The sequence below is a fragment of the Adiantum capillus-veneris genome, chromosome 17 (assembly GCF_014529385.1).
Source record: "Adiantum capillus-veneris isolate H3 chromosome 17, ASM1452938v2, whole genome shotgun sequence".
Classification (NCBI taxonomy): domain Eukaryota; kingdom Viridiplantae; phylum Streptophyta; class Polypodiopsida; order Polypodiales; family Pteridaceae; genus Adiantum; species Adiantum capillus-veneris.
The window spans coordinates 101,404,252-101,476,340 of NC_140947.1; the positions used below are offsets into that span (position 1 = coordinate 101,404,252).

At 42.4% G+C, this 72,089-nt stretch overlaps 1 protein-coding gene and 2 pseudogenes across 1 annotated transcript; 1 reads left to right on the forward strand and 2 right to left on the reverse strand.

The window, feature by feature from the left end:
• Window positions 1-14,831: 14,831 nt before the first annotated feature.
• LOC147437791 (large ribosomal subunit protein eL32z pseudogene) lies at window positions 14,832-15,141 on the reverse strand (annotated as a pseudogene).
• A 3,455-nt stretch (window positions 15,142-18,596) lies between these two features.
• On the forward strand, window positions 18,597-19,421 carry LOC147437792 (uncharacterized). The gene has a single exon (XM_086486614.1). The coding sequence runs from the start codon at window positions 18,597-18,599 to the stop codon at window positions 19,419-19,421; it is 825 nt and encodes a 274-aa protein (XP_086342740.1).
• Window positions 19,422-21,097: 1,676 nt separating this feature from the next.
• On the reverse strand, window positions 21,098-24,937 carry LOC147437793 (uncharacterized; annotated as a pseudogene).
• Window positions 24,938-72,089: the final 47,152 nt, after the last annotated feature.

Sequence of the window (72,089 nt, forward strand, 5' to 3'; positions counted from 1 at the left end):
GTGAAAGGACACCTTATCTCTTAGGGTTTCATATAAGCTTTGTAGCTCTGAGTTTGTAATACACAATTATTATTCCAATACAGAGAGAGAGACTACAGAGATCTCGTACACAAGCTCTGTGTCTTCTCCTTCTCCATCTTCTTCCTACTCTGAGTTGCTGTCTTCCTTCTGTTTCCTGTTTCATCATCTTCAACAATTGGTATCAGAGCAAGGTGATTTCCAGAGCCTCAACTTGCGTTTTCGCGTCCGCGCGCGCAATCGCAGTTTTCAGGCAGTTTTCGAAAAATTTGTTCGTGGGAGCATCCTCGACGTTCCGGGAGTATTCTGATCAGGCGACCTGGGGTTTTACCCCCCTTTCGAAGCCGTTCGAGCCCTCAGAATTTCGTTCTGAGCAGCGTAGCAGAAGTTACTTTTCCGAGGCGTTTAGATCAAGAGGGTGTGCTTTTTGACAGATTTTCTTGAGGTAAACAGTTCTTTTGGGAAGCAGCTTGTCTTAGCTTTGTGCTGAGATTTTGTGTAGAGTTTTGCTTGGATTGGAGAGGAGATTTGTGAATCTCTGGAGGTTCTTTTGCTCTCTTGTGTGCATCTACAGTATGGCTCAATCTACGGAGAAAGAGATTTTTGGTGCGTTTACATCCGAAGACAAATTGGATGGTACCAACTATTCTCTTTGGTCTTTTATGGCCAAAAATGTTTTGGTTGGTAAAGGATTGTGGGATTATGTATCTGGAGATGAAGTTCGTCCAGGTAGCATTGCACCTGCCACGCCTGGTCGTGGTGCAGCTGTTGGTGCAGGACCCTCACAAGTCACTCCAGAGCAAAAGAGATGGGATACTAAAGATGCACAGGCTATGGCTGTGATTGCCTTAACCATAAAGAGGACAATCACACCACATATCAGATCTTGCAGAACTTCTGAGGATGCTTGGAACACTCTGCAAGCTATGTTTGGAGGAAGAAATGCTGCCAGAATAGAGTTTTTGAAGAAACAACTTGACAAAATACAGATGGACGAAGGTGACGATATTGTCGAGCATCTTACAAAAATCAGGGATCTTAAAGAGCAATTGCTTAGCATTGATGAAGTGATTCCAGAGAAGGACTTGGTTTCCAAAACACTCAATTCACTACCACCATCTTATTTGACTTTTCAGACTTCTTTGACTCTGTCTTTGCGAGCTAATCATGACCCTCTTCATTTTGAAGAGTTAGTGGCTTTGCTATTGCAGGAGGATCAATCACGTAAGAACAAGTCTTTACAGGTGGATGGTATGGATCATGCTCTTGTTGTACAGAACAAAAACAGGGGTAAAGAGAGTGCTCATCACTCCAAGTCTAGTGCAGGACAATCTTCAGAGAAGTCTAAAGGTGATTCCGACAAGTCCAAGAAGAAAGGTAAATGTCACTACTGCAAGAAACCTGGTCACTACATTAGTGAGTGTAAAAAGCGAATTGCTAAAGAAAAGAAGAAAGAGTCAAGTTTGGTTGTTTCAGCTTCTGGTGATTCTTCTACAGCTAAAGAAGAGTCTGCAAACTTTGTGCAGGATTCTTATGCTTTTGTAGTATGTTCAGATTTTTCTGCTTACAGTGTTGACAAGACACAAATGATTTGGTACTTTGATAGTGGTGCATCCAGGCATATTACTTCAAGGAAGGATTTGTTTTGTTCATTGGATGCAGCTCCAGCAGGAAAGAAGGTGACATGTGCAAATAATGCTTCTTATCCAATCAAAGGCGTTGGTAAGATTTTGATTACCATTTCAGATGGTTCAGATTTATGCTTGCCAGATGTCTTATATGTTCCAGGGATCAAGAAGAATTTGTTGTCTGTATCCTCTCTTGCAAAAATTGGTCTTCGGGTCATTTTTGAGGATGACAGATGTGTTGTACGAGATCGAGAGAATGGTTATTCTCTTATCACTACAGGTACGCTGGACAATGGACTATTTGTGCTAGATCGTTATGAAAAGCAGATTCAGGTATGTATTGCAGAAACAAAGACTCAGGCCATGCAGGATGCTGAGTTGTGGCATGCTAGATTTGGGCATGTTGGTTATGGCAGTTTGATGACTTTACAACGTCATAATATGGTGCATGATTTGTCTTTATTGGAGATGCCACCAAGACATGTATGTGAAGGTTGCGTTCTTGGAAAGATGCACAGATTTGCATTTTCGCAGGATGGTTCAGTTAGAGCGACACGAAAGTTGCAGCTTGTACACAGTGATGTATGTGGTCCTATGAGGACGCCATCTTTGGGAAACAGCCTTTATTTTGTGACCTTCATTGATGACTTTTCCAGGTTTTGTTGGGTGTATCCACTCAAAGCAAAGTCAGACGTGTTTGCAGTTTTTCAACATTATGTCGCCATGGTTGAAAATGAAACAGGTTGCAAAGTACAGACTCTTCGTACCGATCGAGGAGGTGAATACATGTCAGGTGCATTTAAGGATTTTTTGGGAAAGAAAGGCATTAAACACCAATGCACTATGCCATACACACCACAACAGAATGGTGTTGCAGAAAGGAAGAACAGGTCTTTAATGGAGACAGCTAGATGTATGCTCAAGGCTAAGAGTTTGCCTCATAAGCTATGGATGGAGGCAGTTGCTTGTGCAGCACATGTTTTGAACAGGTGTCCTACTCGTGCCTTGAAGACCATTACTGCATATGAAGCTTGGTATGACAAAAAACCTTCAGTCAGTTATCTTCGTGTTTTTGGTTGTCTTGCTTATGCTCACATCCCTCAGCAGTTACGTGGAAAGCTTGATGATAAGGCAATCAAATGTATATTTGTGGGGTACAGTAGTGGAAGTAAAGGTTATAGACTTTACAATCCTGCTACAAACAAGATTTTTGAAAGTCGTGATGTAATTTTTGCAGAAACTACTGCTCAACCTATGGTTGCTTTTGATGTACCTCATATGCAGACACATGATGTATTTGAAGGTTTGCTTCCTTCTTTTGTGGAAAATCAAGATTCACAACAGGTTGATAATCTTGATCAATCTTTTGATCAGCATGTGACACCTCATGATGTAGAGGAAATTGTGCGTGAAGAGCAAGAAGTTCTCAGGGAAGAAAGAACCTTGCCTAAATGGGTTCAGAAAACTTTGCAGGATAGCAAGTTGGATGCACCGTTGCCACGGAAAACACGTGCTGGTACTACTTTTGGCAGAGAGCAAGTAGATTTGGCTTGCTTTACCACTCTTTGTGATGCAGATGAGCCTGATTCATTTGAACAAGCTTTAGAGTGTGTTCAGTGGAAAGATGCTATGCAGCAAGAAATTGATTCTATTCATAAGAATCATACATGGGATCTAGTGGACTTGCCTACAGGTAAAAAGCCTATTGGTACAAAGTGGGTTTTTAAGGTAAAAAGGAAACAAGATGGTACTGTTGACAGGTACAAAGCAAGGCTTGTGGCAAAAGGCTATGCGCAACAGAAAGGCATAGATTATGATGAAACCTTTGCTCCTACTTCTCGTGCGTCCACAGTTAGATCACTAGTTACAATTGCTGCTCATCATGGTTGGAAAGTGCATCAGTTGGATATCAAAACTGCTTTTTTGAATGGTGATTTGCAGGAAGAAGTTTATGTAAGTCAACCAAGTGGTTTTGTTGTAAAAGGTCAAGAGCAAAAGGTATGCAGATTGCGTAAAGCTTTGTATGGTCTCAAACAGGCTCCAAGAGCATGGTATGAGAAGATACATACTTATTTGATTGGCCAGGGATTTCAGAATAGTCCAGCAGAAAGTACTTTGTATGTCAAAAAGAGAGATGGAGTTCTCATTATGCTAACACTTTATGTGGATGATATGCTTCTTACAGGCAATAATGCAAATGAAATTGAAGCGTTTAAAGATGCTTTGAGAAAAACCTTTGAGATGTCTGATCTTGGTTTGCTACATTATTACTTGGGTATTCAGTTTGTGCAATCAGAGGATGGCATATACATGTTGCAGGCAAAATATTTGCATAAAATTTTGGACAAGTTTGGTATGCAAAATTATAAGCCAATCTCTACACCCGTAGAAACTGGATCAAAGTTGAGCATGCATGATGCTGGAGAAACTTTTGATGTACATACTTATGCAGCAGCGGTTGGTTGCTTGATATATTTGGCAGGCAACACTCGTCCAGACATTCAATTTGGGGTTTCACAAGCAAGCAGATTTATGCACAGCCCAGGTATGCATCATTGGCAAGCTGTGAAGCGCATACTTCGTTACCTTTCAGGTACCCCTAATCTTGCCATGTTCTTTCCAAGGGGGGATATGTATGGAAAGCACAGTTCTATGCAGCTTCTTGGTTACAGCGATTCAGATTGGGCTGGTGATTTTGACACACGACATTCCACAAGTGGCAATTGTTTTTTCTTGGGAAATGCATGTATATCTTGGCTAAGCAAGAAGCAACCCACAGTGGCTACATCAACTTGTGAAGCTGAGTACAGGGCAGCTTTCACGGCAACAGTTGATTGTGTATGGATACGCAGGTTATTGGCAGATCTTTGTGAGTGTCAACAGGCACCCACTACCATTTTCACTGACAGTCAGAGTGCTATGGCAGTTGCAAGGAATCCAGTATTTCATGCAAGAACAAAGCACATAGAGGTTCACTACCACTATGTCAGGGAAAGGCTACATGCAGGGGAGATCACACTAACTTACTGTCCTACACAGGATAACATTGCAGATCTATTTACGAAGGCGTTATCACGAGAAAAGTTTGAAGCTTTCCGAAAAGCTTTGGGCTTACTCTCATACACATGATGATCTGCTACCTTGTACGGATTCACACTATCACTACAGGGGGGATTTGTAGACATGTAGTAGTGTTAGTGTGTATACGCGCTTCACCAGGGGCACTTTTCTCCCACTGGGTTTTTCCCCCTGGACATCTGGTGTGAAAGGACACCTTATCTCTTAGGGTTTCATATAAGCTTTGTAGCTCTGAGTTTGTAATACACAATTATTATTCCAATACAGAGAGAGAGACTACAGAGATCTCGTACACAAGCTCTGTGTCTTCTCCTTCTCCATCTTCTTCCTACTCTGAGTTGCTGTCTTCCTTCTGTTTCCTGTTTCATCATCTTCAACAAATTGGAAAACTATTTTAAAATAAAAATTGTAGCTAATGAGCTGAATTTTTTTCCCATATTTTTACTTTTTTATTTGGAGCCACGGTTGAGGAGATATGATCAAAATACTGGACGCCAGTCTGTCCACATCATGCAGGGACAACTCATTTCCAACTTTTCCAATTTCTGTTCACACTGGCTTCTCTCTTCTTGTGTAAACCCTTGGGGGTTCCCTTCACCTATAAAAGGGGACCTTTTATTCCTTGAAAATCACTCAAGCATTCAATCCATTGATGAGAGGAATTCTTGAGGGAGTGAGTAGTAATGCCTAATTGTACTTAGCTATTAACATAAGCCCAAGCCTACACTTTCTCCTAGAGGAAGACTAGCCATTCTTGTACACTATCCTTGGAAGATCAACTCTAATCAAAGAAGGTCTGGAGTTGGCTTATCAATCAACCTTGAATTCTCCCCTCTTCTTCTCTCTCCATCAATAATGGTGTCGAAGGGTTTGTCAAGTAAGATGTCATGTTCTACATTGATGTTTTCTTGATTTTTTGTTGTTTTTTTTTTCATTTCTAATCCAACATATATATATATATATATATATATATATATATATATATATCTAATCTCATCTCCTTAACCAAATCTATCTCTCTCACTCTTAGTAATTCATTTTCTCTACAAATTTTAGGTTCTCCTTGCTACAGGTACATCTCTCCCCGCAGTATCCTTATTGCCTACGGGCAAGAATAGGGCTTGGGAGGAAAAACTCTCTTCTCTTCTCTTCCCTTCTCTTCTCTTATATCTACATTCTACAAATACTAGAGTTATCCTAGATGAATAATCCATGATAATTTCTATCGCTTTCACTTTGTACGATCTATTAGAATTAACGTATGGATTAGCCGTAAAGTACACTTTCAACAACGTATAGTGTTTCTCTTTGGCCCACAAAGGCTCAATGAAATACTTCTATCACCGGATCCCATTATACTACCTCTCATAGACTATAACTTTTCTTTTGACATAAGAGTAGTTATCTTGCTATGAACCAAGAGGATTTGTATATACAATTAATCCCAATCACTAGACAAAATATATACATTATGGTAAGCATAAAACTACAATTCCAAAGAACAATTCGTAGCCTATTTGGTCAGCCAAGATTGAATTCCATTAACTCATCTATTAACCCTTTCATACTACCCATGATACGATATGACCATAGCCTTGATGTTTTCATCTTTGTGTTATTTTGACATTATCTTTTGTGTTCTTTCTTTGTGTGTGTGAGTGCAAGAGAGAAAGAGTGGATCTTCTTTGATTGCACTTCGTTCCAAACCCTAGTTTTCATGGCATCTATGGTTTAATCCCTTCATATAGTTCTTTTTAGAGTTCTCTCACAAACTCTCACAGCCATAAGCCCGGTGCTTTCCTGGCAAGACCGCAAATTTCTCGACATATTTTTGGTGAGCCCGACGTGAACAAGCCGGGGTGAGAGTACATAAAGATTGCTAGCAAAGTGGAGCAGCTATATGCTGAAATGAAAGAGCTTGCAAGCAGATGCAAATGGCTTGAAGAAGAAGACTGGATTCAAAAAGCGATTGAAAGCGCTAGGAAATCCATATATAATGAGCTTAATATATTCGAAGGCTATGATCGAGAAGGATATCTTGAGTGCTATGTGACAGAGATGAGGCTTCAAGAAATTCCAGAAGCTCGGATGATTGCAGCATTTGTTGAATTTGTGAGTGATGATTTCAAGCACCAAGTTCAAGACTATGCAAGTATATATGCAAGCAACTGGGGTGAGTTTTCTACAGCTATAACACAGGTATGCTTGGAACATCAAGACCAAGAGATGGAGCATAGTGGAAGTGGATGTGACCAGCTAGAGTTGGTGTCTCCTGTAAGCCATGCAAGTGGCAACACATGCATACAGGCTAATTTAGAAGCAGTAATAGATGCATATCTTTTGCAAGATGCAAATTTATTGTATGCAGATGAAGCAGACATAGTGGAAGCTATTTATGCACGTTTGGGTCTTGTAACCTTCGTATCTCAAGATAATGACTCTCATGATGCTATCCAAGCGCCTGAAACGGCTCAAAGCGACTTAGAGAATGATGCAAACTCGTCGACTATGATAGATGATTTGGACGCTCCTTTTGATTCGTTTGAAGACGCACATGAGTGAATATACAAGGATGAGGATGCTATGGTTTTGATAGAGGATGTGAAGGGAAAACAGGTGGAAGACGGCTATATTAGTGATGTGCTACTATCTACTTTTGAGCAGATCCAGGTGGAAGACGGCTATATTAGTGATGTGCTACTATCTACTTTTGAGCAGATCCAGGAACTTTTACCAAGTTTAGAAGAGTCGGATGCCTATACTGAAGACATATACCAGGATGAAGAAGCCATTATCAATGATTTCCTATGCGAGTTTGATGCATGTAGTACTACCCAAATGGATATGCCTAGTTGCGAAAGTGCTAATTTAGAGGGGGTGACTGAAAATCTCTTCCTTTGTGAGTATAGCTTTGCTAATAGCATTGCGGATTGTGAAGTACCTCAAGAAGACAAGGTGGAAGAAGAGGAGTGCATTGACAGAGTAATATGTATGTCTTGTATATATGGGGTAGCAGATGTGATGCAGATGACTCATGAAATTGTGCCTTATTTAGAGCTAGATGCAGCAAGCTTTCACAATTCCATGGTGGAGGAAGGAATGACAGATGCAGATTCTCTGCATGAGGATTGGGGTTCTGCGGATGAAGCTATGAATCTTCAAGATTCACAAATGAAAGATAGAGAAGTGTTTGGTTATGCTATACAGGTTGAAGTGACATAAGAGGATAGAGTAGAAGAGCAAGAAACCTCTTCGAATATGGTTTGTGATTGGGGTGATATTTCTTATCTGTGTGAAGATACAAATAAAGATGCTTGCCATAAAGTGCCTACTATACAGGGTTCTAAGAATTTTGGTTGCCTGCAGGTATACAAACAATATCCGAGGCATAAAAGGGAGTTAGGTTTTGTGTCACAGGGTATAAATTGCAAGCAGGTTTGTGAGCATCTATTTGCTATGGATAGGAAGGGTATACATGGTGATGCCTTGAAGCAAGAAGAGGATGCTAGCTCTATGCTGACACTAGAGTCATGTAATGAAGAAGGGTTCTCCCTAGATGAGTGGAGACATGATTCAATTGAAGATAATTTAGCGATGGGTCAAAAAGGAAGAAGGGGTGAAGATATTGAGTCAGAGATTAACTCCAAGGAGCTTTTTGAGCAATCGGTTACAAGTGACCGGGAGCATACCTACCAGGATGATTTGGAAAGGGAATTAGACACCATATTTGAGAGGTATGCAAAGTTTTATGATGTAAAGCTGGAGAGGTATTTGGTAAAAGGTGAGAGAATTGATGAGAGGTTTACCATGCATATTTCTGAGGTTTCTCTCGATGTTGAGAAAGGCTATCTAGAGGATTCTTTTGAGAATGAAGATGCAGATTTAGACTTCTATGAGAAAGAGGTACATATGGATTTAGAGGTTGGTGAGAAGGTTGAAGTGCAGTTTCAAAAATCTTTCAAGTATATTATAGGAAGCCTGTAAGTGTTTTTTGAAGAGGAGGATGAGGAACTTATGTCTCTACGTCATGAAGATTTTGCGCATAATGGAGATTTGTTATAGATGTTTTGGAGACAAATATATATAACAATTCCTTCTGATCCGAGAGGAATTAAAAGATGCGGAGAATCTCAATGCTTAGTACAATATAAGTTTTTGAGTTACCCATATGATCCTGGAGGAGGTCATGGGATGACAGGGGATACAATTACTTTCACAAGTTACCATGAGGTTGGCACATGCCGGAGGATGTATAGGTTTAGAGGGGGTGGATGTCGTGCTGTGACACGTACATAGTGGGAACGCATCTTACAAGAGTTATCTTGTAACTTTTTCGATACATAGTTATATTTTCTATAATGTACATATGCATATTTAAGTATAATAATATGCTTTCTATCTCATCCTATTATTTTTCTCAAGGGTAACCTATTCTTACTTTACCATCAGAAAATACTATGGGAAAAGCATCAATAGCTCCGCCTTTTTAACTTGGGGCAAAAAGCATTGATTCTTTATTTCTATTATCTCATTATCATCTCACACCCTAGCTAGATCCTATATCTACGGTAAACTCCAATATATATATATTCTATGTATTTTTCATATTTTTCTTATATTTCTTTTTAAATAGCTACTATGAGGGAATCAAATCCTAGTGGGACACTAGGTGGCATGATTTCAAAGATACACTTATTTTAATGCATTATTGCAAGCATGATTACAAAACTTTTTCAAAGAGCAATGTCATGCTTTCATATGGCATGAGGTGTCCTTTGAAATCAAATGAAATTCTAGGCTAAGGAGACCACAGGAAGACTTTTGCTGCGAGAAATAGATCCTATTTTGATGATTTTTTTACACAAGGTTCCAATCCGAATTGGAAAACAATTTTAAAATGAAAAATCGTAGCTAATGAGCTGAAGTTTTTTCCCATATTTTTACTTTTTTATTTGGAGCCACGGTTGAGGAGATAGGATCAAAATACTGGACGCCAGTCTGCCCACATCATGCAGGGACAACTCATTTCCAACTTTTCCAATTTCTGTTCACACTGGCTCCTCTCTTCTTGTGTAAACCCTTGGGGGTTCCCTTCACCTATAAAAGGGGACCTTTTCTTCTTTGAAACCACTCAAGCATTCAATCCATTGATGAGAGGAATTCTTGAGGGAGTGAGTAGCAATGCCTAATTATACTTAGCCATTAACATAAGCCCAAGCCTACACTTTCTCCTAGAGGAAGACTAGCCATTCTTGTACACTATCCTTGGAAGATCAACTCTAATCAAAGAAGGTCTTGGAGTTGGCGTATCAATCAACCTTGAATTCTCCCCTCTTCTTCTCTCTCCATCAATAATGGTGTCGAAGGGTTTGTCAAGTAAGATGTGTTCGACATTGATGTTTTCTTGATTTCTTGTTGTTTTCTTTTTCATCTCTAATACAACATATATATATATATCTAATCTCATCTCCTTAACCAAATCTATCTCTCTCACTCTTAGTAATTCATCCTCTCTACAAATTTTAGGTTCTCCTTGCTACAGGTACATCTCTCCCCGCAGTATCCTTATTGCCTACTGGCAAGAATAGGGCTTGGGAGGGAAACTCTCTTCTCTTCTCTTCCCTTCTCTTCTCTCATATCTACATTTTACATATACTAGAGTTATCCTAAATGAATAATCCACATGATGATAATTTCTATCGCTTTCACTTTGTACGATCTATTAGAATTAACGTATGGATTAGCCGTAAAATACACTTTCAACAACGTATAGTGTTTCTCTTTGGCCCACAAAGGCTCAATGAAATACTTCTATCACCGGATCCCATTATACTACCTCTCATAGACTATAACTTTTCTTTTGACATAAGAGTAGTTATCTTGCTATGAACCAAGAGGATTTGTATATACAATTAATCCCAATCACTAGACAAAATATATACATTATGGTAAGCATAAAACTACAATTCCAAAGAACAATTCGTAGCCTATTTGGTCAGCCAAGATTGAATGCCATTAACTCATCTATTAACCCTTTCATACTACCCATGATACGATATGACCATAGCCTTGATGTTTTCATCTTTGTGTTATTTTGACATTATCTTTTGTGTTCTTTCTTTGTGTGTGTGAGTGCAAGAGAGAAAGAGTGGGTCTTCTTTGATTGCACTTCTTTCTAAACCCTAATCTTCATGGCATCTATGGTTTAACCCCTTCATATAGTTTTTTTTAGAGTTCTCTCACAAACTCTCACAGCCATAAGCCCGGTGCTTTCCTGGCAAGATCGCAAATTTCTCGACAACGTATTGATCGCATTCTTGTTGTGATCACGCTCTTCACCGTGAAACTCAGGAATGGTGATATTCTATGAGTAATGCATTTCTATCTTCTGCATTTTATGAAGCACTTGCCTCATGGACTCTTTGACTCGTGCAACCTTGGGTTTTTTAAACGGTGTCAGCTTGGGCTCCTTGAGCTGTCTGTGACACAAGTAGCTCAGTAAGGTTTGTAACATTTGCATTTTGTGCAAAGAGGTTGCGTTAAAGTATGCTTTAACAATTTTTCAAAGTCTTGAAAACATCCGGTGGCCAGATTTTGATATGCGTGCTCAAAATCAAAAGGTGTGTATGTGGGATATTCTCGTCGGCCATGGTAAACACACGCTAATGTAGAGAGAGAAAAAATGTCAACTTGTACCTTGTAAAGCTTGAAGTCGTTGTGTTTTTTATGCTCGGTGACTTTTGCATTGTAAGCGATCCTTGCCTTGCGGAAATTGTAATGCTTCATGTCTTGTTCTTTGTAAAAACACCTTTGTTGATTTTTCACAAAAACTCATCGCTTCTGTGAAGGCTTTTGTTCACTTATGAAGCTTCTTCCTTAAAGAAAAATGAATTTTGAAAGAAAACTTGCCTTTCTCTAAGGAGTGAAAAGAAGGGTGAAACTACTTCATTGAAGTTTGTAGCTTTCCTTTCCTTCTATCTTTCTTTGTTAACTCAAGTATACTATCTTTCACTTTTGTATACAACAAGGCTCAATAGCTTAGATGGTAGGGTGATGGTCTCTTACCGCCATAGGTTGGGTTCAATCCTCCTATATGCAAGGGTTTAAAGGACCTTCCCATGCGTGCAGCCTACGGCACCAATGGAGACTCATTGCCGTAGAGCTATCGATTGAGTTTTTCTTGGTCGCCCGTCATATATAAGGGAAAGGAGCACCCATAATCGTGTGTTATGGAGGGCTTTCGTGGGCGGCTGTGGCTGTTAATCGCTCTCTGTCCTCCCGTGCTATACACAGAACTTTGTGTCTGGATTATCTTTTACTGCGCTGTGGAAATTCGTTCATAAGGGAAAGGAACACCCTTAGTCGTACGCTGTGGAGGGCGTTCATGGGCGACTGCGGTTCCTGTTTGCTCTCTGTCCGTCCTCCCGTGCTATGCATAAAACTCTTTTGCAACCCTGTGGAGGATCATTCATAAGGAAAAAGAACACCCTTAGTTGTGCGCTGTAGAGGGCGTTCGTGGGCGGCTGCGGTTGCTCCTCGCTCTCTGTCCTCCTGTGCTATGCACAAAACTCTGTGTTTGGCTTCTCTTTTGCTGCATTGTGGAGGGTTGTTTCTCCGGCTTGAGTATCATGGGAGAGGAGAAGTGCATCGCATGCACATCAATTCGCTTTTTCCCTTTTTCGAAATAGCTTGGATACTAGTGAAAGAATGAGAGTAATATCGTGTGATAGTCTGCACCCAACCATGCTATCTTATAGCCTCCCCCTAGCATAGATTATTGTGGCGTGCCCGTAGGACCAGTGTACTTACATAACACTACATTGGAATGATAGGAAGTGAGAACTAAAGATAAGTTTTGCAAATGTAAGCATTCAATATGCTAAACATAAAGAAGACCCTACACATTCCACGACTCTTTGTAGGATTGTTGACTCCACCCTTTCTGGCTTTCTAAAAGAAACCCTTAGTGTTGTGTTGGATCAGAGAGACTTTCATAGTTTTCCATGCATAATGAAGACTTACCTTTCATTTGATATATATAGTGACATGTGTTGACTTTTCTTGCATTCTATTGTTTTAGAATGCTAAAGTGAAGCTTCACCTTGCATAATTTGAGTAAATTTCTCTCTCTCACACACACGAATGTTTTTTTTTGCATTCTATTGCTTTAGAATGCTAAAGTGAATCTTCACCTTGCATAATTCTAATAAATTCTTTACATACACATATATTAATTAGCTCTTTTTATTTCACCTTTCATTTCTCAACTTCACATGGATTTTCATTTGTTGCATTTTATAGCTTGATTCTAGTTAGTGTGAATGTTCGAGAAAGTATCTTTTATGAAGTGACCGCTGATCGAGTTTTCTCCTCACAAAGAAGAAAACCGAAAATACTAGAATTTTTTTTGAAATTTATAGAATTTTCGAACAACTTTCTCACATATTTCATCGTTTTTTCTTCCGTTTACCATGGTTTGTAGCTAGCTAGTCTTGATTTTCAATCGGCTTAAGACTAATTAGCTGAGGCAATCTTTTCCCAAACACTGATACCAGTTTAATTCAACCTAACAATTTTATCACTTTCTTATTGTTTTTGAAAGCCGTCGTGACCCTTTCACTTGTTTCTAATTGGAAAACAAACAATAACATAAGTTATTTAAACATAAGGAAAAGTTACAGAAGACTAAATTTAAAAGAAGTATACTTCAAATCACCTCACAACGATTTAATTTGAAGTTTTTTGTGCGTACATCCTCAACACGCATGATAAAAAATGATCATGCACCGCCGAAGTTGGCTAGGGTGCGATGCTCGATTACCCAAACTATTTTTAACTAGTGATGGAGCAAGCGAACAAGTTTATCAAAGGTACTTGGATATTTGCTCCTCAAAAATTTCCAATGGAACCCACTTCCTTATTTTGCACATACACCAGACACAATTAAACCATACATATATAGTAGAGGTAGTTTTTAGGTATCTCGTGCATAAATGGTGATCAACACATCAAGCGCTTGTAATTGTCTCTATCATGGAAAACCGTTTTCATAGCCCCACTTGTCACCCAAAATACCACTTCCAGCATCAAATGGATGTCTTTGTAACTAGAAATAATATGTGTTTGAGAAAGCGCACAAACATCAAATAAAAAAAAATGACTCCATCAAATTTTCCCAAACAAGGTTTGAGGCCAACTCAAATTCATGATTTTTAGATGAAAATTTCATATTTATGTACAATTTTATTTCTCAAATAAATAAATTGAAGGGTCACATGCACATGCCCGCACATACACCTCCACACTATCTCGCACGGGCATGCTCAAATGGGATCGACGGCTAAAGTGATTTGGGCCGTTCGATACACATTTGTAAATTTGGGGCATTTAGTAAATTCGGGAAGAAAAGTAGATTCAGGCAAGCTTGTAAATTCGGGTCAATCCACACACCATGTTTTGAACCCCGAACTCCCCACCACTCTTTACAACAACGCTCAAGTGTGCACTCAACCACCGGCGAAGGTGCGAAGGAGTGCTATGAAGTACCAATAGAGGTACTCGGTTCTTCTCAGTTTTATTTCAAACACAGACATATATAGAAGACTGCTTCCGTTGATGTTATTCTTGAGTATGGTGCATGTGTATCGATCCGAACCTAAGTAGCCATTAACAAATTGAGTAACTTCCCTTGCATTCCAGTGAGTGATGCCTTCTAAGCACTCCTTCTCCATGTTTTGATGAAAGAGCACGAGATCTGTAAGAGAAAATTACCAATTAAGCACAATTGAAATAACTATGGCATCTCTCTCTCTCTCTCTCTCTCTCTCTCTCACTCTCATTTTGTTACTTTGACTTTGTATCGGATCCACCACATTGTAACGCTTTGGTCTCATAGGTCACTTTGGGCTTTTGAAGACGTTAATATAACATTTCATTTCATTTTCATCTCTCTCTCTCTCTCTCTCTCTCTCTCTCTCTCTCTCTCTCTCTCTCTCTTTCGAGAACACGATCATTGATATTGAATATTCCAAAACTAATACAACAGAGCATGGCTATCACAAACACAAAATTACAATTCTAAAATTTCTTAAACTATCTCATCCTTAATGCTGTGATCATTAGGACCGGGCAGCACCTACTCATCCTCCTGACTACGAAGCCTGGAAGAACCATTGGTAACTGCAATGTTGAGCTGAGCGGCTCGCTCCACAATTGATTTCTGCTTCAAAGTGGAAACATTGTGAGCAATCTCAGCACAAAACTTCCTGTTGTGCATCATAAGAAGGTCCAGCAAAAACTTCGTGAAACCATTGGGTAGCACATGCCTTGTCTTCTTGTTTGAGCCATACCCAATGTTAGGCATCAAAATGCACCCTTTGAATTTCCTCTTGACACGTGAATCAATACCCTTTGGTCTATGCCAACTTGGCTTGACATAGATCTTGCGATCACTCTAGGCGCGCTTGAACTTCTTTACACACTTCTTCACAACCCTGGGCTTGACGAGGGGGGTCACCATGGCTGCCGCTGTTAGCGTTGTCGCCTCCCACCTCTCACACCTCCTCTCTCTTTGTTACTCTGACTTTGTATCAGATCCACCACCTTGTAACTTTCTGGTCTTATAGGTCACTATGGCCTTTTGAAGATGTTAATATAACATTTCATTTCATTTCATTTCATTTCTCTCTCTCTCTCTCTCTCTCTCTCTCTCTCTCTCTCTCGCCTCCCACCTCTCACACCTCCTCTCTCTTTGTTACTCTGACTTTGTATCAGATCCACCACTTTGTAACTTTCGGGTCTCATAGGTCATTATGGCCTTTTGAAGACGTTAATATAACATTTCATTTCATTTCATTTCTCTCTCTCTCTCTCTCTCGCGCCTATTGAAGATGTTAATATATCCTTTCATTTCATTTCTCTCTCTCTCTCTCTCTCTCTCTCTCTATCCCCTGTTGAAAACGTTAATATATCCTTTCATTTCATTTCTTTCTCTCTCTCTCTCTCCAAGTCCTGTTTAGGGTACATTCTCTCTCTCTCTCTCTCTCTCTCTCTCTCTCTCTCTCTCTCTCTCTCTCTCTCTCTCTCTCTCTCTCTCTCTCTCTCTCTCTCTTTGGAGACAAAGTAGATTAGAAAGCAACCATAAGTCTCATTACATCAAAGGGATCCAGTCGGGCAACACAAGCCAGACGAAATCCACTATTTCTAGTATGGGACAAGCCCAACAGAATGATAGCTCAAGGAACCTGGGAGCGCCAAAGGCATGCTTGGCACCACAGATGGTTGCAGCTGTCTTTTGAAGACAGGTGCAGATTTCTCGACGGATGGGCTGCGTGGTGGCCATGGCGTCAATTTTCTTGACTCCCGTATAGCACACAGAAGTGCGAGAAGGGGCATCACCTTTGAACTTGACGTAGCCCAAGCAGCCAACGATGTTGCCTGTTACTTGGTTACAATCGACGGCTCCCTCCACCTGGCCTCTATTCCCTATTATCATCAGCAACCCTGCCAGGAACACCCCAACTACCATTTTCCATCCTCGCTGAGGCTCTCCACTCCCCTCTCTCTCTCTCTAACACACACACACACACGAATGCCCACCTCTCTCTCTCTCTCTCTCTCTCTCTCTCTCTCTCTCTCTCTCTCTCTCTCTCTCTCTCTCTCATAGGTCACTATGGCCTGTTGAAGACGTTAATATAATATTTCATTTCACGTGTTGAGTTAGCTGGCTGCGCACAGAAAAAACGAACATGGCATGTACCCGTGATCGATGGCCACTGTGCTGCAAGGTCGATGGCCACTGCAGGATGACGACGTATAATAAGCAGAGGTTGCGCTCGCGAGAAGACCAGCTAATTGGAGCTGCAGTTCGCCAGGGCGGCCAGTTGAGAGTGAGATTTTTTTGAGCCCGCTGCAAATCTAATTGAGCGTCCGTGTGATCATTACGCACGAGGGGAGTGAGGGACCCGCCAAAACAAGATTGCGTTTCTTTCTTTAGCAGTAGCGTCGGGCGCTACTGCTTTGTTTTTGAAGATTTTTAAAAACGGGTATCGCTTATACTGGCGCAGCTCGCTGCTTTTTATCTTTTGAAGAGTTTTAAAAACTCAATAATTTAGTAACGATTAGGGTCGGGCTGCAGCTTCAGCGTGGCGTTTTAAAATCAGCGTGCGTGATCGAAGGTGCGCGAAGTCCGGTGCTCTGATCTCCTGCGCATAGAGGCAAGTTTGTCGACCCACCCTAAGCCTGGTAAGCGAAAAGAGAGAGAGAGAGAGAGAGAGAGAGAGAGAGAGAGAGAGAGAGAGAGAGAGAGAGAGAGAGAGAGAGAGAGAGAGAGAGAGAGAGAGAGAGAGAGAGAGAGAGAGAGAGAGAGAGAGAGAGAGAGAGCCATACGATTGGATGGTGATGGACCTCATGGCTCCACCCTTACAACAATATGCAAACTATATGTGTCTAAATCATGGTGCAGTCAGTTCTACTTGGGTGGCAAGAAGTCTTATGGTAGTGTTGGTCAGATGTGGCAACTAGAGAAGGGTTCTCCATCAATTTTAACTATCCACCAACGGCCATATTTGAAAACTCTTTGGACATAGCATATCGTTCTTGCATTCTAAGGGCAATTCTCATGTCATGGACAGGCGATCACCCAGCCCAGTGTAAACTAGGATGTTTGAAGGATGGGGACAAGAACGGGTGTAGACGGGATAAGCCTCCCATGAAGCAAATCACTCAAGGGGTATGCATTCCAAAGTACGTATACACAAAGAATAAATATATTGCTTGCTACCCACCAGAAAAGAGGACTGCAACAGAGATGTTTGAAGCTATAAGACTTTCAAGAAAAAAATAAACAAAGGAGGAGTATAACGCTACTCTATCCAATGCAGGACTAATAGAAGAATCACCACTCTGGAGGTTGTACCATCTCTATGGCTTTGATATTAGTTTGGATCTTGTGTATGATGTGATGCACATTCTTGCACTGAACATTTTCAAGAAGTATACTAAACAGCTATTTTTAAAGGCTAGCAATGGCATGAAAACATCCATCACTCATGCAATATATGAAGGTACTGCTGCAATTCCCTGAACACTTCGCAGAAGTGGACGATGGCCGTTGCATGCTACTAGACACCATGGAAATTTTATTGCAGAAGAGCATCAAAAGTTTATTCAATGGTGTTTAACACACATTTTAAATAATGTTCTAGACATTGAGAAGACATTGAGAGATGTGGGAATGATTTTGGTTGACGTAGCTCATATCTTCTACAACTACACACGTACTCATGGTTGGACTTTGGATACCATCAATGCTACCCGAAAACTACTTTTAGCATGGAGAATTATTATGGATGAAGAGGGAGGAGAGACTGTTTCTCCTCTAGAGCACGTGGCAGGTGTGTATGTTTCTATTCATCACAAATATAATAAGAACTCCTTATATAACATGGAGACCTAAAATAACGTCAATCTTTGTATATAGGTTCTGGAGAGTTGTTTGATGACATAATACGCCACAGTAGCCATGATGGACTTTGGTGCTACTAGTTTGAGAGAAACGTGTTAGGAATTGTAGAGATTCCAACCAATAACAGGTTCAATGAGTTAACGTACACTCATTATCACACTCAAGCGCTTTTATCAAGAACCTTGCAACAGTTGGAGATTGAGAAGGATGGATTGTCACCTTCAGAGAGGATACTCTCATGCATACATGAGAATCTTTTATTGCCGCAAGGTTTTTCAAAGGCTAGCATGGAACTAGGAACTTGTGAAAGATGGCATCTGTTGTGCTTAGCAATTTCATCCTCTGAAGGTCAAGCAACACAGTTGTACAAGAATGCTCAAAGGCTTGGCCCATGTCATTGCTTGAGCATGATTCAGAGAAAGGGAATCGCTCTACATGGTTTGAAAGCAACAAAAAGGGCTCTTGAAGGTTGGGAGATAATTTCTTTGAAGAGTTATTGGGGCCAACAATATATTCATCTAGAGGGATTTTCCTACTCAAAAGTATACATATGCGGCGAGCGATATGAAGCAAAAGACAATGTGGTGATCACTTTAGACAGAAATACTAATTTAGAACATCAAAATAAAGCAAGGGGTGTATGCAAGATCACGGGTTTCTTGTCACATGAGCATAACAGAGGCATTGAGTTGTTCTTGATTGGGGAGTTTATAAATGAAGGCAATGGAATAGATGCTTTTCAACTTGATAAGGTCACTGGGATGAGAGTGATCAGTGATGTGGATTTTTCTCGCAAAAAGAAGTGTCTTTTACCAACATACACCATACTACACAAGTGCTTCTTTCTACCCTTGCGCAATACCCAGAACAAGGTGATATATGAAATGAGCGACACCATTTTTCGAACTTGGTTGCTACAGCCTGGCAAGGTTGGATGTGCACGGCCATGGGTGGAAATAGGAGATGTAGTATTGGTTGTAAGCAGCTCCTCCATGTCTACTCCATCTTTCAAGGTTGCTGTCATGTTCAATATAAATACAGAACAAAAAGCAGTCGAGCTAGGGTTTTTGAGGAGAGATACAACCACGGATTATTGGAATGTTCAAGGAGAAAACAAGTGGCAGGATTTGGAAACATGTTTGGAGGTGCTTCATGAATGGTCTCCAATTCAAAATGCCAATGATGCAAATGTCATGCCTACTTGTTTTAAGAGAGGAATAAGAAATTCTTGATAGGGTCACTCATTGGAGTGCTCACTTTTTCAACCTTTAAAGACTTTGTCACTTTAGAAACCTGAGTTCATCGGGTGATTTTGTAGATAGCAAGTGGATACTCATTTTGGTGAAAGCGGCCCACGGTTTTCGTGACTTGTATTTCATGTGTTATGGTTATAATGGGGAGCCATTTTTTGAAGCATAAAATTGAGTAGCCATACTTATTGCTTTGGTGTCACATGAGCCTTTTGATTGTAATATAGCATCATTCCCTCTTCCCCCCCCCCCTCTCTCTCTCTCTCTCTCTCTCTCTCTCTCTCTCTCTCTCTCTCTCTCTCTCTCTCTCTCGGGTCTCATAGGTCATTATGGACTTTTGAAGACGTTAATATAACATTTCATTTCATGAGATTCGCCAACGACTGATGCTAGATCTCTCGTGATTCAGCTATCCCAACAAGGCGCCCGTTATTCTGCTTAGTTTTTTGTCTCACTCACATCGACCAACTTAGGACCCCATAGTATATATCTTTGTTTTGTACTGTTGTTAGGTTATTTTATTTTGTTAATCTGACTTTGTATCAGATCCACAAATTTGTAACTTTCAGGTCTCATAGGTCATTGTGGCCTTTTGAAGACGTTAATTTCATTTCATTTCATTTCTCTCTCTCTCTCTCTCTCTCTCTCTCTCTCTCTCTCTCTCTCTCTCTCTCTCTCTCTCTCTCTCTCTCTCTCGTAATTGGAGAGACAAACAAAGGAAGAGATCTGTGCTCACCTAAAATTAGAAAAGATTTGAAGCTATGAAAAGTGGACAAAGAAGAGATATATATGTCATTATTTCTTGTGGTAATTATTTAGAATTAAAAAACACAAGCCATGAAAAATAGACGTGCAAGACTTGAATTTGGTGTTTAATTTAAGCCCTAAACATTATTATCTCTCTACATTGCCCACACGTATGGTGGACAACCACCCCAACAACGTCGCACCCTATGGTGGCCACAGTAGGTCATGTTGAAGCTCTCTACCATATCATCAAGCAATGTGAAGACGACTTAAATCATGTCGAAATACGCTCTATTCACAGGTTGAGGTAGAAGCCCTTTTGACATGGTGTCGAGAGATCTGTGCATGAGTCAAGCCCTTCCCAAAGCTACTAGATGGTGGTGGAGCATAGCATGAGAAGCACATATGCACAACCATTGGTATAAAGAGAGGCGTCATTCCACGGGGAAACCACAGTGGAAGCACCAGTAGCCACCTTAAACATCCACCTTGGAAGGAGAGAAAAATCATGCTCTTGACCTCCAATTATATGGGTGCTGGTATGTTTGTAGGTTGTATTTACATACGATCCTCAGTAAAAAAGATAGATGGTGAGAAAAATAGCTATTGTGAAAGATAGTTGCTTATAATTATTGAAGTGGGACTCACATAATCACATAAGAGTGACAAATTTTTGCATATGAAAATATTTGATGAAAATATATGAAGGTTATGAATGTGTGAAAAAAATTCACACTGTTTATATTTGTATTAAAAAATTATCCTTGAAATGCTACTGGAAGGTAAGAAAATATACTCATTGCAAAAAAACACATGGACTTGCTTAACGTGTAAATATTTACACATAAGAAAGTTACAAAATTTACATAGAAATTCTTTTTTCATTGCTATAAAAAAGCATATGTAATTTTTTCAGTGTAAAAAAGAAGATGTATAAAATTTTCATGTGTAAAAACTACAATATTTACATTGGAATGGCAGTTTTTTGAGTCTAAAAAATGCTATTCACACTCTAGAGTGAGAAAAGTGATATTCACACTCAATTTTCATAGGTGTAAAAGTGTCTAAAACTTGTAGTGGTGCTGCCCCGAGGTGGGGGACTCGCACAGGAAATGCACCACTGCCCGCTTGTGGCCGGCCCAGCAGAGCGTTCAGGGGTGCCAACTTTCCTTTTACATTTACATCCTCCAGATATGGGTAGATGGGATAAGCTCTATCTTTTCTCAGCTCATGTACCAACAGCCGCGTGGAGCAGTTGGCTATAATGTCCCTCTCTACCTGATGGAAAACTATACGCAACTTCTGTACTATGTCTTCTCTGATCAGCTTCATGTTTGAATCCAATCTCTGTAGTACCCTCTGCTGCCGCCTTTCAAAGCTTTTCATGAATTCTAATTGAGAGTTACTGATTTTCATGAATTCAGATTTAAGGCAACCTTTGATTTCTGACATTGCGTTCCTCATGACTAGCTCCTGCTGTAACATTATGTCATTACTAGCGCCTGTGTCCTGGCCGTGGACTATTTCAAGAGCACCATCAGCTCTCTTGAGATCCGTTTCTTGCTCCTCTTTAATTGCCCCTTCAACTAATTCAACGTCATTAACATTCGAGGAACACTCGACTACATTCTGATTACCTGCCGCTTCGGGTGTTACAAATCCTTTCTCCCCAACTGCAGTTTCACCATCCTCTGGGCCGTACAGTGAGAACTCTTCTTCGATTTCTGCGAGAGCATTGAGCCGACCTTTCACACAGGCCTCTCTCTCTCTCTCTCTCTCTCTCTCTCGGCAAGAGCAAATCAATTGTGGGGGTAGAGGGTATGTGTAACCTCCATTCCTGATAGCTTCCTTGCAGCCCCTCTTTTCGTACCTTCTCCAACACATCAGACAAAAGTACTGCCGGTGCATCTGACTCTATTTGGCTTTGCAATACACACTCCTCCAGAATCACCGCTGGGATTCCTCCAAATACTGTTGATTTGCAGGTGCCCCTGATGTCATCCATCAGCTTGTTGCCTGCAATGTAGCTTGGAGTGCTCATGCTCATGATCATGCTTGCCGTGGGCGCACTACCACTTGCAGAATTGTGCATGCCACTGTTGGGACAGAAGACAAGGATGTCAATATACTGCTTGTTCTCACCTCCAAATCTCACCACCACCCCTACATTGCCTCTCATAAAGGATACCCATCCATAACCAAGATGAAAAGTAGGATTATTGGAATACTCCTTGTGCAACTTCACCTGTAACCTTGTGAACACTCCAAAAGGGATGAGATGGATAGAAGAGTCCACACACCTCAATCTTCTTCCAAAGAAAGCTGTAGCCATTGCATTATTTGCATTGGTTACTACAGGGTACTGAATCACGTTTTGCTTGACAAGAGCAGGAAACAACAAATGCCCCTTTGGATGGCCTGGCACAATGTCCAGGGTGGTGCAAAGCTCGAGGCATTGCAAGTACCGCAAGATTTCATCCAAGTCCCTTTCCTCACACCCTTGCTGCCGCAGCATCTTCTTGATGTCCTCTATGTCCCACACCCATGGACAAGGCCGCCTCGGCTCATCTTTCAGGTGCGTACCCAGTAAGGTACCGACAAGCTTGTTACAGAACCAGCTGGTATCAATTATCACCAGCGTGTTGTCATCATTCATTTCTTGGTTGGCTGTACTCACTTCCTTCATCGGGAAAAACACAACATACCCTTGGTTATGTAGCTCCTCAAGAGCAGCTTGAATTCTTCTCAACGGATAGCATTTTTAAAACTGCTGAATATGATGTCAAAAGTTTTGATTTTAGCAGTCCACTGGTGAAGATAGCAGGACAAAGCCAATTGATATTCTGATCTCCCTTGATCAGCTTGACAGAAATATCATAGCAGAGCTTTGGAATGGGTCTGGCAGTGATACTGAATTTTAAAAACAGGGAATGCAGCGCATCTATAAGGGGATGCAACACACGACTTGTCCTTGCATTTAGACCAAAAAGATTTTGATACTGTCTCTGACCCTCAACAATAGCAAGAACACCGAAATCGAGCACTTCTGAGAACTTCTCTATCACAGGTTGTGACCAAGTATGTGCAACTCTGCTCATTGCCTCATATTGAGTGTCAAGTTGCTCAAAAAAGTTGACCACCACCATTACTTTTGGCTTAACATCTGAGTTATCTGCGTCTACTCGGCCAAGCTTTTGTTGTGGGTGCTCCTATGTGAGACAATAAACCTCAACCAATATATAGTCAAGGTGGCACTGGAACTCTGTCACAGAAGATAAGTTGCCATCCTTGCAGACCACAAGAAAGAGGTCACTGCTGTTAGCATTTAAAAAATAGTGATGAAATACATGAAACTCTTCTTGGCCAGCTAGATCGCAAATTAAGAGCTTCCTTTTGGTGTCCCTAAAGGCAAGAGAATGAAACTCCATTCCTCGAGTGCGCTTTGGTGTGATTTTGCGGGGACGGCATGGAAATGTCAGGCAGGGGTTCTTTAGTGCTCTGTGTAGGGCATGGCACAATGTGGTTTTGCCAACTTCACTGTGTCCGCATAGAAAGAGTTTCGCAGTGTTTGGTTTCACCTGTTGCTCCTTGAGAAGCTGCCCTGCAGCATAGCGATGATTTCTGCGGATTATTCCAGCAGCACGGGCTTCTGCTGCTTCATTCTTCCAAGGTAAGGTTAAGGAGAGAATGCAGAAATTGCTGATCAAAGAATTTGCCCATTCCCATTCATCGGCACTATGGCCTTTGCTCACTTCGAGGTAGCTAGCTTCAACTGGGAAGAGCATAAGTACTTGGGCAGATTTGAGCCATGAGCGAAAAATCCAAAGTTGTAAGAAATTCGTAATGCTTTGAGAGTGATAAGAGAGTTACTTTGAGTCAAAACGGACCAAATACGATCGTCTTTTCTAGAAAACTCACAATCCAAGAACTGTAGAGTGCAGCTAGCGTCTGCTCTTGCTTGTCGTACCAGCATTTGCCAACAGCCGTACTCATCGTGAAGATCGAGATTGAGACGTAGAGTGAGAAGCTTGGTATGAAGCCGAGAGTCGAGAAGAGCCTTCACGTCATCGACCGACATAGGACAGAAGCCCAGGTCTGTGAGCGACGTACTCCCGTGCATCATTATGAGCAGCTGCCACGTAACGTTGGGCCAGGGCCGAAGGTCGAGACGAGTGAGAGAGCAATATGGGTTTTGCAGGGCCGCCCTGAGGTGGGGATCCACCCTCATTGTCTCGAGGTGGTGAGTCTGGGGACTATATTTTATGTGGATTCGCAGCTGCTTCACTTTACATCGCTGGCTGCAGCCCTGTCGCTAAAGCCATATTCCAGGAGTTTCCAGAGAAGTCACTGCATGAAATGCTAAATCAGTGTTCGGAACATCCCCAATCACACTTGCATTCATTAGCAGATTGTGGATGCCATGCCTTTAATGACTTCAAAATGATAAAATGAGAAAATTATACATACAGAGTGCAGTGGCAGTAGAAGGATCAGAGGAAAGAAACACATTGTGGATATCATGCCTTTAATCATCACTTCAAAATGATAAAATTATTTACATATAGAGTGCAATGGAAGTAGTAGGACCAGAGGAAAGAAACATGCTCTGAGAGTTTGCCACCACAAGCACTAAAAACATAACAAAAGGCAAATCCAATCCAATGAAGCACCGTTAGAATTGAGGTCACATAAGCATCTTTTGCAAAATTGACTATCTTCGATCTTAGACCACAAGTCCATGTGCAAACTCCACACTAATGTATTACAACTTCCAGCTTTTAACGAATTTGATTGTGATCACTTGCATAGCATAATACTTCCAGCTTTTAACGAATTTGTGATCGCTTACATTGCATAGTACAATGGAGAGGGAGAATGAGAACACACCCAAAAACAAACATAGATGCCTCTCTATAGCTCAGGGTACGACAACACTCCAATCCTCTCGAAATTACCTTCAAATTACCTACAAACGCCTACCATAGCTTGACAACACTCACACAAATATTGAAGAGAATCCAAACACTCACCGCACACGAATTGCTTCAATTGCACGCACCATGGACACACAACGGTTCTCTCTCTTTGCACCACACAACCCACAGCCCGAGGGGCACACGCATACACAATGGCATCGCACAACAAGGAGCAAAACACGATAGAGAAGAGAAAGGGGGGAGGGGGATCGATAGCCAGAAAAGATGGTGAGCTTCCTTCTTCTCCAAACTTGAGTACAACTGTCTTCTTCTTCCTGCTCCCACCTCACAAGGGCTGTCTGCCAAAAACACAAAAAAGGTGTCGCTTATAGGGCCAATTAGCTATTTCGAGCCTCTTTTCCTATTTTTACCAAGCTCTCGCTCTTTTTTTAGCATGGTCGTGTATGAGCCATCCTTTTCTTCCTATTTTCGGATGCCTTGGGGCCCCAAGTCTCATGTGAGTGGTGGTCACTGTGGCGTGACGTCTCCAGGGGTTCACCATTCGGTACCCTCTTCTATAACGTGCGTCCGCGGGGTATTAAAAAAACCCCTCTTCTAACATGTCTGAATGAATAAAATGACCCTTTTTTTATGATTTTTTCCCAAAATTGAATATAAAAACCCTTTATTTTAATGTATCTTTGTTAAACTGACTAAATTGTTTGCATTTTAAAACCCCTCCTATCGAACTCATGTTGCACCCCCCGAGCATGACGCCTTGTGGAAACCACCCCTTAATAAAAGATTGCGGGTCGTTGTGGCCGCGTGCGAAATTGCCTTTTCGGGCTCTTTTGCCACATCACACCCACTTGGCGCCATTGCCGCTTGCTCTCATCGTCACAAGGCCATCATTGTGCACCACTTCTGCCAAAACCTGCCAGATGGCCACCCGTCGCCGTCGAAGCACCGCCCTACAGCACTCATGAGCGCGAGAGCCATAGCTTACAGCTCCTCGAGCTCCAAGAGAGAGCTCTTTGTTTAGTGATGCCTTATGAGAGACCCTTTTCCAATACAAACACGTTGCCGTCCTCTAGGAGCCAATGACTGAAGGGTTTCCACGTGGCGGCCCTTGGTTCAATCAACCCTTGAAACAACCCCCCAAAGCCCCAAGCTCCACTACAAGATCTTGAAAAACTTGTTTTTTTTTTTCAACTTTTGTTGCCATATAGTGCACAATGCACCTGTGACCGAGCCGTAAAACCCAATCGAAAGCTCCCATCCCTAACTTCAATCTTTACAAATCCTATTGCATGTCGACTTTGTTGGGCCCGTCGATCGAGGCCATCTAAACTAGAAAAAGTTATCTGGCAATGCACTGCAGAAAATTGCCGTCCACTTCAAGCTTTAGTATCTCCATGACTAGAGCTCCATTGACGTGCCATCGATTGCTATGGCCTTCATACACCCCACAGTTCTCATACAAACCCTGGTGAGGCTGAGAAAACCCCAAATGGCATACTGACTGAGGTGATTAATCTGGCACATAACTAGCCCCCTGATGAAACTTTAATCGCTTATATCCTGTCCGATTGAACTCCAATTGCCGATCCGAAAAGACTGACATGCTCCACAATTTGAGAACTTCACACCCAACCACTAACATCAGCTCTAACCATCTATCTCCACGTGCCCTTTTGGTTGGGGATTTGCAAACCACTTTGACCTTCAAGTTGCTATAACTTTCATTCCAGAGCTCGGCTTGAGAAGCCGTCTGGACCAATCTATAGACCTGAGGGCCTCCTTTGGCACTCCCACTTCTGCACTTTTCACCCTTGACCATGCACCTCTAACAACACCATTGCAGAGAATTCAAGCCCTAAGAACCACATAAGACATACATAACCATAGCTCCTTGACCGCTCTTGATATTTCCAGTTTCCCAATCACTTTGACATGCCCTTTAGAGCCTACATGACCTTGGATTGAACTTTCTATAGCATCGACCAACTTTTGCTACACCATCATTTCCCAATCCCCCTTGTGCACATTCATATTCAACCAAAAAAACCTTTATCCATCTAGAAACTGCAAAATTAAAGAACATTGTGAGCAAATCAAAACATACTACCATATGTATAATGTTTGATTCGTGCTTCATGCTACCAACCCTCAAGTGGGTTGCCCCACCCCTTGCATAGTCTGACCTCTTGGATCAAACACCTGGCTTGGATCTCTTTCATCCATCTGCATCAACCTCCAACAGTGTCATACATAAGCACGTAGCTATCCATGCACACAATAGGCCTTTAGTACCTTAGCACCTCTTCAAACATAAGCCTACCTCTTTAACATATCTGGATCTACAAACACATCATCTGATCTTACAAACAATTCTGACCCTCCCTCCTAACCATGTAAAGCGGAGATCTCTTCAAGAGAACGTCGTATATGTGACGGATAACATACTACATAACTACACTTACAAGCATCCTTTTCAACCATGACTCATATACCTCTTCTGAAAGCTTGGACACATCCTCAGAATCTCCTTCATCTACCATAGAACATGTCTCCTACACTAGAATCTCTTCCACTATAGGCTCTTCTACCACCATTAACTGTTGAACTCTCTCCATGCTTGTAGCACCTTCAATCCAGGCTAGCACTATCATGCTCTTCTTCATCCATCGACCCTTCAAGATCAAAAATCACCTCTGCCCTATCGATTTCCTCTGCATCGTTTTCCACTTCATCTCTAACCAAGACTGCCCTATCTTTCATGGCAGAACTCCGTACCTGCTGCACCACTCTAGTGGCATTCAATTGCAATGTTCACAAGCACAACCATCAGCACGACACCGCATAGCATCCTCACCACCTGCATGTCCACTCCTATAGATTTGGACTCCTCCACTTGGCTTTTACCCAACATATCAGTTTTCACTTCTTCCTGCTCCTCAAATGCATCCTTCACATCTTTATCCACATGCAGAAGATCAAATTCTTCATACCTTGAGCAGGAAAATCACTTTTCCATGTCATATCGGCATCCATAGAATTGCTATCATCTACTTTACCACCTCGATCTCATTTGCAAATCACACATTTTACCTATAGCACCATGTGCATCTTCTACCCGATCTGGAACCTCTTGCACTTCCTGGTCCACAACCAGAGCTTCCCTAACTAGCATCTTTGGCATTGAAATCACTCTGTGTCTCTTTGCAGCCACAAAACCCTTGGCTCCTCTTGCATCGGCACTTCTCTTTGCACCACCTTTGGCCTTTCTTCAATCGCCTCAACCTGCCTAGGCACCATAGCATTTGACAAACCCTCCCCAACTTGCTGCTTCTTCAAAATCTTCTTGGTCCTGCCTCTTGCAAAATTTATTGCTTCCGTATACGTCGTTACAGGTCCGTCCGCTTCAACTTTATCTCGAACATCCTCATGCAGGCAATCCACAAATTTTATCAACTTAAAATAATCAACATTATCAACAATAGCTACCTCCATAAGGTGTCTCCAATAGGCTTTGAATTTCCAATCGAATGCTTGAAAATCACCATTCAGCTTCCGCTTTACTTCATGCACCTGTACATCCTATACATATTGGCATCTAAAAGCTGCTTCTTAAGTCATCTAGTCTGCCTTTTCTCCATTGCGCAGTCCATTGCACCATCTTTTCGCTTTGCCACAAATGAAGAGCGGAAAACTTGAATTGCACCCTCTTCTCTTGACAATCTACTCTTTATTAGAAATAGACCATAATCCTGCAACCACGTTTTTGCAGCTTCCACGTCCCTAGTGAAAATAGAAAAACCCGACCATGCCATCTTTAATAGCACCTGCTCTTCAAAAACTGCACCTCCAACAACATCGAAACCGCACCTTCACCTGCAAATAGGAGCAATCAGATACTCCTCAATGGGGGCACCAAAAGATGGAGAGGGAAAATGAGAACACACTCGAAAACACACGCAGATGTCTCTCTATAGCCGAGGGCATGCACAACACCTCAATCATCTTAAATCACCTTCAAAACTTCACAATTTCACCTACAAATGATAGAGAGGGGGAATTGGGAGGCACACTTAGCACACACATAAAATGCCTCTCTATAGCTCATTGTATTCTTAACACCTCTAACCTCTTAGAAATCACCTTTGAATGACACACTCGCATAAGCAAACCTCCATTTGCACACAAACTGGTGCACCAACGTACTCACCAAGAACAAACACCCATACACTCATGACATCCGCACAATTTCCATTACACAGACCACCAATGCACACAAACCTCTCCCTCTCTCTCTCTCTCTCTCTCTCTCTCTCTCTCTCTCTCTCTCTCTCTCTCTCTCTCTCTCTCTCTCTCTCTATGAGAGATTGTGGTGTTTACCGTGGGCCATTACCACAAAACAAGAGAGAGGAATTCAAAATAAGGACAGAGAAACCCTTTTGATGTTCAAGCAGGAAATTCAATTTTCAAAATTTTTTATAAATAGGGGCATCCGCGTGCCTTGCGAAGTTCAAAGCCCTAAAATTCGAATTTCATCGTCTTCTCCATAGAAGCCGAGAGCGCGAACCTCACAACCTTGAGCTCTACCTCCGTCTCTACTCTTCTACTCTCCACCATCTCTACTCTTCCACTCTCCTACCCTCTCCCAACAAGCTCTTCAATTCCATGTAAGTTTTGTTGTTATGTTTTTTGATTTTTTCACACGCATACACACATGCATACACTCATACACACGCATGCACACACATGCATACACACACACTAATTACACACACTAATTAGTGTAAGTAAAGACACACCAAAACCTAAATTTGTTAATTATTAGTTACTTGCAAAATTTAAACTTGTTAAATTTGTTAAATTTATTACTTGCAAAACCTAATATGTTAAATTTGGGTTTGACCATGCACACACTAATTAGTGTGTGTTAACACACACTAATTAGTGTGTGATTAGTGTGTGCATTGGCCAATGTGATTGGTCAATGCACACACTAATTAGTGTGTGATTAGTGTGTGTGCATTGGCCAATGTGATTGGTCAATGCACACACTAATGAGTTTGTGATTAGTGTGTGCATTGGCCAATGTGATTGGTCAATGCACACACTAATTAGTTTGGGATTAGTGTGTGCATTGGTCAATGGCACACACTTATTAGTGTGTGTTAACACACACTAATTACACACTAATTAGTGTGTGCATTGACCAATGTGACTGGTCAATGCACACACTAATTAGTGTGTGCATTGGCCAATGTGATTGGTCAATGCACACACTAATTAGTTTGTGATTAGTGTATGCTTTGGCCAATGTGATTGGTCAATGCACACACTAATTAGTTTGGGATTAGTGTGTGCATTGGTCAATGGCATTGGCCAATGCACACACTAATTAGTGTGTGTTAACACACACTATTTATTGTGTGATTAGTGTGTGCATTGACCAACGTGATTGGCCAATGCGCACACTAATCACACACTAAATAGTGTGTGCATTGACCAATGTGATTGGCCAATCATGACACTAATTAGTGTGTAATTAGTGTGTGCATTGGTCAATGCACACACTAATTAGTGTGTTTTAACACACACTAATTAGTGTATGTTAACACACACTAATTAGTGTGTGCACAAGCCAATGCACACACTAATTAGTGTATGTTAACAAACACTAATTAGTGTGTGCACAAGCCAATTACACAAGCCAATGCACACACTAATTAGTGTATGTTAACACACACTAATTAGTGTGTGCACAAGCCAATTACACAAGCCAATGCACACACTAATTAGTGTATGTTAACACACACTAATTAGTGTGTGCACAAGGCAATGCACACACTAATTAGTGTGTGCTAATTGGTGTATGTTAACACACACTAATTAGTGTGTGCACAATCTAATTGTAATTCCGCTTATGTAAATGAAATTATCAATCTGTTTTTGGCTCAATGTATTGTCCAATTGTGATATTTTGTTGCAATTAATAATAATTTTGTAAAATATCTTAAATAAATGAAAAAATAGATGACCTTTTGGATGGTCTTGCAAAGGACAATCCAAACGGTCATCTGTTTTTTTATAATAAACCCGTCCGCGGTAATGCCTGCGATAACATCTACGCGGTAACTGTTGAGGGTATGCTTGCAGTAAACGACGCGAAAATATAGCCGCAGCCATTACCGCTAGACCATTACCGCAAATGTTGCCGCAGTCTTTTTCGCATACGGGAATTTTCATATTCCAAATATGTTTGTTTTTTTGCGGTAATGTGAGCGATGATACCGCACATATGTTATAGTCTCTCTCTCTCTCTCTCTCTCTCTCTCTCTCTCTCTCTCTCTCTCTACACTACAAGAAAATGGTTCGCAGGCATGTATCCGCCGGCACTACCATATCCAAAAAGAAGCAACAGAAGAGAAAAGGGGGTCGGTGGATAGACAAACCATCGGGAATTAGCTTCAGTCAAACACCAAAAAACACTATACATCACCAGAGCGACATCATGGTCGACTCGATAAAGCAACATACTCAAAAAACTCACTAGGCTCCACAAGAATCCACATCCCTGAAAGAAACACCCCAAAAGACACATTGTCCTAGCATTCCTTGGTAAAAGACCCCTTTTAGTCCCCCAAAAAGACCCTAAAAATGGCAAAAAATTGGGTTTTATAGAGCTAGTGATTCATTTTTAGAAATTCGGAGAGAGTTACTACCTAATTGGGCATCTTATGCATGAGAAACCGCCCTTGGAAGGCATTGCCAACTTCTTCTTCTCTCTCTCCTTCTCTATGCACCCCCAAAAGGGTCCCCCCCCCCCAAAAGCACTAGCACTAGCGCTAGTGGGATCTCCCCTAGCCTTCACTTCAAACTTATGGGCCCATGCAGGCACGAGATCAAACCCTTGCAAGCTACAACGTGAGCGCTACGATGTGCACAAATTTTGTCCGATAACCCACCGCACACGACATTGCCACATGGACGTGGGCGCCCCCTTCACCATCACAAAAACCGTCCGCTTGCGCCAGTGACAATGCCACCTCATTCAGCCATGGCCATGCTCTCAGAGGAGCTTATGTCCCTTTTGATACCTATGGAGGCCACACACTACGTTATATATAAGACGACTCCCTTTCTTGTCACTGATTACGAGCTAATTTGAGCGCCATGTGGCACTCCCTCAATGTTTGACTCATAAATTCCCCTTGGCCTCATAGAAATTCGAAAGAAAACATTTTTTTAATCCAACTTCAGCAAGTTACCACTTCCTGCACAAGGCTATGATTCCCAAGCTTCCAGAACCAAGTAAAATCCCACCATGTTGACTTCAAGTTAATGTGCACGCCCTGTTGCCTTTTGACCCTGTAGGGCCCTCAAACCAAGACCGCAAAAATTGAAAAAAAAAATCATTTACCACTGACAACTTCCGCCAAACTTCGACTTGACATATCGTGCTATCCGAGAATTCGATCAATGAGCCTTCACATCCTGGCAAAACTCACATAATTTCCACTACCTTTTGAAACCCTCAAGAGGCCCAAAGAATGAAAAATGGCACAACTTCCAATACAATCAAATTGGCACATACCCGGCCCCCGACAAATCTTTTCCTGGCCATAACTTGCTTGTTCTAGCTCCAATGGACGATCTGAGAAGACCGGCATGCTCCACAACATGAGCACTTTAATCCCTTATTCTCACTCTAGCTCTGGCCACCTGTCATCATCTGCCCTGTCTGTCTAAGATCTTCAAAGCCTTCCATCTTTAGACATCCATAACTTTCACAAAGTGGCGCCAATTGAGGAGCCGTCCAGGCTTGCTTCTAGAGCACCTCAAGCACCACATTCCAGAGCAAAAAGATAGCATATTGAACATCCTTCCCTACCATTCCATGTGGCCCATTTTGGAGCCCTCTTGACCCAAAAAACCACATTAGGAACATACATCACAACTATCAGCTCCTAGCCCAGGATCTTCACATTCGCTTTCAAACTTCATCTTTCACTTGCATACACCCATGCCCATGTATATTACACTTCTCAGCATCGACCAGCTTTGGCTGCACCAATGCATGCCAACGCTCAACAACACGCACACAAACACTTTAGAGAATCCAAACACTCATCACACACAAACTTCTTCAATTGCATGCACCACAAACACACAATGCTTCTATCTCTTTGTCTTTTTGCACCACACAACCCATGGTCGGGGGGCACACGCATGCACACCAGTACCACACAAAGGAGAAAAACACAATAGAGAAGAGAAAGAGGGGGGATGGGGTGTGAGAATCAATAGCCAGAAAAGATGGTGAGCTTCATTCTTCTCCAAACTTGAGTACAACTATCTTCTTCTTCTTCCTCCCTCCTCACAAGGGTTGTCAACCAAAAATACAAAAAAAATGTGCCTCTTACAAGGTCAATAGGCTATTTCGAGCCTCTTTTCCTATGTTTATTGAGCTCTTGCTCTTTTTTTTAGCATGCTCATGCATGAGCCGTCCTTTTCTTCTTATTTTCGAGTGCCTTGGGTCCCAAGTCTCATGTGAGCATCCCTTATAGTGTCCTCACGGTGGTGTCACAACGCCATGTGGAAACCATCCCTTCAATAAAAGATCGGGGATCATTCTGGACATGTATGAAAATATCGTTTGGGCCATCTTGCCACATCACACCCACCCTCCACCACCGCCAATTGCCCCCATTGTCACAAGGTTGTCACCATGTGCCATTTCTACCAAAACCCACCAGATGACCGCCTGTTGCCGCCGAAGCAGCACCCTATAGGGCTCATGAGTGTGAGATCCATAGCCAAGAGCTCCACGAGCTCCAAGAGAGAGCTCTCTCTCTTCAGTGATTCTTATGGGAGGTCCTTTTCCAATACAAATACGCTGCTGTTGAGAGCCAATGTGAACATGTGGGATTAAAGGGTTTTCACGTGGCGGCCCTTGGTTCAACGAACCCTCAAAGCCCCAAGATCCACTACAAGATCTGTAAATTACTTTTACCTTCAAGTTTCCATAACTTTCACTTCATAGATCCATTTGTGGAGCTATCTAGAACAACCTTTAGACCATACTGAGGGCCACCTTTGGCACTCCCACTTCTACACTTTTCACACCTTGACCATGCACCTCTGACAGACACGATTGCAGAGAATGCAAGACCTGAAAACCACATAAGACATACATAACCATAGCTTCTTGCCTGCTCTTGATCTTCGTAGTTTCCCAATCACTTTGACATGCCCTTTAGAGCCCACACAACCCTACATTGCACTTTCTATAGCATCGACAAACTTTGGCTGCACCAACGTGTATCAATTTGTCATTTCCAACATCGTGTAAAACATCTTCCTTTTAGAAGAAATGAACTCTATTTCCCTGGGGCATCCACTAGGAAATATGTAAGATAGCACTTGCGAACAAAATAAGGGATTTATAATTAGGTACATTTACATAAAAATGTACTTACATAAAGGGTTTTGTAATTGAGAAAGTGAAAATTTTCATAGATAAGGGCTAGCTTTTTAACAAAAATGCATACATAAGGGGTACATATAATACTTGAAAATACACTATTTCCTTTTTTTAAAAAGGCGAGCGAGCAAGTCGGGTCAAAGCCCGACAACTCTTGCAAGCCGAAGCTTTTGTCACTAATTTCAAGTCCGGAAGAAACCTTAGGCACTGCCTTGTGGGTGGTTGAGCTTGTTCAATATTTTAAAACCTGCACCCTTGTCAATTTATCCAAGGGATCCATGGCAGACCCCGTTAGGAGCGTGACAATGCCCAAGTGCCCAGCAAAACACTAGAGACTGCAAGACTTGGTTTCCCTCACCTGCAAAGATCTTGAATTAAAACCCAAGTGGGTTATCGTTGATAAAATGCCGTACCCAGGTCCCATTTAGGGTGTCAGCTCACGTAGTGTCCCGAGGGACACAGATGACACCCGGTGGTAGCCCGATCTTTTGCCAACCACCAAGTGCCATAACTTGTGCTTCAACTAGCTAGTACCACACATCCACCCATGCCAAGACTCTATTTCCCATTCTATAAATCAATGCACTCTATTTCCCATTCCATAAAGCAACAATTAGAAAATTATCCCAATTGTCACCACATTCTAGCTTTTCTCAAATTTAATTGCAATCACTTGAATAGCATAGTACTTATATCAATTTGTCATTTCAACATCTTGTACAACATTTACTTTTGTGGAAGCAATGCACTCCACTTCCCACTCCATAAAGCCCCGAGGTTTCTTGTGTAAAAGCATTTGAAAAATCATCTCAATTGTCTCCACATTCCTTTGCAATCTCTAGGACTTGGTCACAATATTGGAGCCACTAATTGTAAAAAAGCCACAATCGTCAATTTTTCTTGATCCCCTTGATGCTTCATTGCCATGGCGCAACACTCAAGAGAGACTCTTGGATCATAACCCTCAAAGATATTACATTTTTCATATAATGCATTTAATGCCATTTGCATGATTGTGTTATTTGCCATTGTGTTGTGTGGTGACTCTATATTTGATGTCCCATGATAGAAAATCATCCTCTACGTTTGATTTTCCTTCAGCACAACCCTCACCCCAACTCATTTCATGTTGAGTTTACCAACAACATGTCAAAGTCTGAGGTCTAGCCAGAAAGGCGACGGGCCTCTAGTTGTGAGAGGCTGTGAAGAGAATAGTTGATGATATAATTTTCAAAGTGAGAGGATGAATCAAAATTGTTGAAAGTTCAGCCAAGAAAGAAATCGCAACTTCAAACTGCTGAATGAAAATCATGAGCTTCCACCTCCACATCACCATGTTTAAAAACTTACACAGATTTAGAGCTTCCATATTAGAGCGCACACACCATTTTGATGAAGAAAAACCTTAATTCACACTCTCACAAACCAAGCTATAAGATAGTAGAGATGCAAGACAACAATATACATTCATAGAGCAACCATGAAGTGAATACAAAGAAGGGAGAAAGTTGCAAGTTTTTAGCAATAAGAAAGCAATCCTTTTTCTTACAAACTTGTGCAACTTGCTGATGTGTTGATTTTTTAGCATTAAAAGAAAAATCTATTTATAAAACCACTTCATTCCATTTTTGGCCCAAAAATGAGTTTTTTAGCATGCAAACACAATCGAGCTGGAAAATCGCTATTTTTATGGAAAAGTTTCCTTGAGCTCAAATAGCATGCTAAACATCAAATTTGTAGTTGTTACCAACACATCTGTGATGGTCACATTACTAGTTAGCGTTTCTCGTAGTTTTTATCCGCATCAAATTTTGTAGATGAGACGAGTATGCCATCTGGAAACAATTGACATATGTACACTCTTAAAATAAATTAGGAATTTTCTAAAGCATGCATCAAAACTTCTCTAGGGCTATGACTCCTCGATAAGGTATGTACATGATAGCAACCACAATAGTCACTTTCACACATATGACACTATGTACATTGTACCATTCGCTCCCACATATCTAAAAGCATGACAAGTGAGGCGCAATTTTTAATTTCACCTTATATATGTGTCATGGAATGACAATGTGCTATTGTTGGGAAGAAAAGATGAACCTTCCCTCGGAGGGTCACTATGTATAAACTTTATATATTACGTGCATTCAATGGCTATTTAAAAAATCCTTATCTGTGAATTTAAATAAAATAAAATACATCCTTTTCCTCCTCAATCTATAATTTCTTTTCCCATTTCCAATTTAGGGTACCGTTTTGTATGTGAAAATGTGAGACAAAATTAAATTTAATGACCCTTACGTGATAGTCACATGATTATTAAGTGACCCCCTCGAGTACCTTCCTCACCATTCATTTGTATAGTTGAAGCTTATGAAGCTCTATTCCAATGGTGAAATAGAAGAATTATTTTTGTATTATGTTAACTAGTTACCGTTAGTTATAACAATAGCTGCTAAAGACCAAAGACGTACGGATACAATCGAGGATGCATACAAAGAAACAGTGAAGATTGGAGTTACACATTTTCCACATTTTTCCAAAATAGTCACATATTGTAAATTCCCGATTTTTTTCAAGCCATTGTAATATTTTAATGTGTTACGGGCTCAACGGGAGTTCCAAGTTGTAAAGACATTAGGAAGGGAATGGGGTGTAGGAGGGCCTCTTTATTTGCCATGGGATTAAAAATGGGGTTAGGGGCTGGGCTAATGGGTGGATGCCATATGGACAAAAATGGTGGGTGTGGCAGGTTTGGTCAAACTTGTACTCTTTCATAAAATATAAAGAGAGAAACTCTTATAAATGATAAAAATAGAGCCTTTTTTCTAAAATATTGGGGTGAAAACCAATCTTTTATCTCTCTAGAGGCTGCCAATTTGTTTTTCCCACTCTCTTAATATAAGGTCTCTTCAAAAACCTGCCGAACATTCTCTCTCTCTCTCTCTCTCTACTGTACCATCTATCACTTCTCTCTATACTATACCATCTCTCTCTACTGTACCATCTCTCACATCTCCTCTCTCTACTGTGCCATCTCTCACTTCTCCTCTCTCTTCTTCTCTCTCTTCTCTATCAGTACCATCTCTCACTTCTCCTCTCACTTACCCTCTCCCACTTTTCCCTCCCAAAAACCTCTGCAGCAGTGTTTTGAACCTCTTTTCCCTCCTCAAGCTTGCAACATTCTTCTCAAGGTTGCTGCATTCTTCTCAAGAGTGCAGCTTGCTCCTCAAGCTTGCAACTTACCCCTCAAGCTTGCACTTGCTCCTCAAGGTAAAGATTTCCATTGCTCCGTAAGTTTCTTACACATTGCTATCTATAACCGAGTTTGCAACATATCTTTTGTTTAAATCTACCATTTCTCTTTCTCTTTGAAGCTTGAGTATCCCACTCAAGGTTTTCCCAACCTGCAAGTTTTATATCATAGTAGTAAGTGATGTGTGTTAGTTGTGTCCATATTTTTCATTGGTGTTCATCGATTAACAGTAAGTGTTGTGTGCAGGTTGTGCCATTATCTTCCATGTCATCATCAGGTTCTCGACGACCCAGGAGTGCTATTGACTCCATGTCATGCAGCAATGTTCAAGATGACAGTGGGTGCTGGGTGACGACAGAGTTCAAACGGTTGATGTGGGTGACAATGCAACCCAGCTCAAGAGGCGCACACAAGGTCTCCAGGAGACACATGGCTTCTCGGGCACACCATTGGAAGGGAAGAATAATGGAGCTTCAACAACTCCCAAGTGGTAAGCGGCTTGCAAAGGTTCAACATGTGTATGTGGCTTCACAACTGAAGTTAACGACATCGTTGACTCCACCAAGGTTTCCAGTAAATTGTAAGTTCGCACCATTGTCAAAGTCTTAGATTTTCTTGATTATCGATTTTTGCTGCGTAAGTTGCTTTTTTGTTTTAAGATTTCTTTGATTGTGTAATGTTTACAGATGTCTTTCCATCCGATTTTTTAGAGTGGGAGCCAATAGAGTCCTTCACAGGAACTTTTGAGGCCATCCATGTTGAGCTTGGCAAGTTGTTCTATGCTGGTTGTTCCTCCTCTTAGCTTGCATCACAAAACATTTTTTTTTACGACCATACTTACATCATACCTACAAGAAATGGGTATGGCAATCTTTCTACGGTTAACTTGCCAACTTTGCAGAGTTTCGAATGGCCTAAGCGAGATAGTGCTTTAATAGCATCAACCAAAAGGAGAATCGAGATGGATGTGCATGTAGCAATGAAGTGCACCCATGGTTCTCATAAAGCAACTTTGACATGGTTTATGTCACTTCATATGTTTGTACATATTTTCTGTTTGCAGAGTGTTCATAGGACACCAACAATGTGGACCTGCAAAGGGGGAGGTGCAATATCTTCTTTTCTTGCAGCTGGATGGGAAACGAAAGTGGTCAACCATCAAGGAGATATAATCAAGTTGTCTATAATTGCGGAGAATGTGGTCTTCAGATACCATATCGCAAAGCAAAGCTTATCAATGGCTTTTCCATACAGAAGATGGAAGTTGACGAAGGGAGAATGGGAAGCACTAGACTCTGAAGTTGCAGTTAGAGAATGCAAATATGTCTCCATGATGATACAGTGCATGACATCTTAGTGAATAACTATTGGCATCTCAGTCATCTTCGCGAGTATCTTAATCTTAGATATTCCTTGTTAGAGCCATATCTCTTTGTAATCAACCAGAAAGTTATACGTTCTAGAAAAGAGAAGAGCTTCACTACAAGAGGTTGTGTGCTCTTGTGACGCTGTTAGCGACGGAAATACACTGGGTTTTTATAACCCCCAGCGTCGCTAAAACCGTCGCTAATAGCGTCGCTACGAGAGCGTCGCTATATGCGTCGCTATAAGTGCCGCTATATAGAGACGCTCATAGCGACGGTCATAGCGATGCTCATAGCGACGTTTACAGAGAAGTCTATAGCGACGCTCATAGCGATGCTACAGAGCCATAAATAGCGACGGTTATAGCGACGCCCGAGAGATTTTTTTTTTGGTGATAGGGCATTGAATGCCCTGCCACCCATCAAGCATATTGTACTTGATTCACTTTTTAAAAAAAGTGTAAGGGTAGATAATAGACCCAAAATAGTCACCCACAAGACGCATTGTTTGCAAAATTGACAAGCGTAAAATTGACAATTGTACACATTATAGGCAAAATGAATTGATTGGAAAATGTAATAATGACAATTGTACAACATCATAGGCATAAAGAATTGATTGGCAAAATGAACCGCGGTGACAAATGTAATAATATACATGGTTCAAAAAGACGTATAAAATCCGTCTCATGATACATAAGCTATGAGAAACCCTAAACTAATGCTATCTAGCTACGGCTAAACTGACGTCGTCTAGTCAGACGTCTCATCGCGTCCAAGCGGCGTATCTGTCGGATTCTGCAAAAAAAGACAATAAGACAGCTTTCAGTAAGTATAAACATATAACGACATTTATAAAACAATACAAAAAATAGAAAAGAGTAAACCCTAATACTAACCATGCCGCCACGAGAACTGAGAATGTCCATCAGGGCGTTTAAGCCCTTTCTGCCTGCGTACTCGCGCTCGTACGGTGTGGGATCACGTCCTGTCATCGACCACTGTCAAAACATACAAAGATTTCATTATGTTAGAATTAAAAAACTCATAAACCCTAAACTATCGAACATAAAGAGCAATGGGAAAACACTTACAAAATCGGCCTCAAATGATGCCCATCCACCTCTCCCCAAGTGGTGCGAGCTCCGTGCCTCTACTCGCGCTCTGGCTGCATCCTTTTGTTGCTTCCACTTGTCGGGATTCTCGCGCGCTGGTTTCTTCGCATTCTTCCAATCTTCTTTGGCGAGCCAATCTGGCCTGTTCCACCCATGCTTGATTGCTTTTTGCACTTCCGAACGCTTGTGTTTGCAGTATTCGCACATTCGAATCTTCATCAAGTCTTCATTGAAGCGCTTATCCCGTGTTGGAACGGGAAACTCATCATGAAGTATGCTGATGACTCTGTTTTTTAAATCACTTGGTACTTCACTCCATTTGTTTAGTATGTAGTGTCTAAACAGCTGAGAGCAAAGACCACGCATGCGCGAGATCACCTTCTTGCCCTCATCATCCATGATGATGCCGCCGCTGAAGTCGACGGAGTAAGGCAAGCCCTCTGGCCGGTGACGCGTGAACCTGGGTGTCCCGGCAAGGGTCTCTAGTGGCGTGTCGATGGGGGTACGGACGTCAGGTGTCTCCACCGGCGTCTGGGCCCCGAAGCGAGGAGTGTCGAGTGGGGTGGCTCCTAGCGGAGTAGGTAGAGGTGTGTAGCTGCTAGGAACAGTCAGCCGTGCAAAACCTGGCATAGATGGCGATGCTGTGGCTGGTGTGGGGGTGGGCAAAGAAGGGGAGGGTAAAGAGCCTCGTCAAACACGAGGCGGTGTGGAGGCATCGGCGGCAGAATCCCCACAACAACCGCCACCGCCACCACTAGAGCGCCGGTGTTTAGATGAGTGTGAAGCTCGTCTCGTCGACGCCAAAGCTTCGGAGAGGGCCGAATGCTCCGAAAGAGAGGGAGATGCGGATGGAGTAGGAACGCGCGATGATGCGCCAGAGCGATGACGCTCCACGTACCACTGTCTCTGCTGCGGTGACAAAGAAGAAAGAAACTCCTCATCATCCATACCTGCATTAAACACACGAATATTTGAACTTAATATTGAATGAATAGAGTAGACAATGACGCAAAGACCATTAAATACAATGACGTAATGACGCATATAAATACAATGACGCAATGAATTGAGTGATAGAAGAGGCAAGTCGAAAACTCAGAATTTTCAATCAAAAGATGTGAGCGCGAGTAGAAAAGAGCGTTATACACCATGGAAGGTACTTAGAGAGCCAGAGCTTTTACAACACGGAGCAAAATTGTTCAAATACAATATTTGTGGCTTTAAGAGATCTCTCTCTCATCCTCGCATAACTCAGCATAACTTCCTATATCTATATAGAGCTCTCCGTTTAAACACATATCCTCTGTTTCATTTTGTAGCTCCTCTGCATGCACCCCATATAGAGTAGTAGCATCTTGATGCTCGTCTGGCACCACCGCAGTGGCTTCTGATTAAGCATCTTCTCTGATCTCCTCCATTGATGCCGTTGTGATTGGCACATGGTAGCCTTCATACGTCCTTGCACTAAGAGGGGCTACCTCTATGACGTACCACCAGTTTGATGTAGACGAAGTAAGTGAGTTCCGCCACCACATGATCTGCATCAGAGGAACGTCGTCGACTAGACTGTTCAAATTTTGCCATGATTCCACAATCTTGAGTAAAACGCTTTTTGTCAATCCGTTCCACCCTAAAATGCCGACCTTTACACCATGCTGCTGTGTATGACTTATACTACAACGAACAAAGATTATGAGTGGCAGTTCAAACGTTTAGAAATAAAGTCACTAGCTAGTCATACATTGCAAACTTACCTTGGTCGCGCAACCCCGAGAGTACTCCCACTCTTCCTCAGTCACTTCGTCACCGCATTGTTGTGCGCTTTTCAATTGGTTGTGCAACCATCTTAAGCTCATGAATGTTGGTAGGCTCTCCAGAACCGTCGGATAGTGCATCGGTGGTCGTCTTCCCCGTCTCCACTCGATTCGTGCCCTTTGTCGCTCTTGCTTTGCATCCTCCTATTGTGAAATCCACTTTTGCATCACTGGATTGTGAAGCATGCAAAATCGGTTGATTTTAGCCTCTAGATCTTCCGTCATCTTCTTCTCAACACTGAGATTGCACATGACAATCCCAGATATGTGCTCATCATCTATGGTTCGCCATAGCGTGTCCCGGGCTTTATCAAATCCGTCTAGCCACTCTCCAATGTACACTAGGGACTCTGATACCAACCAACCTTCTGCCATGCTACCCTCCGGACGTGCCTTTTGACGCACATATCCCTTAAGCGTTTTCATGAAACGTTCTAAGAAGAACATCCATCTGGAATGAACTGTGCCAGCTATTTCCACCTCATCAACTATGTGAACAAGAAGATGCACCTGAATGGTTAGCATGGTAGTAGGAAAATGTTTCTCAAACATGCACACAAGCTCCGCAGCATTTAGTTCGGCGAATGGTATGGAGTCTATGTTGATCTCCTTTTGTGAGATCCATTGCACCAGCTTTGCAAGTTTGTAGATTGTGTTACGGATGTTGAGAGACAAACATCCCTCAATGGCAACTGATAAAATAAACTGTAAAGTATGTGCAGCAATGATATTAAAGTCCACATTTTATGCAATGATATTAAAGTCCACTATGAACGTACCTGACACATTTTATGCCAATCGTGTGACTTCAAACCGGTAAGCTTTCCTTCTTTAGTAAAACACGCTCGGAGCGAGTGCATTACGCCAGTGGGGGTCCGCAAAGATCGAATGGTCTCTTTTACTTTGCGTTCTTGGGCTCCTGTGAAAATCCATGGTGCTTTAGGGAGTTTTATCGATCCATCAGACACTGTTTGCCGCCAATATTTCTCCATACGATCCACATTTCTAAGGTCAACTCTGGCTCCCAAAGTATCTTTCTTGCCGGGCAGATGGTCCCATAGTAGATTACCCACATTCTTGAATATGTGCATTGGATCGAGCAAGTGATTGATCATGAGTCGGGGCCAGTATGGTAACTCGTACCATAGAGATAGTCTCTTCATCCCTGGAGGCAATCCGTCATCGCACATCTCCTTCTGCTCTAACCATGCTTGTGTAGACATCCTTGGTGTCTCTCTTCCCAAAAAGCCGTCGCGTAACACATGATTCTCTGGAAGATACGCTTGATGACCTTCGTAGATTTTCTTCTTCAGTGAGGATGCCCTACGTGCATTCAGTCTAGGTTCACATGTGACACATGCTCTGTATCCGCTTGTTTGAAGCCCTGCATGTATACACATGATAATAGATCAACTATGGGAAAAAACAAGATTTACAGTGTCTGAGTGAGGAGTGTCAATAGATCACCTGCGCATTCTGTTAGCCCGGGATAGTCATGCATGGTCCACATTAGAATGCCTCTGATCAAAGCATTCCGTCGTCCTGTGTGTCGGCTCATATCCACCACCTCTATGCCAATCCACAATTGTTGTAGCTCTTCCAATAGTGGACGAAGATACACATCCATATTCTCCACTTTATATCGCCCTGGCACAATCAAGCTTAGCCATAGGTGCCCCTTCTTCGTAGTCAACCACGGGGGAATGTTGTAGTTGACGATGACAACGGGCCATACACTGTAAGATGTTGATCTTTGACCAAATGGATTTACGCCATCCATAGCCAGGCCTAAGCGCAAATTTCGAGCTTCCCTGGCAAAATCCGACCATGTTCCATCTATATGTTTCCAGGCTGCGCAATCTGCAGGAATTCGTAGCACACCATCTGAAGATTTATTCTCCTCATGCCATGATGCTAGGGCGGCCATGGACTAAACCTAATCTAATATAACGTAAATCTAAATCTAATATAACGTAAATCTAAATCTAGCGTAAATAAACATAAATCATAAACCTAAATCTAATCTAATTTAACTTAAATAAACCTAAATCTAATTTAACGTAAGTCTACATCTAACCTAATCTTTAACGTCTTTTAGGATAGTTTCCTACGACGTTATAACTCTCTTCTTCTTGTGTGTGTGCGCGTGTGTGGATGTGTGTGCCAATAAAAAGAGATAAATGGTATAACCTTTCTATCACCCATGCCAAGTATGATAGATTGGTTATGCCATTTCCCTCTTGAATAATAGGTCTTGAGTTCAACTCCTCGTCGGCTAGATCTTTAGGTCTTTTAATTTTAATTAGTTTTCTACGACGTTAAATTAGTTTCTCTCTCTTTCTCTCTGAATGTGTGTGCGTTTTTTTGTTTATGCATTTTTTCTCTCTCTTTTCCTCTCTCAATGTGTGCGTTTTTTGTTTATGCATGTTCTCTCTCTCTTTTCCTCTCTCAATGTGTGCGTTTTTTATTTATGCATGCTCTCTCTCTCTTTTTCTCTCTCAATGTGTGTGTGCATTCTTTGTTTATGTATGTGTGTGTGCGTTTTTGTTTATGTTTGTACTCTCTCTCTCTCTCTCTCAAAAACACTATGTGTGTGTGAGAGAGAGAGAGAGAGAGGGAGAGAGAAAGAGGGGAAGGGAACATGAGAGTGAGGAGAGGGAAGGAGCATACCTGGCTCTCCTTCCTTTCCTCGTGTGTGTGTGTGTGTGTGTGTGTGGAGAAGAAAGAGAGAGAGAGAGAGAGAGAGAGAGAGGGAGAGCGTTACCTGCTCCTTGCTTGAGGGCGCCGAAAAACTCAGATCTGAGATCTGAGTTTTTGGGCGCTCTTTGTTATTTTTTTAGCCCAGCCGGCGTCGGTATGAGCGTCGCAAATTTACTTGTAAATTTGCGACGCTCATAGCGACGCCGAGAATTTTTTTTTTGAGCGTCGCTAATATGAATAGCCTCTTGTAGTGCTTTTTATGTGAGAACATCACATTTCCGCGATGTATTTCTGTAAAACCTTGTAATTGATAAAAGATTATGATTTTATTAATGATTTTGGCGTTTTGAATTTTATCTCTGTGTAAAATCTTATGTCCAACATTATGAGTGAAATGCCATTTCAGTGATTTGGAATGCAAGTGCTTTCCACAATGGTGTTTTTTGATGCTTTGTCACGTTTATTAAGTAAAAGTATACTTTTAAGTTATTTTTATAATTTTTATAATTTTTTAAAAAAGTGACTTTGAGTATATAAGTGACTTTATAAGTTTTTAAAAGCTTTTATAACATTCACAAAACTCAGACTCTTTGCTCTCAAGCTCTCTCAGTCTGCTCTCTATCTATTTCTTTGCGAAAAAAACCATGGCCACATCTAGTGACACACTTCTCTCACAATTGGAAAAGATAGGACTTGTAGATCGAGCACACTATTTAATTAATGTCTTTGAAGGCTTCATCGACATACAAGCCACAACAAATCTTCATGGGGAAGCATTCCAGAGTTTCCTTGACTAAATGGCACAACACATCTAAGAATATGCCATAGTCTTCGAGGGATCTGACATGGCATGGGTGCCAGTGGATTTCCTCAAGCACCTCTATGCCACCGACAAAAACTTTCGCTATCGATTGTTGCGATTCACTAAAGGAATCACTGATCGAGATTACAGGACAGAGGATGAGGAAGACCTCATGGACCTGGGCATGGGAAAAATCGGCACTCAATTCATCTCATGGGACATGGTTTTAGTTTTGCTTGTTCTTAAAGGTACTGACAAGGGAAAATCAAAAGACAAAGCCAGTAAGAAACCAATGGTGACTCTTGTTGAGGAGTCAAATGAAGTTATCGAGGAGGTGGATGAGAAGGCGGAGGCATCAATGGCACTTGTCTTATTACAAGAGCCCAGTACAATTGAGAAGGATGATAGAATGATTGAGGGAGATGACGTGTTGGAAGAAGTGCCGGAGCTACAAATTCTTTCTCTACATGTAGTGGTCATCGATGGTCGTCACTTCCTATTTCTTGATGACATTGCCAAAACATTGGGACTTAGAGAAGACGAGTCTCTCTCTGTGCTAGCTATCTATGCAGGGATGAAGGATCCTAGTGGAAAGCAAGAGAAGACAGAATTTGAAATTGACTTTGAAGATGAAAGTATTTTAGACGGCCTCTCATTTTTCCCATTGAGAATGAACAAACATTGGTGCAGACCGTCGCTTCAACTCTTGTAGGGATCAAATCGTGTGCCTCTTTCTATGAAAGCGTTCCTGAGAGTCCTTTTCAGCCGCAAAAACCTTTGATCTCTACGGGAAAAGATGATCGCTCTAGCATCGACCTTACAAAAAAATCACTTGAAGAGATGGATGAAGAGACAGAGGTAAACTTATTATAACTTGATTATTTGTGTACAATTCATTACAACAAGAGTTTAAATTTATAAACTGTTTTGCAGACTGCATATCATGTTGATAAATTTGCAATGCGAACTGGTGGTTCCCGCAGCAACCCTACAGGCAGAGATAGCTCTTTGTGGAACTACCTGAGCCACTTGGGCCCCTCAATTATTAGAGTTGTATACACGGGCTTCTCCAAGCAAGGTACAACGGAGCTCCTCAAGTGCAAAGCTTTGAGTGCCATCCTTGCTGAAGACTCTCTCACTTTAAATGCCCATAAATGTATATTGGTCGATAGAGAGGCTGCTTTGTATGCATTTACAGGCAAGCACTCTAGATCCATCCTTTCCCACTGTGCTTTAAGCTTAGGTCAAGGAATTACAAACCCAGACCAAATTGTAAAGACATTCGATGTCGATTCAGCCCCTCCTGCAATTCCTACCGATGTAATTCGTCAAGAAATGCATAAACCATGATGTAATATCTCTTGTAATAATTTTTTTTTTGTTTTTTGAAGTGTTCTTTCGTGTCTGGTGTACTGGTATTCTGCAGGCAATGTCTACATAGATTTTTCAATTTTTATTCATTTTTGAGTTTTTTTGAGCAGTAGGAGGGGTGTAGAGGGGTGTATACAGCTGTACTAGCATAAAAGTGATTAAAAAAAAAAAGCCCTGTGCGTCACGGCGCGCACAGGGCCATTTTGACCTGGTCAAAACAGCCTTGTGCGCGTCGTGGCGCACAGGGCTTTTTTTTAAAAAAAAATTTCACTTTCATGCTAGTACATCTCCTTTGCGGTGCTTTAGCACCATTCTGCATGGTTTGGAACATTGTTTTGGGAGATTTCAAAAAAAAAAATCCACTGTTGAGAATTTTGTCGAAATGAACATTTAACAAATAACAACTTAAAATTGTTGAAGTTCTCAAGACATAGTTTAAAATTACTTAAGACACTGATACAAAATATGATCATTGATATTGATTCAAAAGATTACAAACTCTCAGTAGAGCCACAAATCTGATAAAAAGGTTACATGGGATAAACTAGTTCTTATATAAACAGGCTTCATCTCTCAATCTAATTGCTAATGCTAAGTCCGTCACTTTGAGGGTGACTCTCTTGGCATGCACCATACAGGAAACGCCGTCGTTGAAGAGCTGCACCAAAATGTGTTCCACAGCGTCCTGTAGTGCCAAGAGTGCTCTGCCTTGGAGTCGAGTGACAGAGTCACTACACTCTTCCATAATTTCTCTAACAACACGCGAAAAATCTGCTTTTGGTATGATTGGATCGGTAGATTTTTGATACTTTCTAATTTCCCTCAAGGCCACTGTTCCTGGCTTCCATCTTCTTTTCTTCTGTGCCAGAGGTGGTGGAGGGGGAGATGGTAGTCTGGCCCATTGAGGAGGGTCATTTCTAAACTTTTCTCTCCTGTCTGCTTGAGTTTGTTGCTCTTCAGTTGTGAGATTGTCCTTCTTTCTCTTTGGACATTTCTTGGCTCTGTGAGGTCCTTTGAGTGGCCGAGAGCTGCCAGACTGTGCCTGTTGTGTTTCTCTGGCTCTCTCTTCAACTACTCTTCTCTCTGCTTCGGCCCGTGCTTGAAGGTTTGCCAAATGAGCTCTCTGAGCCTCGGCTCTCTCCCATTCTTCCACCTCTCGTCTTCTTGCTTCTTCATTTTCTCTGCTCTCAGCTTCTTTGGCAGCTCTTTCTTGTTCCTGGCGTGCCTCTTCCTTCCTTTTCTTGGTAGCCCGTCTATCCTTCTCTGGTGTTTTTCTTTTTGCGCACTGTTTGAAACGCATCTTTATTGGTGTAGTTTGCGAGGTTTCTTGAGCAACAGGTGTACGAACAACATGTGGAACCTGCTCATTTTGTAGTGGCTCAGGGTTGATCTCAGAGATTGGTGGAGGATCCGACAAAGCTGTGCGGTGGGCTTGATGTAACGGTGGAAGATCCCCAAAAATTTGGCACATGGTAGTTTGATCATCTGGATTAGAAGGGTTTGGAGGTTGGATGGGCTCTGTGACAGGTTATGGTGTTGGGTTATCGTCATGCGATTGCGGCGCGGGATTCGATGTGGCAATGGTTTCCTCGTGTGAAGCAGATGGTTGGGGAGGTTGCATGGTATCTAGATGGGCTTGTGGCGTTCGATTTGAAGATGTGGGCTGTGTATGCGGTGCGGGTTGGGGTTGGGATGTGGTAATGGTTTCTTCTTGTGCATGAGATGGTTGAGGAGGTTGTGTGGCATTTGGAGATGGTTGTGATGTTGGATTTGAAGCTGGGAATTGTGTATCAAGTGCGGGCGCTGAATCTGTTGTGTTGTGAGTGGCAGTGGTGTCATCGACGTGCATACTGATTTTCTCTTGAGTAGGTTCCATCGTGATCAAGATATGAGTGCGTGCTTGCTTTGGCTCGAGTGGATCTTCTAGAACGTGCGAATGAGAAATGAACTTTAAAAAGTGAGTTTTGACTTAAATAGGCCCAAAAATTTTAAAAAATTAAAAACTTAAAAAATGATTAAAAATTTAAATAAACTCAGAATTGAAAGAGAATTCACACACGGTGTCAGGAGTTTTTTGGAGCAAGGGATTGCGCATATGTACATATACATGCATGCTGCATCAAATAAAGGATTGACCATTTTCCAGAGCCAGGTGGTTACGTGGGGCCCACATGTGTACAGGTAGGACAGCATGTACATAGTGCAACGATTTTCTCTATTATCAGTATTAGTGTGTTTTTTCTACAATAAGGAGGAGTTGGTAGCGGGTAAAACTTCTCGAGGAAGCTATCCGCGGGCCGACGACGTGAGGTCAGCAGGTACGTCAGATGGCATCTAGTGGCGTCAGGAGGGCGAACGAGGTCAATATTTGCACGCGGATGAGGACGGACACAACGTGGGTGTTTGCTTGTGAGAATTATGCAGAAAGGTCATCATGAGGACCTTTTTTTGGGGCCACTTCACGTGGTGGCGAGATGCATTATTGGAAAAAAGCTGAGTGCCAGGTGTGCGAATGATGCAAAAAGGTGACAACTATGCACTGCGAGGTCAGTTTTTGGCCTGTTCGGGGTCCGTTTGAGGTCATCTAAAAGGCCAAGGGTGCCCAACTAATAAAGCTAAGTGTGGGAACTGAAAAAACTAAGAGAAGACCAGAAAAAACGTGGAGAAGAGAGGAGGAACAGTCGTAGGTGTGTTTTTTGGGGTTTTTGGAGTCTGTTTTGGTCGTAAACTGCTCATCCGATGTCGGATTTGAGCACTTTGACATTGTAGACTGGGGTTTTGGGCCGTTCCGGACGCAATGGCGCTGTCCATTTTGCCAAATTCCTCACTCTTTTTTTGCTGTTTTTTTGTGTAATCTTCTCCGGTGAGTGAAGCTTCTTCTCCAATTTGTGATTGTATCTGGTATCTTTTACCCATATTGTGTGAGCTGTTTGCCCCATTGGTGTTGGCCCAAGCTCATTTGTATCTAAACATCAGAAATTCTCCTCTTTTGAGCTGAGTTTTTTGGGTGTGTGTGTGTGTGTGTGTCTGTATGGAGTGGACAAGTGGATAATCTCTCTCCTCTCACTCCAGAGGTGTGTTCCCTGTCTCGGCCAGGTGTGTTGTGTAAGCCGAGTGGTGCCCCATAGTGTGTGTGTGTATCTTCCCAAGAGTGTGTGTCGGGTCGTTATAGAGGCGCTCTGTGTGTTTTCATCCCGCTCACATTCTTTTGGCGCCCCCAGGGAGGATCTTCTTCGAGTACCTTCTGGTTCGAGCTTCAAGCGTCGAGATTCGGGAGTACAGGTTGCAGGTTGCAGATTACAGGTTACAGGTTATAGAGACAGGTACAGGTACAGGTGATTCACACACATACAGGTAGCTGGAGTACAGTGATATACTAGCAGTGGTGTCACTTGCAGTTGTTGTGGGTATGCATCATTTAGCGCCTGTTTGAGCGCATTGTCTGGTGGATTGTACGTTACTTGTGGAAACTGCTATTGTACGCCTGTGTGGAGCCATACTTGGTTTTATTTGGCAGTCCCAGCCATTTCTGAGACTTGGTCTGGAAGATAGTCATTTCTGAGACTTGACTATACGCGATTTGCATTAGCCTTCGTGTGAGGGTCGGTAGCGTGAGGTTTTTATTGAGCTGGGGGATTCTCAAATGTGGAGATCCTTTCGGTGATACAGGTAGCTGGAGCACCCTTTTCGTGACCTCGCCATAGGCTATGTACTAGTGATTCCTATTTGATGCTCGGGTTCTATTGTTGACAATTTATGCATACATATATGGTCTATATTTTGGGTTCACACTGCTCTACTTCTGGGGAAACTCTGCCAAAATTTTTTCGAGTTGTGATGGCTGGTTTTTTGGTCTTTTGAGCCATTTATGCTGTTATGCTGCTGAAATTTTGGCAAAATCAGAGGATAAGATAGGCGTGCCTTCTTGGGAGCTTCATGGTTGGCTTTAATGGATGATCAAAATGGCCCTCAATTCACTCCATTTCATTTAACTCAAAGAATTCAGATTAATGTTCATGTGTCCAGGAAGATCTTTTTCCAGCAGCGCATAGTCTTTATGTTTGGGCCAAGAAGATTGAGAGAGATCCTGGAATGTCCTTTGCCTGTTGTAATTCCGATGATCAACTATGAAAACTCATTTGATGTGCATGTGTTTGTTCTCATCTAAAGCTGAGCTCCATTGAGGTTTCTGGGGATTGGGTAGTAAAAAGTTTTGGGTTCTTGCACGTGTGTTTGAAGGGTTTCTCTAGCCATGGCTTTCTCTTATCCGGAGTTTCATGGAAGAAGTGATGAAGATGTGGAAGAATTTTTGGAAAAGATGGAGGTTGCTTGCATTAGCAACCAGATTCATGACCCTACGCAAATGTTACGCCTTCTCCAAATTTGTTTGAAGAGTGATGCACGAGTTTGGTCTAAAGCATTTGAAGAGGAGTTGCATGTGGCGGATCCACCTGTAAGGTTGAGTTGGGACAATCTACGACATGGGTTGGAAGTGGAGTTTGTGAAAATAGAAGACCCTGACAAGGTGTGGCAAGAAGTACAGGCTTTGGTGCAAAAGGAAGGTGAGCCAGTAGATGCGTACATACGTAAGTTCTCATTGGCATGGGAGCGGATGTGCAAGGCCTTAGCACCACAGGTACCCCCGCCTGACATGATGAAGAAGGACAGGTTCTTAGCTGGTCTTTGGGAGAATATACGTTGGAGAGTGGAGCTAAAGAAGCCTAGGACATATGAGGATGCACTAGAGGTAGCAAGGAACAAAGAGTGGAAGCTGAGGAAAATGAGCCAGTTAGGGGTGGAGTCTTTGCCCATGAGGTCTGAATTTCAGCCTATGGACTCTTTACAAGGTCGTATGTCAGGGGTTCATCATGAACCAGTGGTTCCTGTTACTACTCAGGTTATGCCAGCAGTGGTCACTACAGCAGTGCAAGATGATGGCCTAAGGCAAGACATGAGGCAAGTGGTTGATTTGATGAAGAATCTCAGTCTAAACATGCTAGGTCAAGTGGGAAATAATCGAGGTCGAGGGCGGTTTGCAAATCAGCCAGGAGGTGAAGAAAGGCCTAGGAATGGTGTTGGACAAAGCCATGGTAGGTTTTGGAGGCAGACGCCCACATGTTATAATTGTGGAGAGTTGGGTCACATCAGCCCGCAATGTGATAAGCCACCAAGGATGGGGGGAGACATGTATCCATTGCCAAGACAGGTGTTAACTAGGTCAAATGATTATGGCATCGAAATTAAGGGAGACGAAGGAACCAGTGGACTGACCCAGGAGGAAAAGGGAAAGACAAAAGTGCTAAGTGTAGTCACCTTGGAGAAGGCATCAAAGCTAGAGGATACATTAGTGATGCCTATTGGGAAGAGGACCACAGAGGATAAGGAAGGAAGAAGTGCCCCAGGTCCTAGTAAGAAGAAAGGAAAGAGCCATGAAGCGAGGATGTCAAGGCCAAGAGGAAAAGGAGAGCTCGTCGAAAGTTTCATGTTTCAGATTTTCCACTAGGGGATGGGCAATTAAGCTATGACTTGAGGGAGGATCTGACGAGCAGGAAGGCAGATGTTACTTTTGGGCAGCTTATAGAGATGGTGCCTAAGCTAAAGCGACAGTGGAAGAGGATGGTTAACCCAATGGAGAAAGAGCCAGAGAGAGGTTCAGTGAAGGTGTTGGCAATGGACGAGCTACCAGACATTTGTCCAATAGTAGATGTGTGGCATAAAAGGAAAAATTTGGGACAAGGTTATGTGGATGGCGGAGCCCAAATATGCGTCATAACACACTCATGTGTTGAGAAGATGGGTCTCACAGTGGCTGGGGTGTCAGGTTTTCGTATCAGATTGGCAAAGCATCAAAAAGTAAAATGCTTGGGTGTTGTAAAGAGCTTAGAAGTGGAGGCATATGATGCAAAGGCAGTGGTTGATTTTCATGTGATGCCAGCAGGGTTGGGAGCATATCCTATTATACTGGGCAGACCATGGTTACGTGCAGTGGGAGCCGTTCAAGATTGGCGACATGGTACGATTAGCCTCTATGGAAAGACAGGTACCAAGAAGCTTTATAATATGGACACAAGGAAACGATTAGAGGAGCTTTATGAAGATGAGGATGAGTCTAGTGATGAAGACTCTTCCACGATGACAGATGAGGACAGTGATAGCACTACCAGCAGTGATGAGGATGCTGATGTTGCATTTCTTTTGATGGACAAAGAAATCCAGGAGATTGGCTTAGTTGCATTTGCGAATGAGGTTGAAGATGAAAGTGAAGGGCCTTATGAAGTGATTGAAGGGCTGATGCAAACCAAGGTTGAGTTGTCAAAGAAGCAGGAATTAATGACGCAAATGATTAGTGGAGACCTCTCAGCTATGGAGAAGGATATATTTTTGCATATGCTGGCTAGTTTTCCTGATTTGTTCATTACTTCATATGAAGAGATCAGAGGGTTCAAGGGTGAAGAGATGCATATAGAGCTTAAACAAGGTGCTAAGCCAGTGCGGCAAAGGCTAAGAAGGATGGGTCAAGAGAAAATGGAAGCCTTGCGGGTAGAAGTGGACAAGTTATTGAAGGCAGGGTTCATAGTCCCTGTGGAGACCACAGAATGGGTGAGTCCAGTAGTAGTCAGTCCAAAGAAGGATGGGAAGTGGAGGATTTGTGTAGATTTTAAACCCTTAAATGCAGCCACTAAGAAGAACCCATATCCTCTTCCATTCATCGATCAGATCTTGGATTCAGTGGCAGGTTATGAGAGGTACAGTGTGTGTGATGGTTTTTCAGGCTATTTTCAATTGAAGATTGCTCTTAAAGACCGCACAAAGACAACATTTATTACGCCATGGGGCTGCTATTGCTACACAGTGTTGCCGTTTGGGTTGTCAAATGGACCATCTTTCTATCAAGAAAGAGCAAATTGGGTGTTGGAACCATTCATTGGTAGTTGTGTTAAGGCTTTTATGGATGACTTCTGTGTTTATAGTAGTAGGGCTGAACACCATGAGAAGCTGCAGATGGTATTGGCTCGATATGATGAATGTGGAGGACAACTAAATCCAAAGAAATGTCATCTAGCACAGCCAAGGGTGAAGTTATTGGGCCATATGGTGTCCGAAAATGGCATTGAGGCTGATCCAGATAAGGTTAAGTCTATTATTCTTCTTCCATCACCTATGAGTACGAAGCAATTGGCAACCTTTATACACAAAGTGAAGTACATGGCACGGTTTATTCCATTGTCTTCGCAACTTCTTTATCCATTACAGCAAGTGGCAAAGCATGATCCATTGCAATGGGATGACAAGTGTGAAGAAGTGTTTCAAGAGGTGAAAGAGGTGTTAGGGGGGTTGTCAGCCATGCATGCTCCTGATTGGGAGAAAGTTTTTTATGTAAATCCATCAGTAGGGGATGATGCCATTGGAGCCATGCTATTGCAAAAGGGGAAGGGCAGCCATTATATGAGGCCAGTGTATTGTGCAAGCCGAGTGAAGTTGGTAGGGGAGAGAAAGTTCTCGGAAGTAGAGCTAGTGATGGCCAGTGTAATATTTGCTTGTCGACGATTTCGTGATTACTTGCTACCACGGACTTTTTTTTTCTTGACGAGTTATGCCTTTTTGTCACAGTTAATTAATGGTATTAACATGTCAAATGTGGTGAAGAAATGGGTAATTGAGCTGCAAGAGTTTGAGTTCTCTTTTCTAGTGGAAGATAGTACAAGGGCTACCCTAGCTGATTTGTTGACCTACAAGGAGAATCCCCTTATTGTTAAGGAAGAGGTGGTGAGAAAGGTAGTTGAAGAAGTGCCACAGATCAGCAATGCACATGTGTTGTTCTTTGATGGTTCATACAAAAAGAGCCACGATGCAGCTTCAGGGGGTATAGCACTTTATGATCCAGAGGGGAAGCTAGTATGCAAGAGAGGGTTCAAATTGGATGCGCATAGTAACAATGAGGCTGAATATGCTACATTGGAAGCCGGATTACACATTTGTTTGAAGCATGGGGTTCGAAGGTTGAGCATAAAGGTGATGCCTTGTTAGTGGTGAAGCAAGTGCTGGGTGTGTGGAAGAGCAAGAACACCTCATTGAAGGAAATGTGCTTCAGAATTAAAGGCCTGTAAAAAAGTTCGAAGCATGGAGCATCAGACACATTGAACGTGCTCTAAATGGAGAGGCACATGAAGCAGCTCAAGGCATGATTGGGGAGCTATTCGTGTTGAGGACCAATTTACCTCTTTATCATGGCCGGGAAAGTTTGGCTCAAGAAGAGGAGTTTTTGCTAACAGGAATCATTCCAAAGGAGATTCAGAAGTCTAAGAAGTATGGCTTTGTGCGTAGAGCATACAGGTACAAATTGATTGGTGATGTCTTATACATGAAAGGGGCTGATCTTGTGTTGAGACGTGTACCTTGGCGGGAGGAGCTTTACAGAGTGTTGGAAGAGAATCATGAAGGCGCATGTGGTGGCCATTTTGCTCTAAAGATCACCTTGCATAAGATTTTGCAAGAGGGGTATGTATGGCCTAGTTTGCACAAGGATGTTCACCATTGGTGTAGGTCTTGCAATAGGTGTCAAGCATTTGGGAAGAGAGTGTTGAAGCCAGAGCTACGAAAAACCATTATGGCGTTTGATGTGTTTGAAAAGTGGGGGATTGATGCAATAGGCCCGTTACCTATCACAAGCAGGGGCAAAAGCTATATCTTGACGGCAGTGGACTATCTCTCTAGATGGGCAGAGGCTATAGCAGTAAAACAGATCACTGCAAAGGATGTGGCAAAATTTGTGTATGATGAAATATGTTGCAAGTTTGGGGTGCCATTAGAGCTACTTTCAGATAAGGGGCCAGGATTTAGAGCTAAACTGCTAGACTTCTTATGCACAAAGATGAAGATTAGGCACCAGCATACCACTCCTTATTACCCCAGTGTAATGGCTTAAATGAAAGATTCAATGGTGAGTTGGTACAGATTCTTTCGAAAGTGACAGAGCACCAAGGAAAGAATTGGGATTTGGAATTGCCTAGTGCATTATGGGCTTACCGTACTTCGGTGAAGACAGGTACAGGGTTTACTCCATTTCATTTGGTGTATGGAAAGGAAGCACTATTGCCTGTGGAGGTAGAGTTGCCTGCCGGTCAAGATGTTAGAGAAGTTGCTTGGGCCGCCTAGTGATGCATTCAAAGAGAGGCTCTTGCAGTTACAAGAGGTCCAGTTGGATAGGATGAGCGCATTGGAGCATTATGGGCAGATGCAGGATAAGGCTTTGACAAAGATAAATGAAAAGGTCAAAAGTAAGGGTATCAAGAAACATGACTTGGTTTTGCGCTACAACAGTAAGCTGGACAACACCTTCCAAAAGAAGTTTCAAATTAAGTGGGAAGGCCCTTTCAAGGTAGTAGAGTGTTTTCCAAATGGCACATATCAGCTGGCTAACCTGGATGGTGTTCTACATAAGTCAAGGGTAAATGGATTGCGTCTTAAATTGTATCATGCTAGATTGATGATGGTGGAGCAAGATGAACTGTCTGTGGAGCAAGCAATGTTGGTGAAGGATGAGGAGACCTGTGATGCGGCGAGTCTCATATCTCTCTTTGCTACTGCTGATCATGAATGATCTAGCAGGCTAGGGGATGGGCAAATTATGTCAGGAGTTTTTGTGAGCAAGGGATTGCGCATATGTACATATACATGCATGGTGCATCAAATAAAGGATTGCCCATTTTCCAGAGCCAGGTGGTTACGTGGGGCCCACATGTGTACAGGTAGGACAGCATGTACATAGTGCAGCGATTTTCTCTATTATCAGTATTAGTGTGTTTTTTCTACAATAAGGAGGAGTTGGTAGCGCGTAAAACTTCTCGAGGAAGCTATCCGCGGGCCGACGACGTGAGGTCAGCAGGTACGTCAGATGGCATCTAGTGGCGTCAGGAGGGCGAACGAGGTCAATATTTGCACGCGGATGAGGACGGACACAACGTGGGTGTTTGCTTGTGAGAATTATGCAGAAAGGTCATCATGAGGACCTTTTTTTGGGGCCACTTCACGTGGTGGCGAGATGCATTATTGGAAAAAAGCTGAGTGCCAGGTGTGCGAATGATGCAAAAAGGTGACAACTATGCACTGCGAGGTCAGTTTTTGGCCTGTTCGGGGTCCGTTTGAGGTCATTTAAAAGGCCAAGGGTGCCCAACTAATAAAGCTAAGTGTGGGAACTGAAAAAACTGAGAGAAGACCAGAAAAAACGTGGAGAAGAGAGGAGGAACAGCCGCAGGTGTGTTTTTTGGGGTTTTTGGAGCCTGTTTTGGCCGTAAACTGCTCATCTGATGTCGGATTTGAGCACTTTGACATTGTAGACTGGGGTTTTGGGCCGTTCCGGACGCAATGGCGCTGTCCATTTTGCCAAATTCCTCACTCTTTTTCTGCTGTTTTTTTGTGTAATCTTCTCCGGTGAGTGAAGCTTCTTCTCCAATTTGTGATTGTATCTGGTATCTTTTACCCATATTGTGTGAGCTGTTTGCCCCATTGGTGTTGGCCCAAGCTCATTTGTATCTAAACATCAGAAATTCTCCTCTTTTGAGCTGAGTTTTTTGGGTGTGTGTGTGTGTGTGTGTCTGTATGGAGTGGACAAGTGGATAGTCTCTCTCCTCTCACTCCAGAGGTGTGTTCCCTGTCTCGGCCAGGTGTGTTGTGTAAGCCGAGTGGTGCCCCATAGTGTGTGTGTGTATCTTCCCAAGAGTGTGTGTCGGGTTGTTATAGAGGCGCTCTGTGTGTTTTCATCCCGCTCACATTCTTTTGGCGCCCCCACGGAGGATCTTCTTCGAGTACCTTGTGGTTCGAGCTTCAAGCGTCGAGATTCGGGAGTACAGGTTGCAGGTTGCAGATTACAGGTTACAGGTTATAGAGACAGGTATAGGTACAGGTGATTCACGCACATACAGGTAGCTGGAGTACAGTGATATACTAGCAGTGGTGTCACTTGCAGTTGTTGTGGGTATGCATCATTTAGCGCCTGTTTGAGCGCATTGTCTGGTGGATTGTACGTTACTTGTGGAAACTGCTATTGTACGCCTTTGTGGAGCCATACTTGGTTTTATTTGGCAGTCCCAGCTATTTCTGAGACTTGGTCTGGAAGATAGTCATTTCTGAGACTTGACTATACGCGATTTGCATTAGCCTTCGTGTGAGGGTCGATAGCGTGAGGTTTTTATTGAGCTGGGGGATTCTCAAATGTGGAGATCCTTTCGGTGATATAGATAGCTGGAGCACCCTTTTCGTGACCTCGCCATAGGCTATGTACTAGTGATTCCTATTTGATGCTCGGGTTCTATTGTTGACAATTTATGCATACATATATGGTCTATATTTTGGGTTCACACTGCTCTACTTCTGGGGAAACTCTGCCAAAATTTTTTCGAGTTGTGATGGCTGGTTTTTTGGTCTTTTGAGCCATTTATGCTGTTATGCTGCTGAAATTTTGGCAAAATCAGAGGATAAGATAGGTGTGCCTTCTTGGGAGCTTCATGGTTGGCTTTAATGGATGATCAAAATGGCCCTCAATTCACTCCATTTCATTTAACTCAAAGAATTCAGATTAATGTTCATGTGTCTAGGAAGATCTTTTTCCAGCAGCGCATAGTCTTTATGTTTGGGCCAAGAAGATTGAGAGAGATCCTGGAATGTCCTTTGCCTGTTGTAATTCCGATGATCAACTATGAAAACTCATTTGATGTGCATGTGTTTGTTCTCATCTAAAGCTGAGCTCCATTGAGGTTTCTGGGGATTGGGTAGTAAAATGTTTTGGGTTCTTGCACGTGTGTTTGAAGGGTTTCTCTAGCCATGGCTTTCTCTTATCCGGAGTTTCATGGAAGAAGTGATGAAGATGTGGAAGAATTTTTGGAAAAGATGGAGGTTGCCTGCATTAGCAACCAGATTCATGACCTTACGCAAATGTTACGCCTTCTCCAAATTTGTTTGAAGAGTGATGCACGAGTTTGGTCTAAAGCATTTGAAAAGGAGTTGCATGTGGCGGATCCACCTGTAAGGTTGAGTTGGGACAATCTACGACATGGGTTGGAAGTGGAGTTTGTGAAAATAGAAGACCCTGACAAGGTGTGGCAAGAAGTACAGGCTTTGGTGCAAAAGGAAGGTGATCCAGTAGATGCGTACATACGTAAGTTCTCATTGGCATGGGAGCGGATGTGCAAGGCCTTAGCACCACAGGTACCCCCGCCTGACATGATGAAGAAGGACAGGTTCTTAGCTGGTCTTTGGGAGAATATACGTTGGAGAGTGGAGCTAAAGAAGCCTAGGACATATGAGGATGCACTAGAGGTAGCAAGGAACAAAGAGTGGAAGTTGAGGAAAATGAGCTAGTTAGGGGTGGAGTCTTTGCCAATGAGGTCTGAATTTCAGCCTATAGAGTCTTTACAAGGGCGCATGTCAGGGGTTCATCATGAACCAGTGGTTCCTGTTACTACTCAGGTTATGCCAGCAGTGGTCACTACAGCAGTGCAAGATGATGGGCTAAGGCAAGACATGAGGAAAATGGTAGATTTGATGAAGAATCTCAGCCTAAACATGCTAGGTCAAGTGGGAAATAATCGAGGTCGAGGGAGGTTTGCAAATCAGCCAGGAGGTGAAGAAAGGCCTAGGAATGGTGTTGGACAAAGCAATGGTAGGTTTTGGAGGCAGACGCCCACATGTTATAATTGTGGAGAGTTGGGTCACATCAACCCGCAATGTGATAAGCCACCAAGGATGGGGGGAGACATGTATCCATTGCCAAGACAGGTGCTAAGTAGGTCAAATGATTATGGCATCGAAATTAAGGGAGATGAAGGAACCAGTGGATTGACCCAGGAGGAAAAGGGAAAGACAAAAGTGCTAAGTGTAGTCACCTTGGAGAAGGCATCAAAGCTAGAGGATACACTAGTGATGCCTATTGGGAAGAGGACCACAGAGGAAAAGGAAGGAAGAAGTGCCCTAGGTCCTAGTAAGAAGAAAGGAAAGAGCCATGAAGGCGAGGATGTCAAGGCCAAGAGGAAAAGGAGAGCTCGTCGAAAGTTTCATGTTTCAGATTTTCCACTAGGGGATGGGCAATTAAGCTATGACTTGAGGGAGGATCTGACGAGCAGGAAGGCAGATGTTACTTTTGGGCAGCTTATAGAGATGGTGCCTAAGCTAAAGCGACAGTGGAAGAGGATGGTTAACCCAATGGAGAAAGAGCCAGAGAGAGGTTCAGTGAAGGTGTTGGCAATGGACGAGCTACCAGACATTTGTCCAATAGTAGATGTGTGGCATAAAAGGAAAAATTTGGGACAAGGTTATGTGGATGGCGGAGCCCAAATATGCGTCATAACACACTCATGTGTTGAGAAGATGGGTCTCACAGTGGCTGGGGTGTCAGGTTTTCGTATCAGATTGGCAAAGCATCAAAAAGTAAAATGCTTGGGTGTTGTAAAGAGCTTAGAAGTGGAGGCATATGATGCAAAGGCAGTGGTTGATTTTCATGTGATGCCAGCAGGGTTGGGAGCATATCCTATTATACTGGGCAGACCATGGTTACGTGCAGTGGGAGCCGTTCAAGATTGGCGACATGGTACGATTAGCCTCTATGGAAAGACAGGTACCAAGAAGCTTTATAATATGGACACAAGGAAACGATTAGAGGAGCTTTATGAAGATGAGTATGAGTCTAGTGATGAAGACTCTTCCACGATGACAGATGAGGACAGTGATAGCACTACCAGCAGTGATGAGGATGCTGATGTTGCATTTCTTTTGATGGACAAAGAAATCCAGGAGATTGGCTTAGTTGCATTTGCGAATGAGGTTGAAAATGAAAGTGAAGGGCCTTATGAAGTGATTGAAGGGCTGATGCAAACCAAGGTTGAGTTGTCAAAGAAGCAGGAATTAATGACGCAAATGATTAGTGGAGACCTCTCAGCTATGGAGAAGGATATATTTTTGCATATGCTGGCTAGTTTTCCTGATTTGTTCATTACTTCATATGAAGAGATCAGAGGGTTCAAGGGTGAAGAGATGCATATAGAGCTTAAACAAGGTGCTAAGCCAGTGCGGCAAAGGCTAAGAAGGATGGGTCAAGAGAAAATGGAAGCCTTGCGGGTAGAAGTGGACAAGTTATTGAAGGCAGGGTTCATAGTCCCTGTGGAGACCACAGAATGGGTGAGTCCAGTAGTAGTCAGTCCAAAGAAGGATGGGAAGTGGAGGATTTGTGTAGATTTTAAACCCTTAAATGCAGCCACTAAGAAGAACCCATATCCTCTTCCATTCATCGATCAGATCTTGGATTCAGTGGCAGGTTATGAGAGGTACAGTGTGTGTGATGGTTTTTCAGGCTATTTTCAATTGAAGATTGCTCTTAAAGACCGCACAAAGACAACATTTATTACGCCATGGGGCTGCTATTGCTACACAGTGTTGCCGTTTGGGTTGTCAAATGGACCATCTTTCTATCAAGAAAGAGCAAATTGGGTGTTGGAACCATTCATTGGTAGTTGTGTTAAGGCTTTTATGGATGACTTCTGTGTTTATAGCAGTAGGGATGAACACCATGAGAAGCTGCAGATGGTATTGGCTCGATATGATGAATGTGGAGGACAACTAAATCCAAAGAAATGTCATCTAGCACAGCCAAGGGTGAAGTTATTGGGCCATATGGTGTCAGAAAATGGCATTGAGGCTGATCCAGATAAGGTTAAGTCTATTATTCTTCTTCCATCACCTATGAGTACGAAGCAATTGGCAACCTTTATACACAAAGTGAAGTACATGGCACGGTTTATTCCATTGTCTTCGCAGATTCTTTATCCATTACAGCAAGTGGCAAAGCATGATCCATTGCAATGGGATGACAAGTGTGAAGAAGTGTTTCAAGAGGTGAAAGAGGTGTTAGGGGGGTTGTCAGCCATGCAGGCTCCTGATTGGGAGAAAGTTTTTTATGTAAATCCATCAGTAGGGGATGATGCCATTGGAGCCATGCTATTGCAAAAGGGGAAGGGCAGCCATTATATGAGGCCAGTGTATTGTGCAAGCCGAGTGAAGTTGGTAGCGGAGAGAAAGTTCTCGGAAGTAGAGCTAGTGATGGCCAGTGTAATATTTGCTTGTCGACGATTTCGTGATTACTTGCTACCACGGCCTTTTGTTTTCTTGACGAGTTATGCCTTTTTGTCACAGTTAATTAATGGTATTAACATGTCAAATGTGGTGAAGAAATGGGTAATTGAGCTGCAAGAGTTTGAGTTCTCTTTTCTAGTGGAAGATAGTACAAGGGCTACCCTAGCTGATTTGTTGACCTACAAGGAGAATCCCCTTATTGTTAAGGAAGAGGTGGTGAGAAAGGTAGTTGAAGAAGTGCCACAGATCAGCAATGCACATGTGTTGTTCTTTGATGGTTCATACAGAAAGAGCCACGATGCAGCTTCAGGGGGTATAGCACTTTATGATCCAGAGGGGAAGCTAGTATGCAAGAGAGGTTTCAAATTGGATGCGCATAGTAACAATGAGGCTGAATATGCTACATTGGAAGCCGGATTACACATTTGTTTGAAGCATGGGGTTCGAAGGTTGAGCATAAAAGGTGATGCCTTGTTAGTGGTGAAGCAAGTGCTGGGTGTGTGGAAGAGCAAGAACACCTCATTGAAGGAAATGTGCTTCAGAATTAAAGGCCTGCTAAAAAAGTTCGAAGCATGGAGCATCAGACACATTGAACGTGCTCTAAATGGAGAGGCACATGAAGCAGCTCAAGGCATGATTGGGGAGCTATTCGTGTTGAGGACCAATTTACCTCTTTATCATGGCCGGGAAAGTTTGGCTCAAGAAGAGGAGTTTTTGCTAACAGGAATCATTCCAAAGGAGATTCAGAAGTCTAAGAAGTATGGCTTTGTGCGTAGAGCATACAGGTACAAATTGATTGGTGATGTCTTATACATGAAAGGGGCTGATCTCGTGTTGAGACGTGTACCTTGGCGGGAGGAGCTTTACAGAGTGTTGGAAGAGAATCATGAAGGCGCATGTGGTGGCCATTTTGCTCTAAAGATCACCTTGCATAAGATTTTTCAAGAGGGGTATGTATGGCCTAGTTTGCACAAGGATGTTCACCATTGGTGTAGGTCTTGCAATAGGTGTCAAGAATTTGGGGAAGACCTACACCAATGGTGAACATCCTTGTGCAAACTAGGCCATACATACCCCTCTTGCAAAATCTTATGCACGGTGATCTTTAGAGGAAAATGGCCACCACATGTGCCTTCATGATTCTCTTCAAACACTCTGTAAAGCTCCTCCCGCCAAGGTACACGTCTCAACAGGAGATCAGCCCCTTTCATGTATAAGACATCACCAATCAATTTGTACCTGTATGCTCTACGCACAAAGCTATACTTCTTAGACTTCTGAATCTCCTTTGGAATGATTCCTGTTAGCAAAAACTGCTCTTCTTGAGCCAAACTTTCCCGGCCATGATAAAGAGGTAAATTGGTCCTCAACACGAATAGCTCCCCAATCATGCCTTGAGCTGCTTCATGTGCCTCTCCATTTAGAGCACGTTCAATGCGTCTGATGCTCCATGCTTCAAACTTTTTTAATAGGCCTTTAATTCTAAAGCACATTTCCTTCAATGAGGTGTTCTTGCTCTTCCACACACCCAGCACTTGCTTCACCACTAACAAGGCATCACCTTTTATGCTCAACCTTCGAACCCCATGCTTCAAACAAATGTGTAATCCGGCTTCCAATGTAGCATATTCAGTCTCATTGTTACTATGCGCATCCAATTTGAACCCTCTCTTGCATACTAGCTTGCCCTCTGGATCATAAAGTGCTATACCCCCTGAAGCTGCATTGTGGCTCTTTCTGTATGAACCATCAAAGAACAACACATGTACATTGCTGATCTGTGGCACTTCTTCAACTACCTTTCTCACCACCTCTTCCTTAACAATAAGGGGATTCTCCTTGTAGGTCAACAAATCAGCTAGGGTAGCCCTTGTACTATCTTCCACTAGAAAAGAGAACTCAAAATCTTGCAGCTCAATTACCCATTTCTTCACCACATTTGACATGTTAATACCATTAATTAACTGTGGCAAAAAGGCATAACTCGTCAAGAAAACAAAAGGCCGTGGTAGCAAGTAATGATGAAATTGTCGACAAGCAAATATTACACTGGCCATCACTAGCTCTACTTCCGATAACTTTCTCTCCGCTACCAACTTCACTCGGCTTGGACAATACACTGGCCTCATATAATGGCTGCCCTTCCCCTTTTGCAATAGCATGGCTCCAATGACATCATCGTCTACTGATGGATTTACATAGAAAAATTTCTCCCAATCAGGAGCCTGCATGGCTGACAACCCCCCTAACACCTCTTTCACCTCTTGAAACACTTCTTCACACTTGTCATCCCATTGCAATGGATCATGCTTTGCCACTTGCTGTAATGGATAAAGAAGCTATGAAGACAATGGAATAAAACGTGCCATGTACTTCACTTTGTGTATAAAGGTTGCCAATTGCTTCGTACTCATAGGTGATGGAAGAAGAATAATAGACTTCACCTTATCTGGATCAGCCTCAATGCCATTTTCTGACACCATATGGCCCAATAACTTCACCCTTGGCTGTGCTAGATGACATTTCTTTGGATTTAGTTGTCCTCCACATTCATCATATCGAGCCAATACCATCTACAGCTTCTCATGGTGTTCATCCCTACTGCTATAAACACAGAAGTCATCCATAAAAGCCTTAACACAACTACCAATGAATGGTTCCAACACCCAATTTGCTCTTTCTTGATAGAAAGATGGTCCATTTGACAACCCAAACGGCAACACTGTGTAGCAATAGCAGCCCCATGGCGTAATAAATGTTGTCTTTGTGCGGTCTTTAAGAGCAATCTTCAATTGAAAATAGCCTGAAAAACCATCACACACACTGTACCTCTCATAACCTGCCACTGAATCCAAGATCTGATCGATGAATGGAAGAGGATATGGGTTCTTCTTAGTGGCTGCATTTAAGGGTTTAAAATCTACACAAATCCTCCACTTCCCATCCTTCTTTGGACTGACTACTACTGGACTCACCCATTCTGTGGTCTCCACAGGGACTATGAACCCTGCCTTCAATAACTTGTCCACTTCTACCCGCAAGGCTTCCATTTTCTCTTGACCCATCCTTCTTAGCCTTTGCCGCATTGGCTTAGCACCTTGTTTAAGCTCTATATGCATCTCTTCACCCTTGAACCCTCTGATCTCTTCATATGAAGTAATGAACAAATCAGGAAAACTAGCCAGCATATGCAAAAATATATCCTTCTCCATAGCTGAGAGGTCTCCACTAATCATTTGCGTCATTAATTCCTGCTTCTTTGACAACTCAACCTTGGTTTGCATCAGCCCTTCAATCACTTCATAAGGCCCTTCACTTTCATCTTCAACCTCATTCGCAAATGCAACTAAGCCAATCTCCTGGATTTCTTTGTCCATCAAAAGAAATGCAACATCAGCATCCTCATCACTGCTGGTAGTGCTATCACTGTCCTCATCTGTCATCATGGAAGAGTCTTCATCACTAGACTCATCCTCATCTTCATAAAGCTCCTCTAATCGTTTCCTTGTGTCCATATTATAAAGCTTCTTGGTACCTGTCTTTCCATAGAGGCTAATCGTACCATGTCGCCAATCTTGAACGGCTCCCACTGCACGTAACCATGGTCTGCCCAGTATAATAGGATATGCTCCCAACCCTGCTGGCATCACATGAAAATCAACCACTGCCTTTGCATCATATGCCTCCACTTCTAAGCTCTTTACAACACCCAAGCATTTTACTTTTTGATGCTTTGCCAATCTGATACGAAAACCTGACACCCCAGCCACTGTGAGACCCATCTTCTCAACACATGAGTGTGTTATGACGCATATTTGGGCTCCGCCATCCACATAACCTTGTCCCAAATTTTTCCTTTTATGCCACACATCTACTATTGGACAAATGTCTGGTAGCTCGTCCATTTCCAACACCTTCACTGAACCTCTCTCTGGCTCTTTCTCCATTGGGTTAACCATCCTCTTCCACTGTCGCTTTAGCTTAGGCACCATCTCTATAAGCTGCCCAAAAGTAACATCTGCCTTCCTGCTCGTCAGATCCTCCTTCAAGTCATAGCTTAATTGGCCATCCCCTAGTGGAAAATCTGAAACATGAAACTTTCGACGAGCTCTCCTTTTCCTCTTGGCCTTGACATCCTCGCCTTCATGGCTCTATCCTTTCTTCTTACTAGGACCTAGGGCACTTCTTCCTTCCTTTTCCTCTGTGGTCCTCTTCCCAATAGGCATCACTAGTGTATCCTCTAGCTTTGATGCCTTCTCCAAGGTGACTACACTTAGCACTTTTGTCTTTCCCTTTTCCTCCTGGGTCAATCCACTGGTTCCTTCATCTCCCTTAATTTCGATGCCATAATCATTTGACCTACTTAGCACCTGTCTTGGCAATGGATACATGTCTCCCCCCATCCTTGGTGGCTTATCACATTGCGGGTTGATGTGACCCAACTCTCCACAATTATAACATGTGGGCGTCTGCCTCCAAAACCTACCATTGCTTTGTCCAACACCATTCCTAGGCCTTTCTTCACCTCCTGGCTGATTTGCAAACCTCCCTCGACCTCGATTATTTCCCACTTGACCTAGCATGTTTAGGCTGAGATTCTTCATCAAATCTACCATTTTCCTCATGTCTTGCCTTAGCCCATCATCTTGCACTGCTGTAGTGACCACTGCTGGCATAACCTGAGTAGTAACAGGAACCACTGGTTCATGATGAACCCCTGACATGCGCCCTTGTAAAGACTCTATAGGCTGAAATTCAGACCTCATTGGCAAAGACTCCACCCCTAACTAGCTCATTTTCCTCAACTTCCACTCTTTGTTCCTTGCTACCTCTAGTGCATCCTCATATGTCCTAGGCTTCTTTAGCTCCACTCTCCAACGTATATTCTCCCAAAGACCAGCCAAGAACCTGTCCTTCTTCATCATGTCAGGCGAGGTACCTGTGGTGCTAAAGCCTTGCACATTCGCTCCCATGCCAATGAAAACTTACGTATGTACGCATCTACTGGCTCACCTTCCTTCTGCACCAAACCTTGTACTTCTTGCCACACTTTGTCAGGATCTTCTATCTTCACAAACTCCACTTCCAATCCATGCCTTAGATTGTCCCAACTCAATCTTATAGGTGGATCTGCTGCACGCAACTCCTCTTCAAATGCCTTGGACCAAACTCGTGCATCACTCTTCAAACAAATTTGGAGAAGGCGTAATCTGGTTGCTAATGCAGGCAACCTCCATCTTTTCCAGAAAGTCCTCCACATCTTCATCACTTCTTCCATGAAACTCCGGATAAGAGAAAGCCATGGCTAGAGAACCCCTTCAAACACACGTGCAAGAACCCAAAACTTTTCACTACCCAATCCCTAGAAACTTCAATGGAGCTCAGGTTTAGATGAGAACAAACACATGCACATCAAATGAGTTTTCATAGTTAATCATCGGAATGACAACAGGCAAAGGACATTCCAAGATCTCTCTCAATCTTCTTGGCCCAAACATAAAGACTATGCGCTGCTGGAAAAAGATCTTCCTGGACACATGAACATTAATATGAATTCTTTGAGTTAAATGAAAAGGAGTGAACTAAGGGCCATTTTGATCATCCATTAAAGCCAACCATGAAGCTCCCAAGAAGGCACACCTGACTCAACCTCTGATTTTGCCAAAATTTCAGCAGCATAACAGCATAAATGGCTCAAAATACCAAAAAACCAGCCATCATAACTTGGGAAAATTTCGACAGAGTTTCCCCAGAAGTAGAGCAGTAGGAACCCAAAATATAGACTGTCTATGTATGCATAAACTGTCAACAATAGAACCCGAGCATCAAGTAGGACTCACTAGTACATAGCCTATGGCGAGGTCACAAAAAGGGTGCTCTAGCTACCTGTATCACCGAAAGGATCTCCACATTTGAGAATCCCCCAGCTCAATAAAACCTCATGCTATCGACCCTCACACGAAGGCTAATGCAAATCGCGTATAGTCAAGTCTCAGAAATGACTATCTTCCAGACCAAGTCTCAGAAATGGCTGCAACTGTCAAATACAACCAAGTATGGCTCCACAAATGCGTACAATGGCAGTTTCCACAAGTAACGTACAATCCAGCGGACAATGCGCTCAAATAGGCGCCAAGTGATGCATACCCACAACAACTGCAAGTGACATCACTGCTAGTATATCACTGTACTCCAGCTACCTGTACCTGTGTGAATCACCTGTACCGTACCTGTACCTGTATCTGTAACCTGTAACCTGTAATCTGCACCCTGCAACCTGTAATCCTGAATCTCGAAGCTTGAAGCTCGAAGCAAAAGGTACTCGAAGAAGATCCTCCGTGGGGGCGCCAAAAGAATGTGAGCGGGATGAAAACACACACATCACCTCTATAACGACCCGACACACACTCTTGGGAAGATACACACACACACTATGGGGCACCACTCGGCTTACACAACACACCTGGCCGAGACAGGGAACACACCTCTGGAGTGAGAGGAAAGAGACTATCCACTTGCCCACTCCACACAGACACACACACACACACACACACACACCCAAAAAACTCATCTCAAAAGAGGAGAATTTCTGATGTTTAGATACAAATGAGCTTGGGCCAACACCAATGGGGCAAACAGCTCACACAATATGGGTAAAAGATACCAGATACAATCACAAACTAGAGCAGAAACTTCGCTCATAGGAGAAACTTAAACAGAAAAACAGCAGGAAAAGAGTGAGGAATTTGGCAAAATGGACAGAACCATCGCGTCCGGAACGGCCCAAAACCCCAGTCTACAATGTCAAAGTGCTCAAATCCGACCTCGGATGAGCAGTTTAGGGCCAAAACAGGCTCCAAAATGGGCAAAAATACAGCTGCGGCTGTGCTTCCTCTCTTCTCCTTGTTTTTTCTGATCTTCTCTCTGTTTTTTCAGTTCCCACACTTAGCTTTATTATTTGGGCACCCTTGGCCTTTTAGATGACCTCAAACGGACCCTGAACAGGCCAAAAACTGACCTCGCAGTGCATAGTTGTCACCTTTTTGCATCATCCACACACCTGGCACTTAGCTTTTTTCCAATAATGCATCTCGCCACCACGTGAAGTGGCCCCAAAAAAAGGTCCTCATGATGAACTTTCTGCATAACTCTCACCAAAAAACACCCACGTTGTGTCCGTCCTCATCCGCGTGCAAATATTGACCTCGTTCGCCCTCCTGACGCCAATAGATGCCATCTGACGCACCTGCTGACCTCACGTCGTCGGCCCGCGGATAGCTTCCTCGAGAAGTTTTACGCACTACCAACTCCTCCTTATTGTAGAAAAAACACACTAGCTGTATTGATAATAGTGAAAATCGCTACACTATGTACATGCTGTCCTACCTGTACACATGTGGGCCCCACGTAACCACCTGGCTATGGAAATTGGGTAATCCTTTATTCGATGCACCATGCATGTGTATGTACATATGCGCAATCCCTTGCTCAAAAAAACTCTTGACAACGTGTATTCTTAAAATACACCGCTTTTGCTTGATAGTGTGAGCGCTCCATTCCTTGGCTACTATAGATGCCCAATGAACCAAAAAGTGTCGAGAAAAAATGCACTATGTGGAAAAAGAATATGCTGAAAAATACAAGCTTTTGTTCAATGATATTGTAACGCTGATTGTAAAGACAAAATGAAACTTACCATGTAATGTGTTATGTGTGTTTCTCCCCAAGCATCGACCATTTGCGAAGTGAAGCTGTTGATCACAAACTTCAAAGTGGATATCTCATCAGAATTCAGCCTTGCTTTTTCAAGTAGACGAAAAATATCATCGACAGATTGCCACACACGAGCATGCTTAATTCCAAGAGCAGCTTCGTTCCCTTTGTATGTGGTAATGTCACACACTTTTTTCCACAATTGAAACTCAGTTTGACTTTGAGAAGCCGAATAGTCTGATAGAAAATGCGGAGCTTTGCTACCACCCATACATATTTTATTGGGTCTATGTTGTGTACTACCAGATGTCTTTTTGTCTTTGGATAGCTCAACTGCACCACCATGTAGACCAACACTTGATAAAATAGACTCAAGTTCCTTTATACACTCCTCTCTTCTTTCTGCAGGCTCCATGTTCCAAGCATAATTGATATGTAACATTAGTAACTTGTCAAGAATTCGCAGATGAGCATGAAGGGTGCAAACATGCACATTAATCAATGGGATTGGTAGAATAGGATCCCAATTGGGATCATCCATGTCTCGATTAGGGGGTACACTTTGATCACAACTAAGAATACCTTGGAACCACTGTTGTAGTGATTTAATTATTGTTTGTGTATTGGACACACCTTTCACAGAGTTGGCTGCAACTTTCCCACCCTTTCCCTTACCGCTCTTTGATTGCTGACTTTGACAACCTTGCTCTCAGTTCCCATGGACACTTTACTATGGCAACAATAAATGCATGGAAAGAGTGTCATTGCACCATGTTTGCAACCTAACATGCACATAAGAGTTTTCAAATCTCCTACCAAATGCCACTCAACTTGGAATGAACCCAAGTCTGAAACCTGCAATCTTTGTCCTTCTTGTTGTTGCCGAATGATGTTAACAATTGGTGTATGATTGAAATACCACTTCAAGGACTCATGTGTTTCTTTTGGGAGATGAAAAGCTGCCAACCACCAGATATTCTTCTCTGATTGAACACCTAAACACGTGTTTCCCTTCTCATTGTCATTTAACTCAACATCGACACCTACCAAGGCCCTGTTCATCATTGTAACGCTTACCCTTTCGAGCCACTGACCTTTAACAATCTGACACTCATCTAGTTTCATAACAAAAATTACTTTGCCACCACACTCTTCATATGTCAACCCGTAAAATCTGATCATTGACTCCTGGAGTTTCAACAAGTTGACATACACATCGTTGAATTCGTTGTAGCGAAAGGATTTTCCATCTTCTAATGTCATGACATCCTTGATGTTGGAGCTATATATGGCTCACTCTACTCAACTTGGTCTCACCTATATATTTGTATCTTGTCCTCAATATGAATCAGTCTTTGGGAGCGTATATGGTGTGTCTCTTGTCTGGTCTCTCTCTCTTTCTCTCTACATCTCAACATGGTATCAGAGCAGTAACGATCATGCGCCGATTCAATTCATGGTGACAAAACAGTATGTGTATGCGATTTGCATGTAAGATTCAAAAATTGCTACAAATTTTATTTTTGAGCATTGATTCTTGTTAATTGTGGTTGTTTTGTATTAAGAAGAATATGATTAGTGTTTTGTGTGACGTTTATTGCTAATCAATCTAATCGTTGATTACGTTTTCTTGTTGATGACACCCTGAACTTCATCTCAATTTTTCTTGCTGTTCTGCTCAAAATTTGGAGAAACGGAATGGCACTTTTCATCCAAAACTTGTTCGTCTCCTCGAGCTCTTCGATTTGAGTTCTAGGTTTGCGTCAATCGGAGTTCGCAGCAGAAAGTTATGCTGTTTTTACTGCAATTGAGCTTGACGCAGCTTTCTTCGTCCTACTTCTTCGTGAAGCGTCCGCGATCGTTTTTCTTATTTTGGCGTTAACTTTTTCGAGAAGATTTAGCTTTTTGCTATTCATATTGTGGCCGTCAATCTTGCGTCTCACGCCACTCTATTTTGAGGACTCTTTTATTATTAACGTCTCCTTTACCCTGCCGTTTTTGGGTGACGTCTCTCACATCTTTGGAAGTTCCTTGAGCATCCTTCTTACGTTTATCGTTGACAGAACGCAGTACTTATATCTCTCTCATTCTCAATTGCGGCCTTCACCATATATGGTGTGCAAATTCTGCGATCTTATCTTATACGTCTTCTCGCAACAAGATATGGCTATGAATATTCTCGTCAACGGCTTTCCTTCTGGCCAGCGTTCTGTTCCTCCTTTCCAAGGTCAAG

What these genes read in the sequence shown, in the direction of transcription:
- LOC147437792 (XM_086486614.1), top strand. Translation starts at nt 18,597, where the DNA reads ATGATTCAGAGAAAGGGAATCGCTCTACATGGTTTGAAAGCAACAAAA.